Consider the following 72,089-nt stretch of genomic DNA (forward strand, 5'->3'; position numbering starts at 1 on the left):
TCGGTGTCCAGATCCGATCCATGAGGTATAAGGCTCCGCCACCCCTGACTTCCAAGTTCTTATCCATCCCTCTGAGGGATTCACCCGCCACGTTTTCAGGTTTCAAAGCGTTGAGCTGAGCCTCCTTTATTTGTGTGGACAAGTGCGAATGGATGGTTAGAGTCAAAGATTTGACTCTACGACCAGTATATTCTTTCCGACTTAGGGCGTCGGCTACTACATTGGCTTTACCCGGATGATAACGAATTTCGCATTCGTAATCACTAAGTAGCTCGACCCGCCGTCGTTGTCTCATGTTGAGCTCTTTCTGGTCGAAAATGTGCTGTAGACTCTTATGGTCTGTAAAGATCGTGCTTTTGGTACCGTATAGGTAGTGTCGCCAGATCTTCAGAGCAAACACAACCGCTCCTAGCTCGAGATCGTGGGTTGTGTAGTTAACCTCATGTGTCTTCAGCTGTCTCGAGGCATAGGCGATGACTTTACCTCGCTGCATCAGAACACATCCGAGTCCTTGATTGGATGCATCACAATAGACAATGAAGTCTTCTATTCCTTTGGGAAGGGATAGTATCGGGGCGGTGCACAAGGCTCGTTTGAGCATTTGGAACGCTCTTTCCTGTTTCTCCTCCCAGTCGAAGGTCACGCCTTTCTGGGTCAGGGTTGTAAGAGGTTTCGCTATGCTGGAGAAGTTCTGAATGAACCTGCGATAGTAGCCAGCTAGACCTAGAAATTGACGAATTTTGGTAGGTGTCTTTGGTGCTGACCAGTTCTCGATGGCCTTAATTTTGGAAGGGTCCACGTATATACCTTCTTCGCTAACCACATGGCCCAAAAATTCGACTCGCCGAATCCAAAATTCGCACTTTGAGAACTTTGCGTAGAGCTTCTCCGCTCGCAATGTTTCTAAGATTTTACGGAGATGTTGACCATGCTCCTCCTTACTTCGAGAGTAGATGAGTATGTCATCAATGAAGACGATGACGAACTGATCCAAGTAAGGACGACACACCCTATTCATCAGATCCATGAATACTGCGGGCACGTTTCTTAATCCGAATGGCATCACTACAAACTCGTAGTGCCCGTAACGAGTTCGGAAGGCTGTCTTGGGAACATCTTCCTCTAACGCTCGTAGTTGGTGGTATCCGGATCGCAGATCTATCTTCGAGAAGTAGTTGGCTCCTTGAAGTTGATCAAATAAATCGTCAATACGGGGCAAGGGGTAACGATTTTTAATGGTAAGTTTGTTGAGTTCTCTATAGTCTATGCACATGCGAAACAATCCATCTTTCTTCTTGACGAACAAGACCGGTGCTCCCCATGGTGAGAAGCTTGGTCGAATGAATCCCTTCTTGAGAAGTTCGTTAAGTTGACTGGAAAGTTCCTGCATTTCAGCCGGTGCAAGACGATAAGGAGATTTGGCTACGGGGGTAGCCCCTGGCACTAAGTCGATTCTGAACTCGACTTGGCGTTGTGGTGGTAAACCGGGAAGTTCTTTAGGGAATATGTCGGGAAAGTCGCGTACTTCTGGGATTTTCTGGATGTCTTTCTGTTCTTGGCTGGTATCGACGACGTGTGCGAGAAATGCATGGTACTCCTTCCGCAAACACTTTTGTGCTTGAATGCATGAAATGATGCGAAGGCTCGTACTAGGTTTGTCGCCGTAGATAATTAAAGTTTCGTTGTTAGGAAGGTTAAGACGGACTGCTTTTTCGAAGCACATAATGTCAGCACGTAGAAGACTCAACCAATCCATACCGATGATGACGTCGAAACATTTAATGGTAACTGGCATAAGATCTATCTTGAAAGTATGGCTATCTAAAGTTAAAGTACAACCTATGTATATGCAGTTTGTACTCTCTGTTTTCCCGTTAGCCATTTCTACCGTGAATGAACTATCTAATGCACATGGTTTTTGTTTAAGCAGGTGTGCAAATTTGTGACTAACAAAACTTTTCTCGGCTCCACTATCGAAAAGTATGCAAGCATAAGAGTTATCGAGGAGGAACATACCAGTAACTATCGTTGGATCAGCTACTGCTTCCTCGTGGCCTAGAGCCATAACTCTTCCCACTCCTCCAGCCATCCCTGCTTTAGGGCAGTTCCTCTTGTAATGGCCCACTTCGCCACATCCGTAGCAAGCTTAGCCCATACCGGCGTTAGGAACTTGAGCAGCTTGAGCTGTTGGAGTTTTGCAAAAGCGGACGATGTGTCCCTTCTTGTTGCAGTTAGAGCACTGCATCTCCTTGCAAGGTCCGTGGTGGTGGTAGCTACACTTGGTGCACTTTGGAAGAGTTCCAGCATATGCCCTTGCTGGTAAGAGGTTGGCAGGGGCAACATGAGTAACTGTGGCATCATTGATCGCCACATATTGTTGTTTCTTGGAGGACCCTTGCGGAGCCCCTCTTTTCCTCTTATTCTACCCCTTCTTGTGGTAGTCGGGGTTGGTCTTTTGTGGTATAGGGGTAGGAATGGTTATGTTCTGAGGTTTCCGGTGATCGATAAGAGATTGTGCTAGTTCCTTGGCACTATCAAAAGTAATAGGCCTGGAAGCGATCACACTTGATTGGATCTGGGGCGACAGTCCCCAGATATACCTCTCGATCTTTTTGCTCTGGAGAGCAACCATGTCGGGGCACAAGTTTGCCAAATCACAAAACCTATTTGTGTAGGTAGTGATGTCGGATCCAACCATTTGTAGACCCCAGAATTCCTGCTCGAGTTTTTGTATTTCACCTCGAGGACAGTATTCTTTCATTAGCATCTCTTTCAACTTTTCCCAGCCAATGGAATACGCCACCGTCAGAGTTAGATAGTTAACATGGCTGTTCCACCATGTTAGTGCTCGGTCAGAGAAGGTACAAGCTGCGAACTTGACCTTGCTGCCTTCTTGGCATGAGCAGATCTCGAAGACAGATTCCATCTTCTCGATCCATTGTCTCAACACCATAACACCCCCAGTTCCGTTGAAGCTGCGGGGTTCGGCGTTAGTAAAATCCTTGTAGGTGCATTCCTGAGGGTGTCCATGGCTTTCGCCGTGGTTTGAGGGTGGTGCACCTGTTCCTAATCCACTAGGGGCAGGAGCGTTGATTGCTGACAGAGCAGCTGCAACTGCTGCTGTGAAAGTTGCCTGGAACATAGTGGCATCAAAAGGATTTGGAGTTTGAAGAGGTACAGGTGGTGGTGGAGGTGGTGGTATAGGTGCTTCGTTGTTTGGATTCCTCCTAGGATTCCTGCGTGGCGGCATCTTTAACTATACGTTTAAAAGATGACCACATGGATAAGAATAAATGATAAATGAATGTGTCTCATGGACTAAATCGCCATAGTCCAACAACAGAAAGAATAGCATGACTAAATGAAGAAGATAGCAGTTGGATAATAATTTCCATAAGACTAGATATCTGTCAATAAAACTGGAATTACAGATGTAACAAGTTCGGGAAAAATGGCCTAGAAGTAGGCCTTACATCAACCAAGATGGAAAATTTTGACAGACTTAAGATTAAACAAGACCTAACAGTTCTAAGATTTATATAGACAGGAAATTAGACCATAGTTGTACATAAACTAGGTTATACCCAAAAGATGAGATAATGATATTCTATTGGCGACGAGAACTACTAGCACGAGTCCTTGATTCCGACAGTAGACGTTCGATGTCCCTTATACGCCTGTCCGATCTTGCTTGTTGAGCTCGAAGTTCTCTAACTTCAGCTCGAGTTTCAGCAAGTTCCCTTTGCAGATTTGCATTACGGACCAGAGTCCTTTCATGAGCAGACTCTAGTTGGCGAATGTGGACAGTGTTAACACCTGAGTTGGCGTCAACTTCCAAGACTTGATTGACAGCCGCCTGAGCTATTATCGAGTTCCTAGACATCCTACGCACCATGATTGGTAGGACTCTATCGGCAGAACCTCCTTCTGTGAGGTTGTAGAAACTTCGGTCTCCGTTGTAGGGAATGGGCTGACCCTGTTCATGACTCCATGTTATCAAGTTAGTGGCCCACAGGGGTGTGGGTCCTTGAAACACAGGGCGAGGGTTCAGGTTTGGGTTTTGAGCAGCCGGGGGTAGGTTATTGACTTCTGGCTCCGAGTCGGAACTATCGGAAAAGCCCTCAGCATGGTGATCATCCAAAGGGATTGGGTGATCATCTTCTGGCTCCGCCTCTAGCCAACCAGCATTGCCTTGGTTTGGAAAGTACGGATCGCCGTGGTGAAATCCAGCCATCTTAATCTACGCGAGAAAAGGGATATAAGAGATAGCTAAAATAGACGAACTAACTAAGATAATTGCAGTAAGATCAAATACCCATATGGTATTTCTTTGTGGTTGTGTTGGTAAGTTTTTAGACTTGTTGCCACATCACAACCATTCTTGGGCATATGCTAATCACTCCTTGGACCAGCATAGTTGATCAGGCTATGCCATTCCCAAGACTGACTATATATCCCCAGGCTTACTTGTGGTATCCAACAATCGTACTACTTTTGTTCTTGTCGTTGTGACACTGATTTTAGTATGAATGCAGGCACGTAAACTTTGTTAAATATTTTATTATTTAAAAGTATAACTCTTAGACAGAGTGTTTTAATCCCATGTATTTATAGTTAGTATATCTTTTATGGGTTGATATACTATATTCACTATAAACAATGCTCTGATACCAATCTGTCACACCCCAAAACCACGAACGGCGGAAACGTTCAGGGGTGTAGGACGTCATGTACAGTATCACAACAGTGTAATATAATAAACAAGCAACAACATCATCCATTGCATTATAAGTAAAGTTTTATACATGTGTGTTCTTTCATTGTGGTAAGACACCAAAAATATACAATCAAAATAAATGACGAGACTTGTCTGCAGCGTCTTCTCAAAACCTGTCCTCCGTATCTGTCTACTGGCGACCTGAGAATACAAGTTATTTTGAAAGAGAGTATCAGCTTTAAAGCTGGTGAGTTCATAAGTATATAAGTGTCATTGCTTTGTTTGTGAAAACCTGCTATGAATGCCATGAAAACTTTAAGTGAAAATGCTGAGGTAAGTATGAAATCCCTAGAAAAACCCTTATTTTCCATAAGTATGAAGTGTAGTCTTCTACCAAGACCCAATGTTTTGTATGTATGAAATGTAGTCTTCTACCAAGACCCGAATGTTTTGTATGAATGTCGTATTTTTCCTTTGTGTAGACTAGTACTAAAAGTGCTTAGTCTAACTCATCGTTTATGTTAAAGATATCACAAAATAAAGTAAACAGGAAAAATATAATCAGGTAAGTGTTAGCCGGAGGTACTGGTGCTAACAAAACGAATGTAAATGTTGACCGGAGGTACTGGGGCTAACATATTACATATAACCTAATGGACATCCGAAGATAGTCCAATTCTTCCTCTGTAGCAGCAGCAGGTGGAAGGAATGGTTAGTCCCTGTAAAGGTACTCCTAGTATAAGTATTAACCGTAGGCATCCGTAGATGTTCATTACCCACTGTTGCTAACAGATGGGTTCCGGAATGGTTAGTCCCGTACGTATATCCCGAGGTACTGTGGGATATAGGCCCATCTAGGTATCCTGAGGTACTACGGGATAGGGTCCTTTCTTAAATATTCCGAGGTACTGTGGAATATGTGGGAAGATTTACACAGAAGGTACTGATAAATCATCCTCGTAATGTGAGATACAAGTAATCATGTTAATGTATACAGATAAGTGTATCTATGGAAAGGTACTCATGTAATGCGTTTATGTAATCGTGTTCATGTATCATGCAAGTATATGTAAAGGTACTCATGTATCAGGTAAACATCTATAAGTACTCATGTATCAGGCAATGTGCTAGTATAGACTCATGAATGAATTGACTCTTGTTTGATATCTTCTGACTATCCCTATGATAGCTAACTGGAAAGTATGTTGTTGTTCAAGTATGTTTATGCAAGGTATCTAGGAGCTTTGAACAATAATATAAAGTGACTTGAAGTCATTATACAATTCAAAACTAATACTTTTGTTGTCTAAGTATTTTAAGATAGAAAACCATTTCACGTGACTTCTTTTGAAATATGTGAAATCTACTGAGTGAAAACATAGTTATAAAATACATGAAACCGATTTAATAACATGTTTGTTTCTACTTGTATTCCCCCCCCCCATTAAAGCATTTAAAATCCTTTAAAACATTGATTACGGGGTATGAACTCACCTGTAGTTGGTGATTGGAATGAACTGAACGGTATCGGATGGCTAGGTGTCAAGCGAGGACTTGTGCACACACTACGATCCTAATGAACATATAATCACACATATATGCACTCAATTAGACACTAAAAACTAATTGATAATGTTTAAGACATCTTAGATATAGATAACACTTTATGTAAGTGTTTTAAGCCGTAAGGACTTCATCTAAGCTATTGTGGGACAGGGTACTTGAGTTTAGGGTTTCCAAAGGACCCCATATGAGAGTTTACTCTCCATATACCATCACACATGGAGTTTACGGTTGTAAACTCTTGAGTTTACGGCCGTAAACTCCCAAACATGTGTGTTTGGTGTGTTTTGAAGTCCAATATGCTTTCTAGAATTATTCTAACCTAGTGGCTATGTTCTTGGAAGGGTTTAAGGCCTAGAAGTACTCCAAATAGGAGTTTACGGCCTAAAGGACATTTCCCCTTGGAGTTTACGGCCGTAAACTCCCTTGGGGTGATTCCTTGGTTGATTTCAAGTCTCTTGTACTAGTGGGATGTGTTCTAGACTTTTAATCCTAGCATATGAAGGCATTAGGCACCACTTAGTGCCCTTTTTAGGAGTTTACGGCCCAAGAACCATGTCTTGGCCGTAAACTCACTTGTTTAAGTGATTTTGGTGTGGTTTGGTCCTTCCATTTAGTGGGTACAATTTCTTGTAAAGGGCTAGGACCTTAGGTGTCATGAAAACACCCTTTGTGACCATTTACATGGAGTTTACGGCCTAGGAGAGTTCTGGGCCGTAAACTCACTTTCTTTTGTGCCATTTGAAGTGTTTAAGACCTTAAGCTACTTGGGGAATTAATCTAGATGCAAGCCTTAAAGTCCTTTAGTCCAAAAACCACCATTTACCCCTTTGAAATGGAGTTTACGGCCTAAGAGAGTTCTGGGCCATAAACTCCCAATCTTGGGTGGTTTTGTGTGTGATTTCATGTCCCTAATGTGTTTACCTAATGTCCTAAGGCCTTATTCTAGCATCAATGTCCGATTTGGCTTTGTTTCGGGAGTTTACCGCCCAAGAACACCTTGGGGAGTAAACTCCTAGATCTCATGATTTAGCCCACTAAATCATGTTATAAGCATCAAATATGTAATCTAACACTACTAGAAAGAGTTACTCACAATCTGGGATAAAAACCCGAAGATCTGTCAGAGAGAAAATGGCTTTTCTCTAGTTGGAATTGTGAATAATGAATTAAATAAATTCAGAAAACTATTTATAGTCCTGAAATATTTTGACAGAAAATATTTTTATTCTTGAACTTAGACTGTAACATTATGAAACTTGAAATGTCCAAATTTCACAAACTCAGGAGCATCCACTCTCCTGATATCTCCTAAAGTGTAAACCCTAAGGTACACTAACTTGTTCGGAAAAGTCAGAAAATCACTGAAATTGGACTGACTTCTATTAAATAGATATTGTTCGTACAAATGGAAATTTCGGGTTGTCACAATAACCCTATTATAATTGACAATTATCTTAATATGTTTTTGTTAGGAAATCTGACGATATTTGTCAAGACTCTGAACAAATATGATGACACTTGCCAAGTTCTGATGGCCCTTGTAAGGAAGTAATGCAAATAACACACGAAACGAAAAGCACACAAAGACACAATATTTACGTTGTTTGGTTAAGGTAACCTACGTCCATGGGCAGGAGGGGAGTATTCTTTATTCAAAGAGTTCTCAAATAGAGGTTACAAGTACTTTTACAGATATTCGCCTAACACACTAGAATTCAACATACAAAATGACCTAGCATGCGTCCCTATTTATACTTAAGGGATCAGACCTAAAACCCTAATGGGCCAAGCCCATTTGTCCATAGACCTATTAAAGGTGACAACCAATCATATTCTACCATTCATCTTCTAAAACATTCATCTATTGTTATATAACCCATGAGCATCAACAATACACATGATGGAGTACCTTGAGCCATAGTGGTACAATGAATATTAGTGGCCTAACATCCATCATGGTGGCACAACATGGTGTATTCCTTGAGCATCACCAACTTCTGAGCATCATAGAGGACTTCATAGCATACGTACCAATAGGGTCATTATGGCACATCAAAGGAATCAAGATGGCCCATGATGGCGCAACATCTCATCCACATGGTGCAACTTCTCCTCCATGGCGCAACTTCCCTTCATGTTGGTGCAACATGTCTACAAGATAGCACAACATCATCTTCTTGGCACAACATCTCTTCAATATGGCACAACTTCTTCCCATTTGGCGTAACATGCACCCAAATGGCGCAACTCCTTCCTTCAAGGCGCAACATCCTTAAGGATGTTTAACACCCGCATATTCGGGCTAGTCAATTTAGAGATAACAAGCGTTAAAAATGAATTTTAATAGAAGATTATTTAGGATAAATAAAGTCAAAGTATATGTGACAAGGACGTTGTAGATATATAAAGAACTCTAAAATCTGACTTCATATGAAGAAGTTATGCTTCTTCGAAGTTTCATGATTAAACCGGCACCACTCTACGTATCGTAGTAGTTGTTAAAAGTGAGATGTCACACCCCAAAACCAAGAACGAGGGAAATGTTCTGGGGTGGAGGACATCATGTAAAGTATCACAACAGTGCAAAGTAGTAAACAAGCAACAACATCATCCATTACATTAATAGTAAAATTTTAATACATGTGTGTTCTTTTCTAGACTAAGACACCATAATAAGTAATCAAAATAAAAGACGAGTCTTGACTGCTCCATCTTCTCAAAACCTGGTCATCGTACCTGTCTACTGGTGACCTGTGAATACAAGTTATTTTGAAAGCATATATCAGCATAAAGTTGGTGAATTCATAAGTATTTTAGTGTCGTTGATTTGTAAAACTGTAAAGAAAAGACTTGTAGATGGTTGATGAAAAAGTTTGTATAAGTATGAAAAACCCTAGAAAATCCCATATTTCCTACTAGTATAAAAAGTAGTCTTCTACAAGACCCGACAGTTTTTGAAGGTTGGCTTCTCTGTATGAATGAAATTTTTTCCCATGTACAACTATTATTATCAAAATATAGTCTACCTCATCATTTATGTGAATGTGTCACAAGATAAAAGTAATAGGGAAAATTATATAATCATTGAAATCGTATCCTTTTGTCTGGGATAAACACGACATGGTAACTCGCCGAACAGTACAACCGAGGACATCCGTCGATGTGCAGTTTCCCACTGTAGCTAACAGCCAGGTGTAGAATGGTCAGTCCCGTATAGTATGTAGTAGTATCTCTTTATATAGTATGTAATAGTATCTCTTCATATAGTATGTATCGGTATCTATTCATATAGTATGTAATAGTATCTCTTCATATAGTATCTCTTCATATAGTACGTAATAGTATCTACTCAGATAGTATGTAATAGTATCTCTTCATATAGCATGTAATATATTTGTACAGACTCATGAATGAATTGACTCTTGTGTGATCCCTTGTACTAGGAATAGTAAGTAGTATACCTTTAAACTATACCTATTATAGTTTACTAGTAATGTATGTATATGAATTAACGAATGTATGCCTTTGCTACCCAAAGGTGCTGAACTGATTGATAGAACTTTTATGTCTACATATGTATACATAATATTTAATTAATATTTAGATGACATTCGGACAAATAACTGATACCCTAAGGCCACATCCAAACAAGGAAAAGGAATTAAAGCGAGTTCGCAGTCCTAAGTCCTTTAAACATTACTTACATAATTATACATATATAGGCATGCATTTGACAATCTAAAAGTTTGAAAAGTAGTTTTGTAAAACATTTGAAGAATTTAATAATAAAATCGATGACTTGATGTCAATTTATAAACCGGTTTAAAAGCAGTTTGTTTGATATAAACAGTTTAAAGTATACGAAATCTTTTGTCTGAAATACAGTTTGAAATACATGGAAACCTTTGTTTGAAACACAGTTGTAAGTTGTAACAGAGTTTGAAAGGAAAGATACAGTATGTAAGACAGTTTGATAAAGAGTTTAACATGTAAAAACGTTTGAGAAAGTCATTTAGAAGTAGTATGCATGGTAAAACAGCTAAAAGCGTAGTAAATCCATTTGTGTACTAGTTATTAATCACATGTGATTGATATAATAACTAGTATGATTCAAGTTGTATTCCCCCCATAAATGCATTCAAAAACATTTAAAAGGTTAATTAAGGGGTATGAACTCACCTGTAGTGAGTGGTTTGGATGAACGGATGGTATAGGATGCTAAGTGTCAAATGAAGACTTGAGCACACACACAGATCCTATTTAACATATATTGACACATATATGTATCCAATTAGTCAATTAACAACTAATTAATCAAATAAAGACACCCTAAAACATGGATAACACTTTGATTCAAGTGCTAGGAGTACATTAGGGTTGCATCTAAGGGGTGTAGGACCTCTCAAAGGAGTTTATGGTCCAAATGGTAACAACTCATGAGTTTACGGCTCATGGTCATTTCCCCATGAGTTTACGGCCATAAACTCATGGTATTAAGTACCATTTTGTGTTTTGAGGTCTTATAAGTCATAAAGAAATATCCTTACTTCAAGTCCAAGCCTTAGAAAGCATTAGTGGCACAATTGCACCACTTTTTAGAGTTTACAGCCCATGGACCATTCCTCATGAGTTTACGACCGTAAACTCTATGTGTTCTTGATCTCTTTGATGTTTAAGGTCCTAAACACTTCAAGTAAGTGATCTAGACTAGTATCCAAGGCTAAGGAAGGGACTAGGGCTCACTTTGCGCCATCTATTAGGGTTTATGGTTCAAGAACATGTCTCGGCCATAAACACCTTTTGATCTTGTGTTTCTTTGTGTTTTCTAGTTGAATAAGAAGTTGAAGTAGCCTTATAACACACTAGGGTGAGAATACTTACAATAAAGGAGCTTGAAAGGGTGTTTAACGTCCAAGAACACTAGTGTGGGTTCTTGGTGTTTCTTGAAGATCTAAACAAACATGATTTTCATGGATGAAATCAATGAATGAAGCTAGTTAATAAGGTGTATCAACTAATCAAGGGATAGAATACTTACACCTTTGATGATCTAAGGATGGAATGTGGATGATACTTGAGAGCAAACCCGAGTTCTAGGCTTGAAATGGCAAGAATGAATAAAAAATAGCTAAGTTTTTCTTATATAGGCACGGTGTTTACGGCCCCATGAGTTTACGGCTGTAAACTCATGGTCTCATGGCCATAAACTCCTCATTTGAGGGTTTAAAGCTTGATTGGTGGTTTGGAACCCTAGGTGACCCATTCTAGAATTTGATCCTTTGATGTATTAAAGATCAGGATGCTCAAACGGACTCTAAACTGTGCTAAAAGTTAGTAGGAGTAAGTTTGACTTTCAATGAAGTGTTTGACTATACATGATAGGAAAATTTCGGGTTTTCACAACATCCCCCCGTTAGAGGGAATATCATCCCGAAATTCAGATTTGAAAGTGAATACTCATGAATTATGAGAAGGACAAGTACTTCTATTCCATCTGCATCTCGTGTCTTGATCGACGGGAAGGTCTTAGTTCGGCTTTTAAGTTTAGTCTCATGGCCGCACGATCACTTGTAGTCTTGAGCAGTCTCCGTCCTGAAGTTCATATCAGAAGTCATATTTGGTTCATCAATCACAACTTCGTGTATACGAGTCGTATATAATTAAGATTGAAAAGACATTTGAATAAATGATTCTTCTTTAAGATCACATCTAAACAAGGAAAAGAAATTAAAGCGGAATCATCAATTCTAAGTCTGTAGAACCTTGATTATATACCACCCTTGCGTATACTTTCTTCCGTGATAGATCAACCGTATGGGTCTTCGGGTTGAGCTTGACGTACTATACGAATGGTACTCCGAAGAGGTTTGCTAAGGTTATTTCGGGAATGCTACGAAACAAAACGCACTCTACGCATGAGTACTTCAGAGTTCTGGAATGACGGATTCTTTAGAACTTTGATACGGGGAAAAGAATTTCGCACGAAACTGGCACTGTGAGGATCGAATTGACTCTAGTTATATGATAACATCGGACTCACTTGGAAATAAAGGCATTAGACTAGGTCATAGAGGTGTAACAAAAACAATACGGTGCAATCTATGAAAGAGTTTTCTATACTTTAGTTTCATCTATGATACTACAGCTGCGAACAAGGTATACTGCAAAAAGCCAGTACATGCAGCACGAGAGTCCCTAACACTGATGGAATCTCGCAAAAGATGACTCTAGTTGCACTAGTTTTTAAGAGTTTAGGAGTCTAACATAAACGTTACCAAGCATACTAGAATTTTTAACGTGGGTCTGGAATAGTCTCTCCGGTTGCGGTGATCATTAGAATCTTTCCGTCTGCACCAGCATTAGCTGTACCCGGGCAGTTTCTTTTGTAGTGACCCATCTCGCCACATCCGTAGCAAGCTTCGCTTACACCAGCACCGGGAATTTGAGTGATCGGCCTTGCTGGAGTCTTGCAGAAACGGGCAGTGTGCTCCTTTCTGTTGCAGTTAGAGCACTGCAATTCACGGCAAGGTCTATTGTGATGGAAACTGCATTTGTTGCACTTGGGGAGATTACCAGCGTAAGGCTTATCTGGTAAGGGATTAGCAAGTATAGTGACAACATTAACCGTAACTAGCTGTTGTTTCTTTGAGGATTCTTGTGAGGAATTGTCTTTCCTCTTATTCTAACCCTCCTTCCTGTTGTTGTCGTTGTTTCCCTTTTGTTGATCTGGTGCAGCAATCATTGAACTCATATAGTTTCCATGGTCAATAATAGATTGTGCTAGTTCTTTGGCACTGCCAAAAGTATCAGGCCTTGATGCTAACACACTTGACTGAATTTGGGGAGACAGTCCCTAAATATACCTCTCTATTTTCTTACTCTCAGGAGCAACCATATCCGGGCACAGAATTGCCAGATCACAAAATCTACTCGTATAGGCTGATATATTAGTACCAACCATTCTAAGATTCAAGAGTTCTTGCTCGCGTTTTTGAATTTATCCTCGTGGACAGTACTCTCTCATCAGCATGATTTTTAAGTTCTCCCAGCTTATCAAATTTGCCACTATTAGAGTCAGTGACTTAACGTGTCAATTCCACCAAGTTAAAGCCCTGTCCGAAAAGGTACAAGTAGCAAACTTGACCTTTTTGTTCTCTGGGCAGACGCATATTTCAAAGACTGCTTTTGTCTTTTCTATCCACTGGCTTAAAATCATAACCCCTCTAGTTCCATTGAAATTCCTCGGTTTGGCATTTGTAAAATCCTTGTAGGTGCGTTCTCGGGGGTGCCCATTACTTTCACCATGGTTTGAAAGAGGTGCACCAATTCCCGATTCACTAGGGACAAGAGTATTGATGAGCGACATGGTAGCCGCTATGGCCGCCGTGACAACTGCTTGGAACATAGCAGCGTCGAATTGAGGATGTGGATGTGGTATTGGTGCTTCGTCGCCATTGTTATGTCTTGGGTTTCTACGAGGCGGCATTTTTCAACTATAAGTTGAAAAGATAAAGACAATGATAAGAACCCAATAGTATAGAAAATGAAAGTGTTCCATGAACTAAATCGCCAAAGTTCAACAACAGATGATAGTATGAATTCTATAGAGTCCTAATGATAGAAGAATGAAAGTGTTTGAACAAGGTTTGTCGGGAACCTATCCGACTGTCAATATCATTGATATCCACGATGTAATAAGTTTGGGGAAAATTGACCTTGTAGAAGGTCTTACATCATATCAGGAGCAGAAAAGTTTTGACAGCATAAAGGCCTAACTAATAGGACTTACGGTACTAGGGTAGATACATAGATAAGTGCTACATAGGGCATAGATAGGGAAAACGATTCGTTATAACAAGGAAGGAAAGATAAAGCATCTCCTACTAGTGACGATCATCCCTCTGGTGAACCCTTAGTTCAACCAGTTGACGTTCCATATCAAGCATGTATCTTTCGTACACCCTCTGGCGTACTCGGAGCTCCATGACTTCAGCTCGAGTTTCAGCTAGTTCTTGCAGGAGGGCCTCATGGTCTCTCCCAGACCTCCCACGAGCATCTGCAAGATGGGCGGTACGGATGGTATGCATTCTTGCATTGGCATCAACCTTTGTGATGCAATGGAGAGTTGTCCTGCCCTGGATTTCGTTTCGGCCAACCCTGCGGACCAAGATTGGCAGAACCCCTGTCTGCTGAGCTTCCCTCGCTCAGGTTATAGAAATTTCGGTCTTCGTTGAACGGCATGGGCTGATCTTGCTCTTCGCTCCATGTCTCCAAGCATTCTACCCAAGGGAGCGTTGGGCCTTGAAAAGCCGGACGAGGGTTAGGATTTGGGTTGGGAGCCACCGGGGGTAGGTTCTCAACCTCGGGCTCGGAGTTAGCTCCATCCGAAAAGCTTTCAACATGGTGATCATCCAAAGGGATTGGATGATCATCTTCTGGCTCTTCTCCAAACCATCCAACATTGCCTTCGTTCGGGAAATACAGGTCGCCATGGGGATGGGGTCCAACCATGTTATCTACGCGAGAAAATGGGATAAAGAAATAATTACTAGACGTACTGTGACATCCCCAAAATCACGGCCAAAAAAGACCGGTTTGTTTATGATTTGTTTAAAAATCAGAGTAACATTTTAAATAAAAGTGTTGCAAAATTTGTCCCTAAACAAAATATGGTAAAGATTTATCAAAAGCATTTCCATAGAAATGTATTTCATTAAAAGAATTAGGATGTCATGTTCGTACAGATCAAAAGCATAAACAGTACAATATAAGCCTTAATACATTATTTCATATCTACAGGCCTATATCCATAATCCCTCGTCCAAACATCATATCTATGCTCAAGCGCCACTACCTATAATACATAAAACTGAGTGGGTCAGGCTTGGGAGCCTGGTGAGCACATAGGGTTTTCAACCCACAATAAATAAGTTTATTAATTTCATCAATCAACAATAACCTGATTACCCATTCCCGTTATCCTCACTTTACGTCCCTAAACACCTATCATAAGGGACCTAGCCTAAGGATCATCATCGGGATGGACACTACTGCTAAGGGGATTCCTCAACAATAAATGTCCTAAAGGCAACCATGTGGGGGATGGAGTACACCGGTGAACACATCGTTCACAAACACCTACAGGTTGCGAGCCTGCTAGTGTTCCACTGGACTGTCTAGAAGAGTCTGTGGTTGTCATCCATACTCTGCTAGATGACAGAATCAACAACATCAACATCGAGGCCTCTCATCATTTTATCACACATCACCTATTACATCTACCCATGTTCTATCCCAACATTTTCGTAGATATAAAATACATATGCAGTTTAAATCATTGAAAACATGTATAACAATGTTCATCCAACATAGATAGCAAGTATTCAGATAATATGCACACATAACACGTAATTTATATAAAATACTTCATATCTATGTGTAAGCTGAAAGTAACTATGCACTCACCTAAAAGGTGGTGACTCAGCACTCGGACAGCGCTTCGATACTCTCAAAACGATTTTCCTTCGATAAAACCTAGTATCGATACCACTAGGGTTTAGTCTAACGATAACCGTGACAAATTAATTGTCTGACTATTATTATTATATAAGCGTTAATAACACTTAATATAACTCATAATAATAGCCCAAATAATTATTTTAAGGACCTAATAACATTCCTATAATTATTTGAAAGCTATATTAAAAACTGCGTAAGCGTAGCTCACTTACAGCGAATTTTATCCAAAACCGGAACTTAATTGAAGCAGCGTTTTGAAACCGAAAGACTCCTTTTTCTCGGGACTTTGGGAGCCTCGAGGCTTCCCTAGGGTGCTAGGGGTTTTTCTAGGGTTTAGGGGGGGGGGGGGGTTGGGGTTGTAGAGAGAGGAAGAAACTAGAGAGAGAAGTGAAAAAGGTGTGAAAAATGGAGCTGCCTTCGGCCCTTTATATAGTCTGCGAGGCCTCGGTACACTGGGCGTACCTCGGACCTACGCTGGGCGTAATGGCTCGGATAAGGCCTCAAGCTGTCTCGCACATGGCTCGTTCTCGGAGTGGATAAGAGCGAAGGTACGCGGGGCGTACAGACTTCGGACGCGTGGCGCAAGCGAGGCAACGTGTCATCATCCGAAGCGAGGACCGTGTTCAACAAGCGACGGTCAGGATTAAGCCATGTCATCGGATTTGCAACAGACTTCGCAATTTTATGCTTCAACTTTAAAAATTTGTAACTTTCGCATACGAGCTCCGTTGTCGACGTTCTTTATATCCACGCGAAGGTGGGAACGTACTCTACAACTTTCGTTTAGACTTTGTCGGCTAATTTTGAATTGATTTTAAATTTTATATTATTAACAGACCGGGACAGGATGGGTCCGTTAAATCCTCATAACTTCTTCATCTGACATCCGTTTTCGCCCATCTTTTTCTCGTTACGCTACTTTTAACGAGATCTTCGATTCTCGTTTAGGTCGTGTCGGCTAAAAATTGCTCGATCTAATATTTGAATTTCGGGTTGTACACTGCTAATCCGAAACTTCGAAAAATCATAACTTCTTCATACGAAGTCAGATTTGGGCGTTCTTTTTATCGATGTTCTTAGTTTAACATATTCTACGAATTTTGTTTAGATCGCTAAGGCTAAATCTCGCTCTATCGTAAATTCACTATTTACGCTTTCCGGTATCGTGTCGGTTCTGTTGCGAAACTTCGACAGGTCATAACTTCTTCGTTATAACTCGGATTTCGGCGTTCCTTATATCCCCGGAATCCTTGTTTCGACCATTACAACTTTATGTAAAGATATCGGGCTTATCTCACACTTTAATTTTGACGCTTATTTTTATTCTTTATTAATTATACATTTATAATTAAATAATAAACACATAAACACACATAAATCACATAATACTCAAATATTTCATCTTTATTACTTCAAAAAGAGTTAAAATAGTTGACCTAGACTATTACATTGACAAATATGCTTAGCCCTGAAACCCGAGCGTTACAATTCTCTCCCCCTTAGGATGATTCCGTCCCGGAATCATGCATCAGCAAACAGATGTGGATAGCGACTCATCATGTCATCCTCTGTTTCCTAAGTGAGATTCGGACCATTCAAATGTTTCCATCAAACTAGCACTAAGTCGACCATCTTGCGTCGTAACTTCTTAGTCTTACGGTCAACAATTGCCTCGGGCTCTTCGATCAGCCTCTTATTCTCATCCATCCTTAACTCTGAGATTGGACTTATGTCGGGAACATCTCCCGTGAATTTCCTCAAATAACACACATGGAAGGTGTTATGAATACCATTGAGTTCTTCGGGCAATTCCAGCTTGTAAGCTTGGTTCCCAATCTTCTGAAGAACTTTGAACGGTCCAATAAACCTTGGACTCAACTTTCCTCATTTCCCAAATCGTATAAGTCACTTCCACGGTGAGACTTTAAGCAAAACGGAATCCCCAACTTTGAAGGTTATCGGTCGTCTTTTCTTGTCAGCATAGCTCTTCTGACGATCCTGGGCCGCTAACATTCTTTCCCTAATCACCTTCAACTTCTCAGTAGTCTCATGGACTATCTCGGGGCCCATAAATTGCTTCTCTCCTGCTTCAAGCCAACAAGACGGCGTACGGCACTTTTGTCCATACAAGGCTTGGTAAGGTGGCATCTTGACGCTCGAGTGAAAACTATTGTTGTAGGAGAATTCTACCAGAGGTAAGTGCTCGTCCCAATTCCCTTGGAATTTGAGGGTACATGCTCTCAGCATATCTTCTAGTGTCTGAATCGTTCTTTCGCTCTGACCATCAGTTTGCGGATGGTAAGCCGTACTGAAACATAATTTCGTACCCAATTCCTCTTGCAGACTCCTCCAAAACCTCGACGTGACACGACTCTCACGATCTGACACAATCGTAAGAGGGACACTGTGAAGTCTTACAATTTCCTTCACGTAAGCATTTGCGAGCTTATCCATAGACCACTTCTCGTTGGCTGCTATGAAGTGTGCACTCTTGGTGAAACGATCCACGACTACCCAAATCATGTCGTGTCCGCTCTTCGTCCTGGGCAGTTTAGTCACAAAATCCATGGTGATGTCTTCCCATTTACCCATGGGTACAGGTAAAGGTTCTAAACTCCCATACGGTTTTTGTTGTTGTGCCTTAACTCTCGCACATGTCACGCACTCGGCCACATACTTCGCAACATCGAGCTTCATCGTCGGCCACCAGTAGTAGGGTTTTAGGTCCCTATACATTTTAGTGCTACCGGGATGAATTGAGTACATGGTCTTGTGTGCTTCTTCCATCAGAAGGTCTCTTATTCCTCTCATCTTAGGTACCCAAATTCGATCTTGGAATACCTTCAGTCCTCGACTGTTTGTACCGAACACTAACGTTCTTCCCAAACGTTCTTCCTTTCGGTCATTCTTCTCTAAAGCTTCTTCTTGAGCTTTCCTGATACTTTCCACAATCGTCGAGACGACTTCAATTCTTAACGCTCTTGGCCTTTTCCTTTCAAGATTGAATTTCCGTCTGAGAGCATCAGCAACAACATTTGCTTTACCTAGGTGGTAAAGTATCTCACAGTCGTAGTCCTTGAGTAGTTCTAGCCAGCGTCGTTGCCTCATGTTCAACTCCTTCTGATTAAAGAGATACTGGAGACTCTTATGATCAGTGAAGAGCTTGCACTTCGTGTCGTAGAGGTACTGCCTCCATATCTTTAAGGCAAATACTACTGCTGCCAACTCCAGATCATGAGTGGGGTAGTTCTTTTCGTGCTCTTTCAATTGTCGAGATGCGTATGCTATCACCTTTTCTCTTTGGGTCAGAGCACAACCCAACCCGACTCCAGAAGCGTCACTATAAACCGCGAAATCTTCAACTCCATCGGGTAGAGAAAGTATCGGTGCTTCACATAACTTCTTCTTTAGCTTCTCGAATGCCTCATCGTGTTTCTCACTCCATGTATACGTAGCTCCTTTATGGGTCAAAGCTGTTAATGGAGCGACTATTGAAGAAAAGCCTTGGATAAATCGTCGATAATATCCGGATAATCCTAGAAAGCTTCGAATCTCCGTGGGACTCTTCGGACGTTCCCACTTCATTACAGCTTCAATTTTTGCAGGGTCAACCATTATCCCTTCTTGGTTAACCATGTGACCCAAGAACTGGACTTCTTGTATCCAAAAGTCGCATTTGGAGAGCTTAGCGTAAAGCTTCTGCTTCTTCAATACTTCCAACACTTCTCGTAGATTTTTGCCATGCTCCTCTTGGCTTTTCGAGTAGATGAGAATGTCGTCGATGAACACTATCACGGATTTATCGAGGAATGGCTTACAAACCCTATTCATCAAATCCATGAATGCTGCTGGAGCATTGGTTAGTCTGAACGACATAACCAAGAACTCGTAGTGTCCATATCTCGTTCTGAATGCAGCCTTCTCAATATCTTGTTCTCTTACCTTCAGCTGATGATATCCTGACCTAATATCGATCTTTGTGTGTGGAATAGTGTCTAAGGCTGCAACTATATTAGGCAAGTATTTGACCCGGTTGTGCATTGTCCTTTTGGGTTGCCTTCACCATAGCAACTTGACAGGATGATTTATAATGAGAGAAGGAATATTATTAATATATTATAAGAATAATATAAGGAATAATAATATTAGTATTTGATTAATATAAGTCATAAATTATTTAGGAATTAATTTGGTGACTTAAAGAGATTAATTAAATAAAGGGGTATACACTGTCAATTGTATGATACTTGGACTTTGGGCTATAAATCCCTTAAGGATAATAGTGGATGATTTCTAGGGCTTAGGATAAGCTTAGAATTCGTCCAAGGGCTTATCTATTAGGGTATTGGATTGCTTAGGGCCTAAGTTATCAAATTAGGGTTTAAGGGTGAAACCCTAGGAGCCTTACAAGTATAAAAGGACCCCAAGGGTTAAGGAAATCGGCACTTGTGCTTTAGAAAGAAACCCTGGCCGATTTCTCTTCCCTCTCCTCTCTCTCAAATCATCCCCTTGCTAGTTGGTGTTTGTAAGCCATTAGAGGAGTGACAATTGTGACTCTAAAGCTCCAAGAACAAGAAGATCAAGCAAGTGATTCAAGGTAAACTTTTAATTTCTGATTTCATATTGTTATTATACTCTATTAGCCATAAGAAGTCTTAGATTCAATGTATGTTCAATTAGAGAAACCTAGATCCAAGCATTAGGGTTGCATGTGCACATAGGAATGTTCATATGGCTAAAACCCATCAGTGGTATCAGAGCTTAGATTGGTTTCTATTGAATTGATGCATTGATTGCTTGTTTGTTGCTTAAAAAATCGTTTTTTTGTCCTCTGCCTGATGAACTCGGCGAGTCCCATGGTGGTACTCGGAGAGTAGGCTCAACTCGGCTAGTCCATCTGGGTCCATCTAGGTACTCGGCAAGTTTGCAGGGACTAAGAAGAAATAGGGATGTGGAGCATGGAAGAATAAATCTAATTATGGGGAACAGAAGATCGTCGCCTGTGACCAAGATTGGAGTGTATTCTTTAGTGCCTAGGAATGGTTTATGTTTAGATTTGAACAGTTGTTGCTATTCGCCAGAAATGGCCAGAAACATCATTTCATTTCATGGTTTGTTTAGACAAGGTTTTAGATTTTCTTTTAATAATGAGAATGGTTCTATTCTTGCTTATCTAAATAGTATCTTATATTTTGAAGCAATACCGTGTAATGGAATTTATGAAACTGTTATGATTGTAGATAACTTAGGAAATGATGTTTTATGCATAGATTCTTCCAATGGTGTGGATAGAGCATCCTTATGGCATTGTCGTCTTGGACATGTCAACAAGAAGCGCATAGCCCAACTCCAAAAGGAGGGAGTGTTGGAGTCATTCGACCTTAGGGAAGATGACACATGCGAGTCTTGTTTGCTTGGAAAGATGACTAAGTCACCCTTCACAAGTACGTGTGAAAGGGGTGAGGGTCTATTGGACCTAATACATACCGATGTATGTGAACCATTTAGATCAACCACGAAGGATGGGAACCGCTTCTATGTGACTTTTACCGATGACTACAGTAGATATGGGTATATCTACTTAATCAAGAAAAAGTCAGAAAGTTTTGAAAAGTTCAAAGAGTTCAAGAATGAAGTGGAGAATCAATTGGGCAGGAAAACCAAGATGCTTCGATCCGATCGAGGAGGAGAGTACCTAAGTCTTCAATTCCACGACTATCTCAAGGAGTGTGGAATAGTTTCACAATTGACGCCACCTAGGACACCGCAGTTGAATGGTGTGGCAGAAAGGCGTAATCGAACCTTGTTAGACATGGTTTGCTCTATGATGAGTCGTGCTTCACTACCTATCTCTTTTTGGGGGTATGCCTTAGAGACTGCCACCCATATCCTTAACCGAGTCCCTACTAAGAAGGTTGCCAAAACACCTCACGAGATGTGGACAGGGAAAGCTCCCTCGTTGGCACATATCAAGGTTTGGGGTTGCGAGGCTTTCGTAAGACGAGATACTCACGACAAGCTCGAACCTCGTAATGAGCGATGTATTTTCATCGGCTACCCGTAGAAATCCTTTGGATATCTCTTCTATAGACCGATGGACAATGTTGTCTTTGTCGCGAGGAGAGGAGTTTTCTGAGAGCGAGAACTCATAAGCCAAGGAGACAGTGGGAGGCAAATCGAGCTTGAAGAGATTCAAGAGTCGATAGATGAAGGAACCTCTACCGCTGGGACTCAACCCAAGGAGGAAACTCTGGTTGAACCGATTGACGAGTCCTTACCTCTTAGACGTTCCGAAAGATTTAGAGTTCAACCCCAGTTTTATGGTTTTCATATTACTATCGAAGGGGATACGTATATTAGTGATGGTACACTAATAAATCTAGATGAACCTAATAGCTATAAGAAAGCCATGGCAGGCCCGGAGTCTGTGAAATGGAAAGAGGCAATGGACAGCGAGATCCAGTCCATGTATGACAACCAAGTTTGGAATTTGGTTGATAATGTGCCCGGACGTAAGAGCGTTGGGTGCAAATGGATCTTCAAGAAGAAGACCGACGTGGATGGAAAAGTACACACATATAAGGCGCGATTGGTTGCGAAGGGATTTACTCAAACTCCCGGAGTTGACTCTGATGAGACCTTCTCACCTGTTGTGAAGATAAAGTCTATTAGAGTGATGCTAGCCATTGCCGCATTTCATGATTATGAGATTTGGCAAATGGATATCAAGACCGCTTTCCTTAATGGGAAGTTGGCTGAGGATGTTTACATGGCTCAGCCAGAGGGGTTTGTGGATCCGAAGCATCCGAATAGAGTGTGTAAGCTTGAGAAGTCCATTTAAGGACTTAAACAAGCGTCTCGTAGATGGAATCTTTGCTTCGATGAGAAAGTCAAAGAGTTTGGATTTGTACGAAGCGAAGATGAATCATGTGTATATGTCAAAGCTAGTGGGAGTATAGTAAGCTTCCTCGTTCTGTATGTCGACGACATACTACTTATAGGAAACGACGTCCCGACTCTGCAGAAAGTTAAGTCCTGGCTTGGGAAGTGCTTCGCTATGAAGGACCTCGGAGAGGCTTCCTATATTTTAGGAATAAGGATAGTGAGAGAACGAAGTAAGAGACTAATAGGACTTAGTCAAAACACTTAGTTAGATAAGGTACTAAAACGTTTTAGTATGGAAAACTCGAAGAAGGGAGAATTACCGATACAAAGTAATGCCAAATTGAGTAAGACTCAATGTCCGAGTACCGAAGCTGAAATAGAAGAAATGAGCCGAGTACCATACGCTTCCGCAGTTGGCTCAATCATGTATGCTATGACTTGTACTCGCCCTGATGTAGCCTTTGCTTTGAGCATGGTTAGCAGATATCAAGGGAACCCTGGCAGAGCCCATTGGATTGCGGTTAAGAATATCCTTAAGTACCTTCGAAGGACGAAGGAATGGTTCTTAGTCCTCGGAGGGAGTGATGACTTGAAGGTGCGAGGGTATAGTGACGCCAGCTTTCAGACTAATAGGGACAATTACCGTTCGCATTCGGGCTGGGTCTTTACCCTGAATGGAGGAGCAGTGACTTAGAAAAGTTCCAAGCAGGAAACCGTAGCTGATTCAACGTGCGAATCAGAGTACATTGCAGCGAGCGAAGCGTCGAAGGAGGCAATATGGTTAAAGAACTTCATCGGTGATCTTGGAGTTGTACCTGCCATAAAGGAGCCCATGGAGATTTTCTGTGATAATGAAGGAGCGGTTGCCTTGACCAAGGAACCGAGAGATCATGGTAGATCTCGACATATCGACATAAAATATCACTTTATTAGACATCGTGTAGAAGAAGGACAACTCGTAGTGAAGAGGATATCATTAGAAGATAACCCAGCAGATCCGCTTACGAAGGGACTGAGTAGGGTTAAGCACTTGCAGCATGCTAGGAGTATTAGGATGAAGGATGATATTAGTATAGATTAGATAGTAGTAGACACGTGTAATAGATAAATGTAATTAACATTTGATGATTAAATAAAAGAGTATTATTTATGAGTAATGTTACTGTCTTATGTTAATTGTTTAACTATTGTTTCATTTTACATGTTTTGACTTCTAGAATAATTGAGTTTATTAAGAATAATCGAATTGTTCAAATTGTCCACAATCGTTCATATGTTGGAAGTAGGTATGATTGAAGATTGTCATGAATTGGTGTGTAGATTGTCTAACTGATATTAGACATAGCAAAAGTTTGTTGCAACGTTCATGAGTGCTTATGAACTAGTTTTGAGCATTGGAACAAACTCGCGCTTGCTGGAATCACCTTATGGAATGTGATAAAAAGGGTGATCCCAAGACGATAATATCATATAGTCTTAAAACCAAGATATATGGTTTGTTATTTGTTAATTGGTTGTACATTGATAATGCGAAACCGCATCAGTAACTTGATGTTATAAAATGCATTGTTGTGTATAGTTGATTAATGAATAAGTAAATGCATATAATTCGAAGTTTATCTGTTACTTTTATCCTAAGAAGGTAAAAGCGATATCTCGGCCGCTTGATGATTTGATATGTGCCGGGCCTGGTCAGAACTAAATTGATGTGTTCGATTAAGTTCTGTGTCAAATAAATCGGAGATCGAAAAACCAAATGCTAGACAAATTAGTTCCATAGAATTGTCAGCATGATATCTAAACAGAGGACTGTACGATCCCTTATCTGAAGGACAAGATTGATTAGATCATAGTTTGACAGCGTCTTTGAGAGCTACGATTGCTAATCGGAATATACTTGTATATAGTTACTAGACTTATCCAAGTGGGAGACTGTTGGAATAGTGTCTAAGGCTGCAACTATATTGGGCAAGTATTTGACCCGGTTGTGCATGGTCCTTTTGGGTTGCCTTCACCATAGCAACTTGACAGGATGATTTATAAAGAGAGAAGGAATATTATTAATATACTATAAGAATAATATAAGGAATAATAATATTAGTATTTGATTAATATAATTCATAAATTAATTAGGAATTAATTTGGTGACTTAAAGAGATTAATTAAATAAAGGGGTATACACTGTCAATTGTATGATACTTGGACTTTGGGCTATAAATCCCTTAAGGATAATAGTGGACGATTTCTAGGGCTTAGGATAAGCTTAGAATTCATCCAAGGGATTATATATTAGGGTATTGGATTGCTTAGGGCCTAAGTTATCCAATTAGGGTTTAAGGGTGAAACCCTAGGAGCCTTACAAGTATAAAAGGACCCCAAGGGTTAAGGAAATCGGCACTTGTGCTTTAGAAAGAAACCCTGGCCGATTTCTCTTCCCTCTCCTCTCTCTCAAATCATCCCCTTGCTAGTTGGTGTTTGTAAGCCATTAGAGGAGTGACAATTGTGACTCTAAAGCTCCAAGAACAAGAAGATCAAGCAAGTGATTCAAGGTAAACTTCTAATTTCTGATTTCATATTGTTATTATACTCTATTAGCCATAAGAAGTCTTGGATTCAATGTATGTTCAATTAGAGAAACCTAGATCCAAGCATTAGGGTTGCATGTGAACATAGGAATGTTCATATGGCTAAAATCCATCACTTTGAGAAGTAGCTCGAACCTTGCAGCTGATCGAATAGGTCATATATCCTCGACAATGGATACTTGTTCTTCACCATTTCCTTATTCAACTCTCGGTAGTCTATACACATTCTCATACTTCCGTCCTTCTTCTTCACGAATAACACCGGAGCTCCCCAGGGTGATGAACTAGTTCGAATGAAACCGTTGTCCAACAGCTCCTGAAGTTGCGTCATGAGCTCCTTCATCTCCGTCGGTGCTAATCGGTAAGGTGCTTTTGCTATCGGTGTTGTTCCTGGTAACAAGTCTATACGAAACTCCACTTGTCTATCAGGTGGTAATCTAGGAAGACCTTCGGGAAAGACTTCCAGATAATCACACACAACCGGTATATTCTGCACCTCTTTCTTCTCCTTCTTAGCATCGATTACGAATGCCAATTACGAAGCACATCCTTTGGACAAAGATTTCCTGGCTTTCATCAGGGAGATGATTCCAGAATTCACTCTGCGTTTGTCCCCGTACACCATAAATGATTCTTTTCCAGGTAGGTTTACCCTTACTATTTTCTTTCGGCATTAAATCTCAGCATCGTTGGCGCTAAGCCAATCCATACCCAAAACGATGTCGAAACCGTTTAACTCTATGGGTAATAGCTCTTCGTGGAATTCGTTTCCGTTTAGGTCAATGACGATGTTCCTAATACGATTACTAACAGGTAAGAACTTGCCACTGGCAACTTCTACAATCAGGGCATTATCTAGTTTTTTTTACAGGCAATGCTAATTTCCCACCAAATTTATGCGACACAAAGGAGTAGTTGGCTCCGGAATCAAATAGTATATTTGTAGGCAAACCATTTACAAGAAAGGTACCTGAAGCGACGTCTGTTGCCTCCTTCGCAGCCTCGAGCGTCATCTGGAAGGCTCTCGCCTTCGGCTTCGGTGGTATGTTGGGTCTTCCTGCCTCCTTTTTCTTCGGGCAGTCCTTCAAAATGTGCCCTTCTTCATTACACCCATAACAGGCCTTCTGGTTGAGGGTGCATTCATTGGCATAGTGCCCAGGCTTTCCGCATTTGAAACAAGTGACCCCTCCGTCACACTTCCCATAGTGCTTCTTCTTGCACTTATCACACCACTTCGCTTCTGATCCTCCTCCTCTCGAACCAGACTTCGAGAATCTACTCTTCTTGTTGGACTTCGAGGATCCATCGAACTTCCGTTTCTCACCAACCTCAGCCCTTTCCAGACCTCTTTCCTTTTGTTGGGTCTCCACGTTCTTAGCTGCTCAAACAACTGATTTCAGAGTGGTTTCCATCTTGACTGTTGGGCCAAAGTCAGTCGACAGTCCGTTTGCGAACTTCTCAATTTTGGAAAGTTTGGTTGGCACTAGGTATGGGAACAACTTCATCTTTTCCGTGAATGCAACAGCATAGTCATCGATGCTCATCCTCCCCTTCTTCAAATTTTGGAACTCATTGTTCAGATCAATCAGGTCTATCTCTGAACAGTATTGCGCCTTCAGTTGTTCCAATAACTCATCCCATGACATTTTCAGTGCTTCTCCTCGTGGCATTGTATCTGCCAATAGCTTCCACCAGCTCAAGACTCCAGTTTTCAATTGTCTCACAGCGAAGACATTCTTCTGCTTCTCGCTGCAGTCACAGCTCTCAAACACCATCTCCATCTCGGAGATCTAGTCCATAATCTCAACAGGCTTTGGGCTTCCTGAGAGACATGGTGGTTTCGCACCCAAGAAATTTTTGTACATCCGCCCATCCTTGTTGTTTCTCCCTTCTGGGCCATCCCTTTGCTCACCTTGAGTCCATACTTGACTCACTTGGCAGCTGTAGTTCCCTTCCTCAGATTGCTCAGGAACTGGCTCCGTCGGTTCAACATGTATGGTAGGTTCGTCCCTATTTTCGTGAAGCATCCGACTCATTTCTTCCCTTTGTTCAGCTAGCATAGCCTGAGTCATGGCTTGAACTCCAACCATGGTAACTGGCTCAGGTGCAACTTCTTCAACAACATGTATTTGCTAAACCACTGGGGGTTGGTTCCTATCTCTATTTGCGTTCACGTTTCCGCTACGGGTCCTTGCCATCTTGATCTATACACCGAATAAGGTGAATTTAGATCTTTATTTAGGATAGACGTTTAAATCGTCCTTATCACTCCGAAACGTTTGCATGCTAGTTCTAATGTTGTATTCGTACGTTTAGAATCCTAAACACATAAGGTTTCCAGATCCGGCCGGCAACAGACCATAGATCCAAACAAACAATAGCATGTCAGGCACAAAGCATTTAGCACATAAAAGCATTTTAGGCATAATTCCTAAAATAAGTTAGTGCTCACACCTCACAATCATCGCTTAGCATTCTAAGTTTAAGTCTAGAAATCTTACAAATTCCTAGTTCGCTTAAACTAATGCTCTGATACCAACTGTAACATCCCCAAAATCACGGCCAGAAAAGACCGGTTTGTTTATGCTTTGCTTAAAAATCAGAGTAACATTTTAAATAAAAGTGTTGCGGAATTTGTCCCAAAACAAAATATGATAAAGATTTATCAAAAAGCATTTCCATAGAAATGTATTTCATTAGAAGACTTGGGATGTCATGTTCGTACAGATCAAAAGCATAAACAATACAATATAAGCCTTACTACATTATTTCATATCTACAGGCCTATATCCGTAATACATAAAACTGAGTGGGTCAGGCTTGGGAGCCTCGTGAGCAGAAAGGGTTTTCAACCCACAATAAATAAGTTTATTAATTTCATCAATCAACAATAACACGATTACCCGTTCCCGTTATCCTCACTTTACGTCCCTAAACACCTATCATAAGGGACCTAGCCTAAGGATCATCATCGGGACGGACACTACTGCTAAGGGGATTCCTCAGCAATAAATGTCCTAAAGGCAACCATGTGGGGGATGGAGTACACCGGTGAACACATCGTTCGCAAGCACCTACAGGTTGCGAGCCTGCTAGTGTTCCACTGGACTGTCTAGAAGAGTCTTTGGTTGTCATCCATACTCCGCTAGATGACAGAATCAACAACATCAACATAGAGGCCTCTCATCATTTTATCACACATCACCTATTACATCTGATGGGTTTTGAGAATTCTAACACTTCTTAAGTGTACATGCAACCCTAATAACCTTGGATCTATGTTTGTCTAATTATCATGTAAAGTTGATTTCCAAGGCTATGATCCTATCTAGCATACATGGGGAACAATTTTAACTTAAATAATAGATAGAATTACATACCTTGTTGTTGTAAATGTTCCTTGAAACCTTGTGAGCCTAGCACCCCAAGTGTGATGCCTCAAATGCTTCCCACAACACCAAATGCTATGGAGTAAACTTGGAGAGAAAGTATAACACACTAAAATCGGCCAAGCCCTCTTGTTTCACTAGTAGTCCAATTTTGGGAGAACACATGAGCTTTATATAGTGTTGACATATCTAGGGTTACACCATGTAAACCCTAATGTGTCATGACTTTTCCATGACCCATGGGTTTGTAACTCCAATGGAGCCTCCATGGAGCATCCAATGGGTTTAACCCAACTTGATTATCCATGGAGCCTCTTAGCCCACTATATAAATTATGGATGATTTACATAATCAACCCATATATTCAATTAGTTATCTTTTGATCACTTAATTAATTCTAAGATTAATTCTTGATCAAACTAATTAAATAATATTATTAATATATTAGAACTTATAATATATTAATAACCACAAGTGTTATTTCTCTCATTTAGTCTATCCAATTGCATGGTGCCATGCAACCCAAATGGACCATGTCGGGTCGGTTCAAGTACATACCTGAAATAGTTTTGGACTTAGACACCTTATCCAATAGTCTCCCACTTGGATAAGTCTAATAACTATAACTGCAAGTATGACTTCAGGAACCGATCGGCAATCGTAGCTCTTTCAAGGTTTCTCGGAACTAAGAAGATGATGGTACGCCATTTCAGATAAGGGATCATATAATCCTCTGTTCTAGATATCAGCCGGACAAATACATAGAACATAGTCTTGCTTATTGCCCAACAGTTTGTTTCCCGATTTCTGATTTGTTTGACAAAGAACTTAATTGAACACATCAACTTAGTTCTGACCGGGCCCGGTATGTGGGTCAAAACAAAATCATCGAGGGGCCCAGCTATCAGCTTCTAATCCAAGAAGGAACATATAAACTTCGACTCATATGCTTGTTCTACTACTTGTTAAATTACACACAAACGCACGTTTTATAACATCGAGTTACCAATGCGGTTTCACACGTTCAATGTATAACTAACTCATAGTTAACAAGTCATATCTCTAGGTTTGAAGACTTATATGGTATTACCGTCTCGCGATCACTTGAGATAAATTCCATGTAGTGATACCAGCGAGCGTGGGTTGAATCCAATACTCAGAACTTATGAGAAATCATGAGTGTTGAGGCCATGTCCAACATCTTAGACCTCTACAACAACCTCATGACAGTCTTACTTCATATCTACTTCCAACATATGACTGACTGTGGATAATTTGAATAATATGTAAAACAACATAAATATTCTGGAAGTCAAAACATGCAAAAGAAATAATAGTAAACGATTTACAAAAGATAGTAACACTTTACTCATAAATAAACACAACTCTTATTCATCATCAAATGTCAATTACATTTTACAAATTTCAAAGTTATCTAACTACTAAGACTAATATCATCCTTCAGCCCTATGCTCCTAGCATGCTGAAGATGCTTAACCCTACCCAGTCCCTTCGTGAGGGGATCTGCCGTGTTTTCATCCGATGATACCCTCTTTGCCACGAAAAGTCCTTCTTCTATACAATGTCTGATGAAATGATATTTTCTATCAATGTGTCTGGATCTCCCATGATCCCTTGGTTCCTTTGCTAAGGCAACTACACTTTCACTGTCACAGAAAATCTCTATAGGCTTTGATATAGCTGGTACAACTCCAAGGTCTCCAATGAAGTTATTTAGCCACATAGCCTCTTTTGCCGCTTCGCTTGCCCCTATATACTCTGATTCGCAAGTTGAATCAGCCACTGTCTCCTGCTTGGAACTCTTCCAAGAAATTGCTCCTCCGTTTAAGGTAAAGACCCAGCCCGACTGAGAGCGGAAATTATCCCTATCAGTCTGGAAGCTAGCATCACTATACCCTACAACTCTCAAGTTATCACTCCCACCGAGGGTAAGGACCCAGTCCTTAGTCCTCCGTAGGTACTTGAGGATATTCTTTACCGCAGTACAGTGTGCCTTGCCAGGATTCCCCTGATACCTGCTAACCATGCTCAAGGCAAAGGCTACATCAGGTCAAGTACAAGTCATAGCATTCATGATCGAGCCTACAGTCGAAGCAAAAGGTATCCGACTCATTTCTGCTATCTCATTCTCAATACTCGGGCTCTGAGTCTTACTCAGTCTGGTGTTACTCCGGATGGGTAACTCTCCTTTCTTGGAATCTTGCATGCTGAATATCTTCAGCACCTTATCCAAGTATGTACTCTGACTAAGTCCAATTAGTCTTTTACTCCAGTTTCTCAAAATCCTTATCCCTAGAATATAGGCAGCTTCTCCTAGGTCCTTCATAGAGAAACACTTCCCAAGCCAGGACTTAACTTCCTGCAGAGTTGGGATGTCATTTCCTATAAGTAGTATGTCATCCGCATACAGTACCAAAAAGCTAACTATACTCCCACTAGCCTTGACATATACACAAGATTCATCTTCACACCTAGAAAACCCAAATTCCTTGACTTTATCATCAAAGCAAAGATTCCATCTACGAGGTGCTTCTTTAATCCATAGATGGATTTCTCAAGCTTACACACTCTACTAGGGTACTCTGTGCTGACAAAACCCTCTGGCTGATTCATTTAAACATCCTCAGCCAATTTTCCGTTAAGGAAAGCGGTTTTGACATCCATTTGCCATATTTCATAGTCATGAAATGCAGCTATGGCTAGCAATACCCTAATAGACTTAATCTTGGCTACTGGTGAAAAGGTTTCATCATAATCAACTCCAAGAGTTTGAGAGAAGCCCTTTGCTACCAGTCGTGCCTTATAAGTGTGTACATTACCATACATGTCGGTCTTCTTCTTGAAGATCCATTTGCACCATACAGTCTTACGACCTGGTACATTCTCAACCAAGTCCCAGACCTGATTGTCATACATGGATTGTATCTCGCTATCCATTGCCTCTTTCCATTTAGCAGACTCAGGGCCTGCCATGGCTTCCGCATAGCTGTTAGGTTCATCCAGACCTACTAGTGTCTCATTACTAATAAGTGTCTCACCTTCCGCAGTAATATGGAAACCATAGTAATGCTCAGGTACATTCCTAACCCTTGTGGAACGCCTCAGAGCTACAACTGGAGGTATAATTGGATCAACAGGAGGTTCCTCCTCAAGTTGACTGCTAGGGTTTGAGGTTCCTTCACCACTTGACTCTTGAAGTTCTTCAAGGTCAATTAGCCTCCCACTGTCTCCTTGGATTATGAACTCTCTCTCTCGAAAGACAGTCCTCCTTGCTATAAAGACCACATTCTCACTCGGTCTGTAGAAGAGGTAACCAAAGGATTTTTGTGAGATCCTGTCTTTATAGGGATGCTCGTGCTGCGTATACTTGTCTTTTGTAGTATATCTTATTCGCAGTAAGGGTCTTTTTGTAAGTCTGAAGTAGTGTAACTCTGTTGATGGTTGCACGGTTGTGTTTTGTCTGTACACGTCTTATGTTCACTCTAATGTCTTTAAGTTTCTGTATGATTCCGACATTATCATACAACTAGATTCAATTTGATCGACACCATACCAGCTTCATACGTACATCTCTTTATCAGTAAACGTTTTTTTTAACGAAACCGTCATTTCAGAACACCGACGTACCCATGACTAGAGTACCTCATAGTTCCTCTCCTTTCCGAAGAAATCCCCGAAGTACCACTCGTGCAGTACATCAAGTTCAACCCAAAGATTCATACGGTTGGTCTATCTCTGAGGAATGTATACATAAGTGTATTGTATAATCAAGGTTCTACAGGTTTAGAAGTGATGATTCCACTTTAACTTCTTTTTCCTTATGGGGATATGAGCTTAAAGAAGAATCAGTTATTCGACTACCTTTCAGTTTTAATTATACACGACTCGTATACACGAGATTGTGATTGTGAAAACATGTATGAATTCTAATATGAACTTCAGGACGGAGAACTGCCTAAGTCTACGAGTAATCACATCGTCATGTGAACAAACTTAGAACCCAGTACGACTCCTGTAAACCGATCGCCCTACAGTCTAAACACCTACGGAGATACATGAACAGCCCGGACAACTTAACGAACTACACAAACATAGAATAAGAAGACTAGGCTTCTCACCCTGGAGAACTCCGGTCTTATTCTTCCAGAGATCGACGGATTGCATCGTATGTGCCTCGGATATCGACGACTCCGTCAAGATTTTTCATTATAAATCGTTATCTCTGCCTCGTATAGATGAAATGGTTGAGCAAACGCAAGGAAATAATTACTTTCAGAAATGGATCCGAGATCTGAATATCACCAGTTCGAGTGTTAGGGAAGGATGTCCAGAAGACTATCTTCCGAACTCGATGCGGACACTTCGAGTCCGTAGTGATACCCTTCGGATAGGACCAATACGCCCATAGTTTTCATGAGCTAAATGATTAGGTTACGTCTTTCTTACTTGGATCAGTTCGTCATTTCTCCCTGTAATGACTTACTTATCTATCCTCGTAGTAAGAAGAAACCCATGGAAACATTTCCTTCAGAGGAACTGTTTTGAGTACTCTTACAATTTGTCAAAACCGTTGAGAATTTGTCAAAACGTTGAGTTTTGAAATTTAAGAGTTAAATTTCTATGACACTATGTTAGTGATGTGGGAAATTTTGAGTACTCTTACAATTTGTCAAAACCGTTGAGAATTTTTCGAAACTAGAGATGCCGACAGACATTCGTCAAATTCTATATCTAACAGACCTACTGTCATAGTTCATCCAGAAACCCTCACAAATAACAGGAAACTGTACGACCTTGACCCGACAAGGAATGACCCTTGACTGGGAAGTTAAACAAGAAAAGGAAACCTTGGAGATTCCAAGTGAGAGACCAATTTCTTTAGAAAGTCTCACTCTGGGAACGACTTAATACGCTTCGTAAAGCGTGGAAAGCTAAATCCAAGATAGATAGGACCTCCGAGATTCTTGCCAGAATCGGTCTTGTATCTCGCAGACTAGATCTATTCCGCGAACTCAGCAACGTACATTCTACTCTTCGCGTCTCGATCGTGAAATCATACCTTTCCGTTAGGACTCTTGTAAGTCCACTCGTAAAGATCCTCACCTTCGTATTTGAACTGCAGTGACCCTCGACCGAGAGGTCAAGCGTACGAAGCAACGCAGTCTCCCGTTAGTGAAGGTTCGTTGGGATACCAACCGAGGACCCGATTTCACTTAGGAGTGCTAGAACCAATCGATTAGGACGTTCCCTCCTCTCGACTCGATCATTCATACCTACTTCCTTATCTAAATTCTAATTTCGGGACGAAATTCCCTTTAACAGGGGGATGATGTGACAACCCGAAATTTCCATTCGGTCAAACCCTAAAAGTCAACCCCTTCGTATCATAAGTCAATGTCATTATTTCTTATTTTTAAGAAATATAAAGTTCGTTTGGTTATTTTAATATTATTTTTAAACGAACGGGTGAAAGAAAGTGTCGTCTTGGGTTTTGATTTTTGAAAACCACAAACACTTCGCGTATTAGAAACACCTGACCAAACTTTTATGTTTTGGGTTTAGAAATCACTAAAACCGTAAACTCATACCTATGTATGAGTTTACTCCCCAAGTAACTAGTCATTTGTGTTTACTCCCTAAAAAGTCAAAAGAGTAAACTCCAAGTTTTCTCTCAAGTATCATCCAAGATTTAATTCCAAATCTTCAATCTTGTAAGTGTTTTAACCCTTTCAAGTTAGTAAAACACTTAATCTAGTGTTTGTGCATCTATTCATCCATTCATTTATGTGTTTTGTTTGGATTTTCCAAAACACCAAGAACACCAAGAACACACACTAAGTGTTCTTGGCCTTTTAGCACAAACCAAGCCTTCCAATAGTAAGTGCTTCTATCCTTGAGTGATTTTAAGCTAGTACTACATTTAAACATCAAGAAAATATGTCAAGAACACAAGATTGAAGGTGTTCACAGTCCAAGAATGTTCTTGGGCCGTAAACACCATAAATGACACCAAAGTGTGTCTAAGCCTCGAATCTAAGCCCTAGTTGATGTTTAAACCTTCCTTGACATGTTTAAACCCTTCCTCATTGAGTTTAAACCTAGAAAAACATCAAAGACCATCAAATATAGGGGTTTACGGTTTGGGAATCTCCCAAAACCGTAAACACCCTAAAGTGAGTTTAAGTTGGTCATTTTCCTTCCTTAGGCTTACAAACTAGCTCATACACTTCCCTAATTGTGTTAGGGACTTGAAAACATGGCTTTACACTCTTCCATATGGGTTTACGGTATATGAACTCAAGGGAAAACGCCATGAGGCCGTAAACTCCTCAAAAGAGGTGTTTTGATGCCCTAGTCCATTCCAAAGGCCAAACCACTTAGTAGAATTGCTCCAAGAGGCTTGTTAAACCACCAAACAACACCTAGTCATTAGGACTAGAGTTTACGACCGTAAACTCTAGAGTTTACTGCCGTAAACTCTTGGTGTCATGACCATCAAAACCGTAAACTCCAAGGGAGTTTACCCTTGGACCCTAAACACACTAGCCTTTCTCTACAACACTTAGATGCAACCCTTGAGACGTATAACACTTGTATAAAGTGTTTAGCATGTCCTAGAGTGTCTTAACTTTGTTTATTAGTTGTTTAAAGACTAATTGTGTATATACATATATCCTTATATGTTATTAGGATCTTTGTGCGTGTCTAAGTCTTCACTTGACACCAAGCACTTATCCGACACTTCCTTCCGATCCACTTACCACAGGTGAGTTCATACCCCTTAATCAATGTTTTAAACTGTTTTTAAATGTTTTATGGGGGGATACAAGTAGAATTATTCTAATTATTATATCAATCACATGTGATTAATAAGCAGCATTCAAATGATTGGCTATTCATTAGCCGTTTTACCAAACAGTTTCCTTCAAATTTCTTTCATAAACACTTTATGTGTTTAACACTTCTTATTTCTCTATACATTTTCCTCTGTATATTACTTTTCAAACTTATTTACAATTGTGTTTCAAAAAAATGTTTCTTTATACTAAACCGTTTTATCAAACCCATGCCTTCAAAACCGTTTTATAGATTGACACCAAGTAAATCTTTTCTTAAGATAATAATTATGTTCAAAGGTTTTACAAAACTTATTTATGCTTTTATATTATAAATTGCATGCCTCTATATGTATAGTTATATAAGAAATGTTTAAAAGACTTAGGAAGCGTATCCACCCTATTTCCTTTTCGCGCTTGAGATGTGGTCTGGTGGGATATCGGGTACTCGTCCGAAGGTCGTTTAAATATTAGTTATATATCATATGTACATATATAGTCATAAAGGCCCTTCCAGTTCATCCCATGCTGTCACACCCCCAAACCAGACGGCGGAAACGTCCGGGGGCTGTCGTGACTCAATTGAATACCATCACAATGAATATACATGAAACATAACATCATACAATACCATGCATTGGAATATTACAACTGGTAGCGTTTACATTCAGTACATAGTTTCAAAATATTACATTCCCAAAAGTAAATTGTTCGATATTAATTAAACAACAGCAAAACGTCATAGAGTACAATTCTTCCTTCACTTTATCTGTTACCTGAGAATACAACTATTTTGAAAAACATCAACATATGAAATGTTGGTGAGTTCATAAGTAATGTTTGAAATCCAATGTTTTGTATTGTTTTGAAAACCACCAGAAAATCCGATATTTTCTGAAAATTGTATAGTATAAAAGGTGTGAAGATCCGAAAGTATGCTTGTTTGTTTCTATCAATGTAAGAGTACGATTTGTAAAACTCGGTATGTAATTCGTAGGTGTAATAATTGAAAATCCTAGGAAAACCCGACGTTTTCCCATTACTTTGCATTAAATAATTTTATGTTTCGTTATTTCGTTACGATAGGTGTATTCGTTGAGCTCCGGGGACGTTGGATTAATTGTGGATTGTGAATTGTTGTAAACGTACATTAATGAAAATGACCAGTTGACAATCGTACAAACGATTCCCTTAGGCGTCGCTCGCACTATTCACTTAACCCAACCACCCGGACTCATGTAGCCCCACGACCGAGGGGAAAAAGTGAGTGCGAAGCTCCAGGTAATTCCCTACGTCGTTCAAGGCTATAGTGAATGCGAAGGGCCCTTAGCTCAACTCGCATTGGTGAATTCTCGACTTTGCTAGCAGTACCGAAGGACCCTTGGGGACCAGCAACACGTTGCCATTGAAAGTCCTTTTACGCTGTGTTGGATCATGTAAGACCCAACAACTCGTAAGGTTGATGTCTTCGGGCCTAAAGATCAGGTCATTGGGCTAGCTAGGCCCAACAAACAAGATTTTACACTTTTGGGCCCAAAGATGGTGTATCGATGTCTGTGCACTCTCACGTGTGTATTGAATTCCCAAGTTTTCCGTGTATGAATCGAGTTGTCGTCGTGTTAGTAGTTTCGGATTTGTTATTGATTCGAGAACGAATCAATTCGTTTGATAACGATTTTTGGTGTTGTTGTGTATTGTAATTCGTCGGTAGTCGCAGTGTCAATATTCGATCACAACGGATGAATTGAATTAACATTGAAATTTTTCTGTTTACTGCCCCTCTTTATTTTGCAAATTTACTTTTTCAACCCTTTGAATAAATTAATTTCCGGTTTAGTCCTTAAACCATTTTTCTTGGCATTCTAACACCAAAACTTATTGAAATTGATATTTTTCAGCACATTTTTAGTTGAAAACACTTTTAGTCCCTCAAAACACAGTTTTCTCGGCTGTAACCTCTCTTTTTCGCAATTTTTACACTTTTGGTTCAAATTGGAAATTTTTTTGCAACTTTGGTCCTTTTTAATTATGAAAAGCATTTTTAACCTTCGAAAAGGACTTGGAACACTAGTAGTCCACTGTTTTACGGAAAAACACAGTTTCAGCCCCTCAAATTGGAAAATTTCGCATATTGGGCCCTATTGGGCTGAAAAGTTCATTTTTAGCCCATTAAGTTTAGAAATTCACATTTTAAACATTCTAAAGTGTATATTTCTGGAAACATTCCTTTATGAAACTGTTTTGACACTTCTTAACCTCTAGAATTTGTATTTTGACATTTTGGGCCCTTAAACTTCATATTCTTAGCATTTTAAGTCCAAAAATGTGATTTTTAGCCCAAGATGTTCATCTAAACCAACTTGGTTATTTTTCTAGTAATGAATTATGTATAATGATATGATTTAGCACTTGTTTCATGCATCACAACACAAATCTCGATTTTTAGGTCCTTTTGACTAGTTTCAACACCATAAACACACAAAAGTATGTAAATAAACATAGAAATCATACAAGGCATACACATAATGATAGATCTACACATTTGCTTGTATTCCCCCCCCCCCCCACAAAACTTATAAAAACCGAAAATAAGGGGGTATGAAGCTCACCTTGGGTGTGGTTTCGGTTTTGGAGAAAAGATGGGAGAAAAATGAAGTGATTTTCGGCCCTAGCACCTTTCCTTGGTAGATCTCGAGTTTGGTAACTTCTAAGGTGCATGATCACAAGTTGGAATAGATTTAGAAGAGATTTTTGATGGAAATGAAGTAGCTAGATCATGGATTAGTCATCAACTTACCTTAGATGATGATTTTGTGGGAAAAGCCTCCTTGAGAAGCTCTTGATTCTCGAAATTTTTGAAGAAGGGTGAGGGGATGTTCTTCAAGACTTAGAGAGAATGAAAGGAAATTTTGGTGAGTGTATGTGTGTGTATTCGGCCGAGAGTGAGAGAGAGGAAGAAGAAGAGACCTTAAGGTGATGTATGCATGGAAGTATGAGACACGTTGCATGGAGAACCAAGAGGTAATAATGAGGTGGCATGATGAAGTCAACTCTTCATCTTTGGTCTTGGGCTTTTGGGCCGAAATTTTAAAAGGAAAGGAAAATTTTGGGCTTTAATGCCCCTAAGCCCAATATTGGAGTTAGTTTGGATGATTATAAGATATAAGTGTGATTTTTTTTTTATACTTTGTTGGGCTAGTTTAAGTTAATTATGGCCCATAATGTTTCATGAAGTTGATTTATTCCATTCTAGGCCTAATGTGGCCCAAATTGTTGGAATAAATGAAAGTAGGTTCAATTAGAGCCCATTAAAATGTTCTAAACCCATGATAGTCAAATTGGAAGCTTATTGGTCCATTGAGTCCAATAAGGAAGTCCTAGTCCAAAATGGACCTAAACAAGAACTTCTAGGGTTTCCAATTTCTTGTTGACTATTTGTAGTGCTTGTATGGTGTATTAGATTGCATATTTTGATGTCATAAAGTAAGCATCATACATGCTCTTAAGTTTTTGATTCAACATTTTACTTGAGTATAGTGATTACAAGACACAAAATTTCTAGTTGTGACATCATCCCCCCGTTAGAGGGAATTTCGTCCCGAAATTCTGTTTGAAAGCTAGATTTGAGAATGCTAGAATAGGTGAGGGTACTTTTGCTTCATTTGATCCTCGCGTTCCCATGTGAATTCTGGCCCACGCTTCGCGTTTCACCGTACTTTCACGATCGGGATGCGCCTTTGCTTAGTACACTTCACCTCCCTGTCCATGATTTCAACCGGCTCTTCAACAAACAGGAGATTCTCATTGATTTCGATCTCGTCAAGGGGAATGACGAGTGTTTCATCCGATAGGCACTTCTTTAGATTAGAGACATTGAACACGGGGTGAACACTGTTTAGCTCTGCGGGTAGCTACAGCTTATACGCCACTGGACCTATTCGGGCGACGATGTCAAAAGGTCCAATGTATCGTGGGTTCTGTTTTCCCCGTTTTCCGAAACGAATAACCCCTTTCTAGGGTGAGACTTTCAACAATACTCGATCCCCGACCTGAAAGTCTAAGGGTTTTCGTCGTTTATCGGCGTAGCTCTTTTGTCGGTTGCGCGATGCTTGTAATCGAGCTCTGATTTGGACGATCTTTTCCGTGGTTTCACGAATGATCTCCGGTCCTGTTAGTGCCTTGTCTGATGTATGCGTTTTTGCTAGTTGGGTATCACCTACCTCAACCCAACATAACGGTGATCTACACTTACACCCGTATAGTGCTTCGAAAGGAGAGACCTTGATGCTCGAATGATAACTATTGTTATATGAGAATTCGATTAAAGGTAAGTGGGTATCCCAAGACTTCCCAAAGTCTATCACGCATGCGCGGAGCATGTCTTCGAGCGTTTGGATGGTTCGTTCGCTTTGACCATCCGTTTGCGGATGATAAGCGGTGCTCATGTCGAGATGAGTTCCCATTGCCTTATGGAGTGATTGCCAAAAACGTAACGTGAACCTACTGTCCCTATCCGAGATAATAGACACTGGTACTCCGTGGAGTCTCACGATTTCTCGAATGTATAAACGCGTCAATCTCTCCATCTTGTAGGATTCTTTGATTGGCAGGAAATGGGAAGACTTCGTCAGTCGGTCGATTATTACCCATATGGTGTCTAGTCCATCCGACGTTTTGGGTAGCTTGGTCACGAAATCCATAGAAATTCCCTCCCATTTCCACTCAGGAATTACCGGTTGCTGTAATAACCCTGAGGGCTTCTGGTGTTCCACCTTTACCTTGGCACACGTCAGGTATTTACTAACATAGGTAGCAATTTCCGCCTTCATGTTAGGCCACCAGTAGTGTTGTTTAATATCCAAATACATCTTGTCTGAACCAGGATGAACAGAGTATCGCGTCTTATGGGCTTCCTTCATAACTACCTCCCAAAATCCTCCGATTTTTGGGACCCAAATACGGTTCATGAAGTAGTATACTCCATTCTCCTTTGCCTCTAGGTTCTTCTCCATCCCGCGCAGTGCTTCGCTTGCCCTATTTTCCGCTTTCATGGCTTCCGACTGGGCTACCGCAATTTGAGTGACTAGGTGAGATTGAATGGTTATAGAGAGAGTTTTCGTACGACGATTTGAGTACTCCTTCCGACTTAATGCGTCGGCTACCACGTTGGCCTTGCCTGGGTGGTACTTGATCTCACACTCGTAATCGTTTAATAATTCAACCCATCTTCGTTGCCTCATGTTCAACTCTTTCTGGTTCAAGATGTGTTGGAGACTTTTGTGGTCCGTGAAGATGGTGCACTTCGTACCGAACAGGTAGTGCCTCCAAATTTTCAGAGCGAAGACCACAACTCCCAATTCCAAGTCATGGGTCGTATAATTTACTTCGTGCATTTTTAGTTGGCGAGATGCGTAAGCTATCACCCTTCCACGCTGCATGAGAACGCAACCTAAGCCCTGATTTGACGCGTCACAGTAGACCACGAAATCTTCCGTTCCCTCCGGTAGCGATAGTACCGGGGCGCTACAGAGAGCTTGTTTCAGGGTTCAGAATGCGACTTCTTGTTTGTCCGTCCATTTGAATGGTACGCCCTTTTTGTGTAAGCGAGGTAAGTGGTTTGGGGATCTTAGAGAAGTTTTGAATAAATCTTCTATAATAGCCTGCTAGACCCAAGAATTGACGGATTTTCGTGGGTCTTGTCGGGATTGCCCATCCTTCAACATCTTTGACTTTAGAGAGATCCACATGAATTCCATCTTGGCTAACTACATGACCTAGGAAGTTCACACTCCGGAGCCAGAACTCACACTTGGAGAGTTTTGTGTATAGCTTTTCCGATAACATAGTTTCCAGGACTTGTCGGAGATGTTGGCCATGCTCTTCTTTGCTTTGAGAATAGACGAGGATGTCATCGATGAAAACAATGACAGAGTTGTCGAGGAATGGTCGACAGATTCGATTCATTAGGTCCATAAATGCGGCAGGGGCATTTGTCAGACCGAAGGGCATTACGACAAATTCATAATGTCCGTAGCGAGTTCGGAAAGCGGTTTTTGGAATATCGTCTTCCCGAACTTTGAGTTGGTGATATCCGGATCGTAGATCTATCTTAGAAAAATAACTAGCTCCTTGGAGCTGGTCAAATAGATCATCGATTCATGGGAGTGGGTAGCGATTTTTAACAGTGAGTTTATTTAACTCTCTGTAATCGATGCACATTCTAAAAGATCGATCCTTCTTTTTGACAAAGAGGATTGGAGCTCCCCATGGCGAGTAACTTGGGCGGATGAATCCTTTGTCCAAGAGTTCGCTGAGTTGGCTGGATAATTCCTGCATCTCAGCAGGAGCTAACCGATAGGGTGATTTAGCGAGAGGAGTTGCTCCTGGAATGAGGTCGATTCGAAATTCCACTTGTCTCTCTGGGGGTACTCCTGGAAGATCTTCAGGAAACACGTCTGGGAACTCACATGCTACGGGAATGTCTTGAACGTTAACCTCTTCCTTGGTCTTATCAACTATGTGAGCAAGGAACGCCAAGTTGTTCTTTCGTAGATGTTTGTGTGCCTTGATGCACGAGATGAGGCAAAGGTTCATGCTAGGTTTGTCTCCGTAAATTACTAGGGTTTCATGATTGGGTAGGCGAAGGCGAACGGCCTTCTCGCGACACATAATTTCAGCATGGTGGGGGCTTAACCAGTCCATGCCAATAATCACATCGAAACTCCTAATTGATACAGGCATCAAGTCTATTCGAAAGATGTGTTGATTGAGGGTTAGGGTACATCCGATGTAGATTTCCCTGGTAGATTCGGTTTTCCCATTGGCCATTTCCACCGTAAAGGTTTCATTTAGCTTCTGGGGCTGTTGTTTTAATAAATGCTTAAACTTATTGCTTACGAAACTTCGCTTAGCTCCGGTGTCAAATAGGATGCATGCATAAGTGTGGTTTAGGGGAAACGTACCGGTAACAACAGCGGGGTCCTGAATCGCCTCTCCCTGATCCATGGTCAGCATCCTTCCTGTTCCTCCGTTTCCTGGATTGTTGTTGTTAGGGCAGTCTTGGCGGAAATGCCCAGTCCTTCCACACCCATAGCAGGTGTGGCTAGGCCCTGCATTGTTGCCGCCGGTGGTGACGTTGTTGTTGTTGCGATTGTTGTTGTGGTTGCTGTTTCCCTGTTGTTGGTTCTGGGGAGGATAAGCCCTGCAGTACTTCGCCGTGTGTCCCCTTCGGTTACAACTAGTGCACCGTAATTCCTTGCATTCTCCATGGTGATGGAAACCGCACTTGTTGCACTTGGGAAGATTACCGGAATAAGGTCTTGAAGCATTTGAAGCAGCTGAGGCTGGAGCATGTGGTGCGGCTGGAACCGGTGTGGTGACAGCGTTAACCGTCACTGTCTGCTGCTTTTTAGAGGTTTCGGGGCCCTGGCGCCCCTTCCTCTTATTGTTTTTCCCCTTCTTGCCATCACCTTCCTTCTTTCCTTCAGCCTCCACTGGCTTCTCACCCTTTTTGTTGTTATGGTCATACAGCTTCTTTGCCAATCTTTTTGCACTGTCATATGTTTCGGGGTTTGCAGCTATCACATTTCCTTGAATTGGTGATGTTAGTCCCCAGATGAATCGCTCAATCTTCTTTCCTTCCGAGGTGATCATACCCGGGCACAACAGAGACAGTTCACTAAATCTCGATATGTAGGCATCGATATTCGCATTCTGCACAGTGAGGTTCCATAGCTCTTGCTCCATTTTCTGAATCTCACCTCGTGGGCAGTATTCAGCCATCAGCATTTCTTTCATCTCCACCCACAGCATAGAGTTGGCTACAGGAAGTGTCATGGCTTCCACATGTCCGCTCCACCAGGTGAGCGCTTGATCGACAAAAGTGCAGGCCGCGAACTTCACTTTCATCTGCTCAGGACAATCGCATATCTCGAATACCGATTCCACCTTCTCGATCCATCGCTTCAGAGTGATCACTCCTCCAGTTCCGTTAAAAGTTCGTGGTTTGGCATTTGTAAAGTCCTTGTAGGTACATGTTTTAGTAGGTCATTGATTCATCCGGTTGTTCGAACTCCCTGCCCCTTGCCCGTTGCCTCCTCCGTTATTCCCTTGGTGGAGTTGTGCCATAGCTGCGGTGACCGCAGCAGACACGACTGCCTGGAATGCAGTGGAGTCAACTTCGGGTGGGGTTGGTCTAGGGTTTCCGCGAGTAGGTCGGCGAGGCATCTTTCTGTCATGAAACGGAAAGATTTTGAGTGTTTGGGGTTTCTAGAAGGTTGTGACCCTACTGACTAGGTGCAATGTACGTACTAAAACATTCCTACCATTCAGCATACAATCATAGATTCTCAACACATAGCAATTTGTAATATCATAACAAAGAACGTAAAAGTTTACTAATATTATCCGCATTTGATATATGAAAATTTGCTTGTAAGAGCATACATGAGTGACACTAGTTCGACAGCATAACGGCTCTATGAGTAGTGTAGTCACTTAAACATAGAGTCGGGGGTACATAGCATAGTTCCTAACGACCTACTAAGATGTGTCTATCCCTAACCACGACGATCTGCGTCCTACGTAGTGGCGGGGTCATATGCCGAAATGTTGCGCCAGTAACTGAGCCATCTCCGTCATGTCTCCAATAACCTAATCCCTCTCATGCTCAGCTTGCACTGCCCGAGCCTCCATAGCATACAGCTGTTGTTGCAGTGCGGCAATCTCAGCTTCGGGGGAACGGTTCTCCCTTGGAGGGTTCATTGGTGGAGCGGGGTGGTCTGGTTGCGCCTCGTTCTCACACGGCGGGATGTGGTCCTTGTTCCCGTCTTGGCCTTCCTCGACGTCGTCGTCGGTCTCTCCAAATTCGTAGTCGGTGTCTATGTATTCGTCAGGTCCAACGTCGTGTGCTTCCTCTGGATTCCCTTCTGGTTCATTTTCAAGCATCCCGTGAGCCACTAGAACTTGATGGAACTGGATACCCAGCTGATCTCACTCCATGACGACAGGGGGAAAGTATAAACTATCGTCACTCCCACGTCTATAATATATACTAAATAGACGTTCTCTTTTTGGTGATAAAAGGGTATAGTTTTAGGTTCCCTAGCTATCCCGATCTCATCAGAACGTGTGTTGGTTATACTTTGGAGAGAATGTAGTTGATCAGGCTACATCCACTCCTTGGTACCACTAAGAACAGTCCTGAATTAACCGAGATACTAACATTATATTGTTTGGTTCGGCATTATGTTCCCTGTTCCTAATGAAAGCAAAGATGTTTTATTGTTGTATTTTTACTTGTTTTGTTCAGAGTTATGTTAGTCCCTCTTTTGGTTTATAGTTGCATATCAATGTATGGTTCGATATGCTAGTTCATTATAAACAGAGCTCTGATACCAACCTGTCACACCCCCGAACCAGACGGCGGAAACGTCCGGGGGCTGTCGTGACTCAATTTAATACCATCACAATGAATATACATGAAACATAACATCATACAATACCAAGCATTGGAATATTACAACTGGTAGCGTTTACATTCAGTACATAGTTTCAAAATATTACATTCCCAAAAGTAAATTGTTCGATATTAATTAAACAACAGCAAAACGTCATAGAGTACAATTCTTCCTTCACTTTATCTATTACCTGAGAATACAAGTATTTTGAAAAACGTCAACATATGAAATGTTGGTGAGTTCATATGTAATGTTTGAAATCCAATGTTTTGTATTGTTTTGAAAACCACCAGAAAATCCGATATTTTCTGAAAATTGTATAGTATAAAAGGTGTGAAGATCCGAAAGTATGCTTGTTTGTTTCTATCAATGTAAGAGTACGATTTGTAAAACTCGGTATGTAATTCGTAGGTGTAATAATTGAAAATCCTAGGAAAACCCGACGTTTTCCCATTACTTTGCATTAAATAATTTTATGTTTCGTTATTTCGTTACGATAGGTGTATTCGTTGAGCTCCGGGGACGTTGGATTAATTGTGGATTGTGAATTGTTGTAAACGTACATTAATGAAAATGACCAGTTGACAACCGTACAAACGATTCCCTTAGGCGTCGCTCGCACTATTCACTTAACCCAACCACCCGGACTCATGTAGCCCCACGACCGAGGGGAAAAAGTGAGTGCGAAGCCCCAGGTACTTCCCTACGTCGTTCAAGGCTATAGTGAATGCGAAGGGCCCTTAGCCCAACTCGCATTGGTGAATTCTCGACTTTGCTAGCAGTATCGAAGGACCCTTGGGGACCAGCAGCACGTTGCCATTGAAAGTCCTTTTACGCTGTGTTGGATCATGTAAGACCCAACAACTCGTAAGGTTGATGTCTTCGGGCCTAAAGATCAGGTCATTGGGCTAGCTAGGCCCAACAAACAAGATTTTACACTTTTGGGCCCAAAGATGGTGTATCGACGTTTGTGCACTCTCACGTGTGTATTGAATTCCCAAGTTTTCCGTGTATGAATTGAGTTGTCGTCGTGTTAGTAGTTTCGGATTTGTTATTGATTCGAGACCGAATCAATTCGTTTGATAACGATTTTTGGTGTTGTTGTGTATTGTAATTCGTCGGTAGTCGCAGTGTCAATATTTGATCACAACGGATGTATTGAATTAACATTGAAATTTTTCTGTTTACAGACCCTCTTTATTTTGCAAATTTACTTTTTCAACCCTTTGAATAAATTAATTTCCGGTTTAGTCCTTAAACCATTTTTCTTGGCATTCTAACACCAAAACTTATTGAAATTGATATTTTTCAGCACATTTTTAGTTGAAAACAGTTATAGTCCCTCAAAACACAGTTTTCTCGGCTGTAACCTCTCTTTTTTGCAATTTTTACACTTTTGGCCCAAATTGGAAATTTTTTGCAACTTTGGTCCTTTTTAATTATGAAAAGCATTTTTAACCTTTCAAAAGGACTTGGAACTCTAGTAGTCCACTGTTTTACGGAAAAACACAGTTTCAGCCCCTCAAATTGGAAAATTTCGCATATTGGGCCCTATTGGGCCGAAAAGTTCATTTTTAGCCCATTAAGTTTAGAAATTCACATTTTAAACATTCTAAAGTGTATATTTCTGGAAAAATTCCTTTATGAAACTGTTTTGACACTTCTTAGCCTCCAGAATTTGTATTTTGACATTTTGGGCCCTTAAACTTCATATTCTTAGCATTTTAAGTCCAAAAATGTGATTTTTAGCCCAAGATGTTCATCTAAACCAACTTGGTTATTTTTCTAGTAATGACTTATGTATAATGATATGTTTTAGCACTTGTTTCATGCATCACAACACAAATCTCGATTTTTAGGTCCTTTTGACTAGTTTCAACACCATAAACACACAAAAGTATGTAAATAAACATAGAAATCATACAAGGCATACACATAATGATAGATCTACACCTTTGCTTGTATTCCCCCCCCACAAAACTTATAAAAACCGAAAATAAGGGGGTATGAAGCTCACCTTGGGTGTGGTTTCGGTTTTGGAGAAAAGATGGGAGAAAAATGAAGTGATTTTCGGCCCTAGCACCTTTCCTTGGTAGATCTCGAGTTTGGTAACTTCTAAGGTGCATGATCACAAGTTGGAATAGATTTAGAAGATATTTTTGATGGAAATGAAGTAGCTAGATCATGGATTAGTCATCAACTTACCTTAGATGATGATTTTGTGGGAAAAGCCTCCTTGAGAAGCTCTTGATTCTCGAAATTTTTGAAGAAGGGTGAGGGGATGTTCTTCAAGACTTAGAGAGAATGAAAGGAAATTTTGGTGAGTGTATGTGTGTGTATTCGGCCGAGAGTGAGAGAGAGGAAGAAGAAGAGACCTTGAGGTGATGTATGCATGGAAGTATGAGACATGTTGCATGGAGAACCAAGAGGTAATAATGAGGTGGCATGATGAAGTCAACTCTTCATCTTTGGTCTTGGGCTTTTGGGCCGAAATTTTAAAAGGAAAGAAAAGTTTTGGGCTTTAATGCCCCTAAGCCCAATATTAGAGTTAGTTTGGATGATTATAAGATATAAGTGTGATTTTTTTTATACTTTGTTGGGCTAGTTTAAGTTAATTATGGCCCATAATGTTTCATGAGGTTGATTTATTCCATTCTAGGCCTAATGTGGCCCAAATTGTTGGAATAAATGAATGTAGGTTCAATTAGAGCCCATTAAAAGGTTCTAAACCCATGATAGTCAAATTGGAAGCTTATTGGTCCATTGAGTCCAATAAGGAAGTCCTAGTCCAAAATGGACCTAAACAAGAACTTCTAGGGTTTCCAATTGCTTGTTGACTATTTGTAGTGCTTGTATGGTGTATTAGATTGCAATTTTTGATGTCATAAAGTAAGCATCATACATGCTCTTAAGCTTTTGATTCAACATTTTACTTGAGTATAGTGATTACAAGACACAAAATTTCTAGTTGTGACACATGCCCTTGGGTAGCAAGGGTATACATACATGTCCATACGTACCACTTAGATTACTAGTAAACTACCATACGGGTAGTTTAGGAAGATACTAGAACAATACTAGAACGCGATACCATACAATGAGTCAGTTCATTCATGAGTCAATACTTGCTAGAACATTACAGTACATTACTATACTTGCTAGATAGAGAGGACATACACTACAGCTAGAACATTACAGTACATTACTATACTTGCTAGATAGAGAGCACGTACACTACAGCTAGAACATTACAGTACATTACTATACTTGCTAGATAGAGGGAGAACACATATCACAGATAGCACACGTAGAACTTTTCCGTACATTACATATACATTACAACGTTGACATAATCGTGATCCACTGTATCGGAGCATGCCTTAAATGTCATGGCCCGAGTTGTAGCCAGAATTCTCTTGGAGGGAGAGCATGAGTTTGCGTATAGATCTATACTGGATTGGCTATCCTACACCTTGCTGCTAGCTACAGTCGGACCTGCAGGTCTGCGGGTGCCAAACATCATTCCTTTTTACGACCATACTTATGTCGTTGTTACCAGTCAATAGCATGGTGTAATTAATCACATGATGCCTTAATATAAATCCGGTTTAAGGTAGTTAGTACAGTAGTAGTTCTTACAGCACTACACTACAGTACTACATAAATTTTCCCTTTACATATATTTAGTGATCTTCTCATTTAAGCATTGAATGGAAAAACTATATTTTGTTTAATGATAGTTACACTTGGAAAATTACACACTTTTACAAGAAACGTACATTCAGAGTAGTTAGGTCTTGGTAGAAGATTACATTCCGAGCAGTTAGGTCTTGGTAGAAGACACCTTCATATGATAGTAGGAATCATAGGGATTTCTAGGGTTTTTCAAACATTTACAGTTGTTTTACAAACATTTTCATACTTACAGTTCATATAAACTTTCAATACTTACAATTCATATATACTTACAAATTCTTACATACAAATTCATACATACAAATACTTACTTACAAATTCTTACATACAAATTCATACATACAAATACTTACTTACAAATTAAGACATTAAAATACTTATGATCTCACCAGCTTTAAAGTTGATACTCGCTTTCAAAATTACTTGTATCCTCAGGTCATCTATAGACAGGTACCGATGCAAGGTTTAGAGAAGATGGAGCTTGTTCAAGACTCATCTTTCATTTTGATTTATGCTTTAGTGTCTATTATAATTTGACAGAACACACTTGTATAATAATTATTTTATTAATGCAATGGATGATGTTGTAGCTTGCTTAATACTTTACATTGTTGTGATACTGTACATGACGTCCTCCGCCCCAGAACGTTTCCGCCGTTCTTGGTTTTGGGGTGTGACACATGCCGCAAGTGCAGAAAGGAGGGGCACTATGCGAGGGATTGTCGGCAGTCAGCGCCGGTTCGGTATTTGAGGATTTGTTTTCATTGTCATTAGGTTGGACATTTGAGGGTCAACTGTCCACAGCTCGCTGCGGGACCGGTGCAGGCTCCAGCACCGGCCACTTTGAGGATCACAGGTGGAGGTCAGGGTGGAGCGGAGCCCCCAAGGGCTCAAGGTCGTGCTTTTCAGCTTACAGCAGAGGAGGTCAGAGCAGTGTCGGATGCAGCCGCGGGTATGTTTCTTTCTTGATGTCTTGTTTATCTTGTGATTACTGTGGAGTATTGTTTATCTGCTAGTCTTATTGTGCGGTTTTTGGTGCGGTATTCGTTGTTCTTTGAGGGTTATGGTTTGGTTATGGGTTAGTTTTGGGAATTTCGTTGGTTATCCTTCCTGGGGGTTATTAGTGGAAATCTGGCGTTGGTCTGAATGTCGGGTAGCATCTGCATTCTGAGGAGTGGTTAGCCGCAGATTAAGTTTCTTTTGAGCTCGGGTCGATCAGTGTTGATATGTGATTTTGTGAAGGTTGTTAGTGCTAGTGGGAATCAGTCCGCATGTAAATGTTGGTTTTGTGCAGGGTTGTTTTGGGAGGTCGGTGATAGCGACCAGTGGTTGATAGTCAGTGCCCTAAGTGGGGGAGAATTGGAAAATTCTCTGAAAGATCGATGAGCATGTGAGGTTGTTTAGCTGTTTGGGATTCAACAGTGTTCTGTCAGCCAAGAGCGTAGGCTGGTATGAGTAACTGACAGGCATGCGGGGCGGGATACAGACCAAGGGTATTTGATTGTGGAGGGCCTAGGATCAGGCCGGGATCGAGTTTGTATGACGGAGATAGAGTTCGGAACCCCTAGAGGGCTAGAACAGTATGCATGGGAGGATTTCCCGGAGAGATAACTCGGAATGATGGATGCTAGTTGAGCAGACCAGATAGACTGAAGGCCAGTAGGCGTACCAGTCAGGCCGAAGGTGATGGGTTTTGAGCATTCTCACACTTCCTAAGTGTACATGCAACCCTAATAACCTTGGATCTATGTTTGTCTTGTTGTTTCTTATGTTCCTTGAAACCTTGTGAGCCTAGCACCCCAAGTGTGATGCCTCAAATGCTTCACACAACACCAAATGCTCTTGGAAAGACTTTTGAGAGAATACCCCAAGTGTGTAGCCGATTTTGGTGGAAAATGGGACTCCTATATAGTGTTGACACATATAGGGTTGCACCATGTAAACCCTAATGTGTCATGACTCTTCATTTCCATGACCCATGCGTTTGTAACTCCCATGGAGCATCCATGGAGCATCCTATGGGTAGAACCCAACTTGATAATCCATGGAGCCTCTTAGCCCACTATACAAGATATGAATGATTTGCATAATAACCACATATATTTAATTTGTTATCTATTGATCACATAATTAATTCCAAATTAATTCTTTGATCAAACTAATCAAATAATATTATTAATATATTAGAACTTATAATATATTAATAATCTCCAAGTGTTATTCCTCTCATTTAGTCTATCCAATTGCATGGTGCCATGCAACCCAAATGGACCATGCCGGGTCGGGTCAAGTACTAACCATAAATAGTTATGGACTTAGACACCTTATCCAACAGTCTCCCACTTGGATAAGTCTAATAACTATAACTCCAGTACTTCAGGAACCGACCGGAAATCGTAGCTCTTTCAAGGTCTCTCGGAATTGAGAAGATGTTGATACGCCATTTAAGATAAGTGATCATATAATCCTCTATTCTAGATATCAGCCGGACAAACACATGGAACAATGTCTTACTTATTGTCCAACAGTTTGTTTCCCGATTTCCGATTTGTTTGACAAAGAACTTAGTTGAACACATCAACTTAGTTCTAACCGGGCCCGGTACATAGGTCAAAACAAAATCATCGAGGTGCCCAGATATCAGCTTCTAATCCAAGAAGGAACAGATAAACTTCGACTCATATGTTTGTTCTACCACTCATTGAATTATACACAAAAGCACGTTTTATAACATCGAGTTACCAATGCGTTTTCGTACAATCAATGCATAACCAACTTGTAAGTAACAAATCATATCTCTAGGTTTGAAGACTTATATGATATTACCGTCTCACGATCACTCGAGATAGAATTCCATGAAGTGATTCCAGTGAGCGTGGGTTGAGTCCAATGCTCAGAACTTATGAGCACTCATGATTGTTGTAGCCTTGTCCAACACCTTAGACCTCTGCAACCAATCATGATAGTCTTGATTCATACCTCCTTCCGACATATGACCGACTGTGGAGGTTTGAATAATATGTTATACCAAACAAAATTATTCTGGAAGTCAAAACATGCAAAAGAAATATAGTAAACGATCGACAAGAGATAGCAACACTTTACTCATAAATAAAACACCTTGTATTCATCATCTAATGTCAGTTACACTTTACAAATTTCTAGGTTATCTAACTACTAAATCTAATATCATCCTTCAGCCCTATGCTCCGAGCATGCTGGAGATGCTTAACCCGAGTCAGTCCCTTCGTGAGGGGATCTGCTGGGTTCTCATCCGATGATACCCTCTTTGCCACGAGGAGTCCTTCTTCTATCCGATGTCTGATAAAATGGTATTTTCTGTCGATGTGTCTGGATCTCCCGTGATCCCTTGGTTCCTTGGCTAAGGCAACAGCACTTTCACTATCACAGAAAATTTCCATTGGCTCTTTAATAGCTGGTACAACTCCAAGGTCTCCAATGCAGTTCTTCAGCCATATCGCCTCCTTTGACGCCTCGCTAGCTGCAATATACTCTGATTCAGAAGTTGAATCAGCCACTATCTCTTGCTTGGAACTCTTCCAAGAAATTGCTCCTCCATTTAGGGTAAAGACCCAGCCCGACTGAGAGCGGAAATTATCCCTATCAGTCTGGAAACTAGCATCACTATACCCTACAACTCTCAAGTCATCACTATACCCTACAACTCTCAAGTCATCACTCCCACCGAGGGTAAGGACCCAGTCCTTAGTCCTCCGTAGGTACTTGAGGATATTCTTTACCGCAGTCCACTGTGCCTTGCCAGGGTTCGCCTGATACCTGCTAACCATGCTCAGGGCAAAGGCTACATCAGGGTTCGACTCATTTCTGCTATCTCAGCCTCAGTGCTAGGGCTTTGTGTCTTACTCAATCTGGTGTTACTCTGGATGGGTAACTCAATCTGGTCTTTTACTCCAATCTCTCAAGATCCTTATCCCTAGAATATAGGTAGCTTCTCCTAGGTCCTTCATAGAGAAACACTTCCCAAGACAGGACTTAACTTCCTGCATATGAGTAGTATGTCATCCACATACAACACCAAAAAGCTAACTATACTCCCACTAGCCTTGACATACACGCAAGACTCATCTTCACTCCTAGAAAAGCCAAATTCCTTGACCTTTTCATCAAAGCAAAGATTCCATCTGCGAGGTGCTTGCTTCAATCCATAAATGGATTTCTCAAGCTTACACACTCTATTAGGGTACTCGTTGCTGACAAAACCCTCTGGCTGACTCATGTAAACATCTTCAGCCAACTTTCCATTAAGGAAAGCGGTTTTGAAATCCATTTGCCATATTTCATAGTCATGAAATGCAGCTATGGCCAACAGAACCTGAATAGACTTAATCTTGGCTACTGGAGAAGAGGTCTCATCATAGCCCACTCCAGGAATTTGAGAGAAGCCCTTTGCAACCAGTCTAGCCTTATAAGTGTGTACTTTACCATCCATGTCGGTCTTCTTCTTGAAGACCCATTTGCACCCTACAGTCTTACGACCTGGTACATTTTCAACCAAGTTCCAAACATGATTGTCATACATGGACTGTATTTCCCTGTCCATTGCCTCTTTCCACTTGGCTGACTCAGGGCCTGCCATGGCTTCTGCGTAACTGCTAGGTTCATCCAGACCTATCAGTGTCTCATCACTGATAAGTGTATGCCTTTCTGCAGTAATATGGAATCCATAGTAATGCTCAGGAGCATTCCTAACCCTTGTGGACTGCCTCAGAGGTATAGACTTGTCAATTGGCTCAACAGGAGTTTCCTCCTCAAGTTGAGTGCTAGGGTTTGAAGTTCCTTCACCTCTTGACTCTTGAATTTCTTCAAGCTCAACTTGCCTCCCACTGTTTCCTTGGCTTATGAACTCTCTCTCTCTAAAGAAAGCCCTCCTAGCTACAAAGACCACATTTTCACTAGGTCTGTAGAAGAGGTAACCAAAGGATTGCTATGGGTAGCCGATGAAAATACACCTCTCGCTTCGGGGTTCGAGCTTATCGTGAATCTCGCATCTCAAGAAAGCCTCGCAACCCCAAATCTTGATGTGGTCTAGTTTGTGTACTTTACCAGTTCACATCTCGTTAGGAGTTTTGGCAACTTTCTTTGTAGGGACTAGATTAAGGATATGGGTGGCAGTCTCTAAGGCATACCCCCAAAATGAGATTGGTAGCGAAGCTCGACTCATCATGGATCGAACCATATCCAACAAGGTTCGATTACACCTCTCGGCCACACCATTCAACTGTGGTGTTCTGGGAGGTGTCAATTGTGAGACTATCCCACATTCGCTCAGATAGTCAAGGAACTCTGAACTAAGATACTCACCACCATGATTGGATCGAAGCATCTTAATGTTCCTGCCCAATTGATTCTCGACTTCCTATTTAAATTCCTTAAACCTTTCGAAAGTCTCTGACTTATGCTTGATCAAGTAGACATATCCATATCCACTGTAATCATCAGTAAAATTCAAATAATAACGATTAGCATCCCTTGTGGCATGTTTTAATGGTCCACACACATCCGTGTGTACAAGGTCCAACAAACCTTCACCCCTTTCACACGAGCCTGTGAAGGGTGACTTTGTCATTTTTCCAAGTAAGCATGATTCACAACTATCATCTGACTTTAGGTCAAATGACTCCAAGACTTCATCCTTTTGGAGTTGGCCTATGCGTTTCTTGCTTATATGTCCAAGACGACAATGCCATAATGATACTTTATCCAAGTTATTATTATTAACAGAATCAATACACAATACATTATTTCCTAAGTTATCAACCACAGATACTGTTTCATACACGCCATCATAAGGTAATGCTTTAAAATAAAGAACATTATTAAAAAAAGCATTAATCGAACCAACTTCATTATCAAATGAAAAGGTAAAACCTTGTTTATACAATGCATGAAAGGAAATAACATTTCTTGCCATTTCTGGCGAATAACAACATTTATTCAAATCTAAACTAAACCCACTACTTAGCGATAAGGTATAAACTCTAGTCTTGGTGACAGGTGAAGCTTTCATGTTTCCCATGATCAAATTTATTCTTCCTTGCTCCAAATTCTCACTTCTTCTTAGTCCCTGCAAGTCAGAACAAATATGAATACCACAACCGGTATCAAGGACCCAATATTTAGAATGGGGTGAGTTATTAGAAATGATAGTGTAAATACCTGCATGGTTGGGTTTAACTTTCCCATCCTTCACATCTTGCTGGTATTTTGGGCAGTTCCGCTTCCAATGTGATTTTTCATGGCAATAGAAGCATTCAGCCTCTTTTGGCTCAGAAGAAGGAGTGACGAAACCTTTCTTGGTTCCACTTGAAGAAGAGCCATCAAGGGTCCGAGCCTTGGTACCCTTAGAAGAGCTCTTTCTCTTCTTCCCTCGACTTTTCCCGATTGCCAAAACCGGAGTAGATTTTGGAGTAGGAGTGTTAACAACCGACTTCCCCTTAAGACCTGTTTCTGCGGTCTTGAGAAGTCCCTGAAGTTTGCTGAGTGTGACCTCTTCCTGATTTATGTGATATGTCATGCGGAATTGATCATAGCACGATGGTAAGGAGTGCAAAATGATATCTATTGCAAGCTCCTCAGGGAAGTTCACATTAAGCTTCAGCAATCGATCCACATACCTTTGCATTTTCTGCATGTGGCTCGTGACGGATTCCCCGTCCTTCATCATGGTTGTTATCATGGAGTAGATAATTTCATACCTCTCTTGTCGTGCACTTTGATGGTATCTTTCCATCAGATCTTGGTGCATTTCATATGGGTAGAAATCCTCATAAGACTTTTGGAGTTCCGTTGTCATCGTGGCCATCATGATGCATGCCACTTTCGTAGCATCCCTTTCATGTGCCTGAAAGTCAGCGATCTCCTGAGGAGTTGCAGTGGTCTCATCAATCTCCTTAAGCTCCTTGTCAAGGACATATTCTTTGTCCTCGTAGCGGGTAATCATCCTGATGTTTCTGATCCACTCATTGAAGTTGGATCCATCAAAAGTGACTTTCCCACACAAGTTCATAAGGGTAAAGGAGCCATTAGGGTTAGAGCCAGAAACAACATTGTTTGAAGACATCTGGAAGAAAAGGACAAGATTAGTTTAGATATTAAGAGAGTCCTTAATAAAACACCCAAATGTAATATTAAGGCTAAGATCCAATCACAATATATTATAACTTAGAAGAGGTATGTCGTAATCCAAGCTATAACATATTTGAAATGTAGGTGAATGACGATTCATCAATTTCCACCACGGAACCCGAAATATTAAATATTAGGTTTTTGAATGGTTCTTAGAAATAACTAGATTCTTTGAGATTCAATGAACTTTTCAGAGGCATGTTTCAATCTCGAGTGTGCCCTCCAAGTTTTGTGACTGGGATACCGAGGATCACAAAACGAGGTGTGAAGTAACCATGAAAATCACTTGGTACCCTTAAAGTTTATCACTCAATCGATGTGACGGTAAACCACACACGCTCCACCGATACTATAATAAACCTTAAGTCACCCTTTACCTACCTTGTTAAGTCCAAGTTAGTGTGCCGGTTAACCACACACGCTCCACCAACGACTTAAACAAAGTGTAAAGTGTAATTTCATGGATTAGCACCTTATTCACATTTTTCCTAAAGTAACTAAGATTCGGAATTTAATAAAACATTTAGTTACTTTATAATATTCATCATACTTTTAATGAGAATTTATAAGTCCTTGTCCTACCCGTTCGGCTAACGACCCTCCACCGGTCAAGCAAGCGGTGGGTGAGAGTGGACACCCATTAAGTTTCCATTTTATAGGCAACAACCTTATACCCACCTTATAGACTGGCTTCGTAAATGAGGCGTACTAGCGGTAAGACGACTTTGTTCTTATACATACATATATATATATATATATATATATATATATATTATTAAATCATAATAATATAAGTATAAGGGTTGAATTTTAACTTTTAAAATTCTAAGGGTTGGAACTAAAGTTTTTAACATGACTTTACTTGTTCCAAAACTTGAGGGCAAGTTTTGTAAACTTTCAAAACTTTTCATTTCTTGTAACTTATGAGTTTATTAGAGTAATAAAATGAAGACTCTTCATTTTTCTAACTCTTGTGTTCTTTTAATGGTTTTAACTCAAGTGACTTTTTGTTTTCCATAACTTGAGGACAAGTTATGGACTCCATTAAAACACATTATGATCAAGAATTAAACTACCACATAGGTTACAAATAATTCCTATGATCATCTAAACATCATAAGATCAAGAACATGAATATAAACACTTTCATGATTCAAAATTACACTTAAAACTTGGTAATTTTGATAACTAGTTGTTGTAAATGGATTAGCAAAGACATTACACCATCTAAAACAAGTTTTCAAGTACCAAAACAGTTTAGGGTAATGTTTCTAGTCCATTTCCAGCAACTAAAGTCGAAAATCTGCACTCTGTGGCTCCTACTCGCTGAGTGCATGAACCTACTCGGCGAGTAGGTTGAAGATACAAGTGAACTCGACGAGTCTCACCATGGACTCGGCGAGTTCATCAGGCAGACAGCAAGTTTTTCGACTTTTTTCAACTTTTAAGCACAAATAACAAACAAACAAGCCTAGGCTCTGATACCACTGATGGGTTTTGAGCATTCTAACACTTCCTAAGTGTACATGCAACCCAAATAACCTTGGATCTATGTTTGTCTTGTTGTTGCTTATGTTCCTTGAAACCTTGTGAGCCTAGCACCCCAAGTGTGATGCCTCAAATGCTTCACACAACACCAAATGCTCTTGGGAAGACTTTTGAGAGAATACACACTTCTTGAAATCGGCCTAGCAATGTTGTTTCTTATGTGTAGCCGATGTTGGTGGAGAATGGGACTCTTATATAGTGTTGACACATCTAGGGTTGCACCATGTAAAACCTAATGTGTCATGACTCTTCATTTCCATGACGAATGGGTTTGTAACTCCCATGGAGCATCCTATGGGTAGAACCCAACTTGATAATCCATGGAGCCTCTTAGCCCACTATACAAGATATGAATGATTTACATAATCAACCCATATATTTAATTAGTTATCTTTTGATCACATAATTAATTCCAAATTAATTCTTTGATCAAACTAATCAAATAATATTATTAATATATTAGAACTTATAATATATTAATAATCTCCAAGTGTTATTCCTCTCATTTAGTCTATCCAATTGCATGGTGCCATGCAACCCAAATGGACCATGCCGGGTCGGGTCAAGTACTAACTAGAAATAGTTATGGACTTAGACACCTTATCCAACAGAAGGCTCGGAGAAAGGTCTAGCCAGACTGAAGGCCCTAGAGGGCGACCCAGATTGACTGAAGGTTCTGAGAGTGGTTCGGATTGGCTGAAGGCCTGGTAAGGCGGTCCAGTCATGCTAAACACTCTGCAGGTATTGTTAGATCGGTTCGAGGAAATGGATTGAGTCTGTCGTGATGTGTTAACATTGGAAGGTCTGGCCCCGGGTATTGATCTCGATTAGTGGAGATGGTGCATGGACTCGAGAGTCCTTGCGAGCAGATTCAGAGCATTTGTGTTGCATGGATAGCGGTTATGCTATAAGGGAGTGGTGTAGCATCGGGCGAGCACCGTGGTACTTGTCGCAGTGACAAGGCGACCAAGTGGGTTCCCTTGGTAGGGAAAGAGAGAGGAATATAGTTCCGAGAGGAAGTGTAAGTTCACGGAAGTGAAAGCAGCAGCGCATAGTTGTGATTGGGGTGATCCAATTAGGGTCTTTGAGTAGTATGATTGCGACAGTAGTATGGGAACACATCCGGATAGGATGTCTGCTGAGGTTGCGGAAGGATTTCCGCGAAGGTAGAGCTAAGAGGCTCGGAAAGGATGCTGGGAGGGAGTCTTAGATTCCCAGTTTGATTCTGATGAAAGAATTGTGTATGTAGTGGCGATTCATCTTGGGGGATGTTTGGAGGTGTCGTTAGTGTGGCGGGTTTTTCCATTTTGAGGGTACTAGAGCTAGTTCAGCATGTGCATGTGATTGCTAGAGGAGAACTCATGGGAGTTGCTCTAGAGCTGAAGAATGTGTCATTCTGTCAGCATGGAGTGGATAGAATTGGACTCGGATCGGGAACCCGGAGGTTCAAGGTTATATCTAGCTCGTAAGAGCCAAGTGATTGTTGTGATCAGGATCGAGAAAGTACCATGGAGTGGTGCTCGGTTGATAAGTGTGGAGCCTGATAGGTGTGGTTATCAGAGGGTGAAGCCGGTGGCCGGCTTGAGGCTGTAGTCAGGACACCGCTAGAAGGAGAAAGTGAGTTTCGGGTTTCGATGGTTGCGTCTTGAGGAACCTGGTTGGGTTAATGCCAGGTGGTGCGTGGCGGGAGAAGTTCTGGAGTAGAAGTGCCGAAGGCTTCGAGGGCGAAGCCTAATTTAAGTGGGGGAGAATTGTAGCGCCCTGTTCCTAAGAGTACCCAATTGTGAGTCCCCGGGATTTAAGAGAAATGATATTTTGGTCATCTTGTGGGAAAAGTGGAAAATGAGGGGCAAGTATGAAAATTGGGGACTTGCCGAGTACGCCCAACGTAATTGGGTAAGTGACGCGGGTGCAATGTTGAGTACGCCCAGCGTACTAGAGGTACGCCCATGGTACTCTCAGAGTTCTGAAACCCTAAATTTAGGGTCAGCCACTATATAAGGAACATGTTGGTGCGTACCCTTGCCTCCATAAGCTCTCCTTTAACCTCAGAAACCCTAGAAACCCGTATTCCCTCCATTGTTGGGTGTGTTTGGCCTTGGAAAGCTCATTTTGGCAAAAGAAAAGCTAGAAGAAGAAAGGAGAAGTTGTCAAAGAAGGAAAGGAACGATTGGAGCTTGTAGATTTGAAGAGATATCATCCTTTGGAGCTTATTTGAGGTATAAAGCTTATTTTGTTATGATGGCTAGTTCGGGATGTATGCTTGGCCTAATGTTTATTTTGTTATGATGGCTAGTTCGGGATTTGCGGTGAGTTGGTGATTCGAGAATCTGCTCTTCAGTTCAGAGTTTCGGCAGTGCGAGGTGAGTTATCCTCACTATATCGACAGGGTCTAAGGCACCAAGGCCGGCCCTTTATCGGATTGAGATCCGGGTATTTGTTGTTATGTTATTGCTTTGATATCTTTGCATCCTGGTAGCTAGGATGGTATATGTTAGAGACTTGGTTAAGGTCGGTTCCCTAATATGTAGGGTGATGCTATGCTAGTGACCGGTTAGGTCGGTATCCTGGTTAGGATGATGATATGTTATGTGATCTATTTGATCGGCTTGTTGACTGTGAATTCTTATATGATTTTATGTTTATGTGCACATGGTTGTTTGGATTGGAGTTGGGTTGAGGTGGGTCCTGGTTTGTGCTGTAGGCCAAGATACCCAGGGCGGACCGGTTGTCCTGAAGGCCCAGCGAGCGGTCCGGATAGGCTGTAGGCCCCAAGAGGGCGGACCAGACGTGCCGAGGCTCGAAGAGTGGACCAGGGCGACTAAAGGCCCGGTGCGGGCAGACCAGTCATACTGTAGACTTAGAGAGTGGACCAGGTAGGTTGTAGGCCCGATGCGGGCGGACCAATCACACTGTAGACTCGATGTATATGGCTAGACTCGGAGGGTGGACTAGGTGGACTGTTGGCCGGTGCGGCGGACCAGTCTCACAGTAGACCCGAAGTGCATGGTTGTTTTGTGTTTTGTTATGTTATGTATGCTATGTATGATATGGGCCGGAAGGCACTATGTTATGGGCCGGAAGGCATTATGATTTGGACCAGAAGGTCATAGACTGGAAGGGCGTATGTGTGGTTGGTATTTTGGGGATATCTCACTAAGCTTTCAGGCTTACAGTTGTGGTTTAATGTTTTTCAGGTTCTTCAGGAGACCGCGGCAAGGCAAAGGCGTGATCGTACCGCTCCTCATGTTTATGTTGTGATGTGATTCTGGGTATACTCTAAATAAATTGTATTGAAAACCTTTTTGTAATAATTTAATGAAATCGGATTCTTTTTGAAAAGTTTAAATTGGTTGGAATTTTTCAGTCGTTACAGGTCACTAGCATAGCATCACCCTACATAACAGGATACCGACCTTAACTAGGTCTCTAACATATACCATCCTAACTACCAGGTTGCAAACATATCAAAGCCATATCATATCAAAGCCATAGCATAGCATCACCGTACATAATATGATACCAACCTTTGCTACCAGTCGTGCCTTATAAGTGTGTACATTACCATGCATGTCGGTCTTCTTCTTGAAGATCCATTTGCACCATACAGTCTTACGACCTGGTACATTCTCAACCAAGTCCTGGACCTGATTGTCATACATGGATTGTATCTCGCTATCCATTGCCTCTTTCCATTTAGCAAACTCAGGGTCTACCATGGCTTCCGCATAGCTGTTAGGTTCATCCAGACCTACTAGTGTCTCATTACTAATAAGTGTCTCACCTTCCGCAGTAATATGGAAACCATAGTAATGCTCAGGTACATTCCTAACCCTTGTGGAACGCCTCAGAGCTACAACTGGAGGTTTAATTGGATCAACAGGAGGTTCCTCCTCAAGTTGACTGCTAGGGTTTGAGGTTCCTTCACCACTTGACTCTTGAAGTTCTTCAAGGTCAATTAGCCTCCCACTGTCTCCTTGTCTTATGAACTCTCTCTCTCGAAAGACAGCCCTCCTTGCTACAAAGACCATATTCTCACTCGGTCTGTAGAAGAGGTAACCAAAGGATTTTTGTGAGATCCTGTCTTTATAGGGACGCCCGTGCTGCGTATACTTGTCTTTTGTAGTATATCTTATTCGCAGTAAGGGTCTTGTTGTAAGTCTGAAGTAGTGTAACTCTGTTGATGGTTGCACGGTTGTGTTTTGTCTGTACATGTCTTATGTTCACTCTAATGTCTTTAAGTTTCTGTATGATTCCGACATTATCATACAACTAGATTCAATTTGATCGACACCATACCAGCTTCATACGTACATCTCTTTATCAGTAAACGTTTTTTTTAACGAAACCGTCATTTCAGAACACCGAAGTACCCATGACTAGAGTACCTCATAGTTCCTCTCCTTTCCGAAGAAATCCCCGAAGTACCACTCGTGCAGTACGTCAAGTTCAACCCAAAGATTCATACGGTTGGTCTATCTCTGAGGAATGTATACATAAGGGTATTGTATAATCAAGGTTCTACAGGTTTAGAAGTGATGATTCCACTTTAACTTCTTTTTCCTTATGGGGATATGAGCTTAAAGAAGAATCAGTTATTCGACTACCTTTCAGTTTTAATTATACACGACTCGTATACACGAGATTGTGATTGTGAAAACATGTATGAATTCTAATATGAACTTCAGGACGGAGAACTGCCTAAGTCTACGAGTAATCACATCGTCATGTGAACAAACTTAGAACCCAGTACGACTCCTGTAAACCGATCGCCCTACAGTCTAAACACCTACGGAGATACATGAACAGCCCGGACAACTTAACGATCTACACAAACATAGAATAAGAAGACTAGGCTTCTCACCCTGGAGAACTCCGGTCTTATTCTTCCAGAGATCGACGGATTGCATCGTATGTGCCTCGGATATCGAGGACTCCGTCAAGATTTTTCATTAGAAATCGTTATCTCTGCCTCGTATAGATGAAATGGTTGAGCAAACGCAAGGAAAGAATTACTTTCAGAAATGGATCCGAGATCTGAATATCACCAGTTCGAGTGTTAGGGAAGGATGTCCAGAAGACTATCTTCCGAACTCGATGCGGACACTTCGAGTCCGTAGTGATACCCTTCGGATAGGACCAATACACCCATAGTTTTCATGAGCTAAATGATTAGGTTACGTCTTTCTTACTTGGATCAGTTCGTCATTTCTCCCTGTAATGACTTACTTATCTATCCTCGTAGTAAGAAGAAACCTATGGAAACATTTCCTTCACAGGAACTTTTCGCAATGTTCTCTAGGCATGAGTTTTGAAATTTAAGAGTTAAATTTCTATGACACACTGTTAGTGATGTGGGAAATTTTGAGTACTCTTACAATTTGTCAAAACCGTTGAGAATTTGTCGAAACTAGAGACGCCGACAGACCTTCGTCAAATTCTATATCTAACAGACCTACTGTCATAGTTCATCCAGAACCCCTCACAAATCACAGGAAACTGTACGACCTTGACCCGACAAGGAATGACCCTTGATTGGGAAGTTAAACAAGAAAAGGAAACCTTGGAGATTCCAAGTGAGAGACCAATTTCTTTAGAAAGTCTCACTCTGGGAACGGCTTAATACGCTTCGTAAAGCGTGGAAAGCTAAATCCAAGATAGATAGGACCTCCGAGATTCTTGCCAGAATCGGTCTTGTATCTCGCAGACTAGATCTACTCCGCGAACTCAGCAACGTACATTCTACTCTTCGCGTCTCGATCGTGAAACCATACCTTTCCGTTAGGACTCTTGTAAGTCCACTCGTAGAGATCCTCACCTTCGTATTTGAACCGCAGTGACCCTCGACCGAGAGGTCAAGCGTACGAAGCAACGCAGTCTCCCGTTAGTGAAGGTTCGTTGGGATACCAACCGAGGACCCGATTTCACTTAGGAGTGCTAGAACCAATCGATTAGGACGTTCCTTCCTCTCGACTCGATCATTCATACCTACTTCCTTATCTAAATTCTAATTTCGGGACGAAATTCCCTTTAACAGGGGGATGATGTGACAACCCGAAATTTCCATTCGGTCAAACCCTAAAAGTCAACCCCTTCGTATCATAAGTCAATGTCATTATTTCTAATTTTTAAGAAATATAAAGTTCGTTTGGTTATTTTAATATTATTTTTAAACGAACGGGTGAAAGAAAGTGTCGTCTTGGGTTTTGATTTTTGAAAACCACAAACACTTCGCCTATTAGAAACACCCGACCAAACTTTTATGTTTTGGGTTTAGAAATCACCAAAACCGTAAACTCATACCTATGTATGAGTTTACGCCCCAAGTAACTAGTCATTTGTGTTTACTCCCTAAAAAGTCAAAAGAGTAAACTCCAAGTTTTCTCTCAAGTATCATCCAAGATTTAATTCTAAATCTTCAATCTTGTAAGTGTTTTAACCCTTTCAAGTTAGTAAAACCCTTAATCTAGTGTTTGTTCATCTATTCATCCATTCATTTATGTGTTTTGTTTAGATTTTCCAAAACACCAAGAACACCAAGAACACACACTAAGTGTTCTTGGCCTTTTAGCACAAACCAAGCCTTCCAATAGTAAGTGCTTCTATCCTTGAGTGATTTTAAGCTAGTACTACATTTAAACATCAAGAAAATATGTCAAGAACACAAGATTGAAGGTGTTCACGGTCCAAGAATGTTCTTGGGCCGTAAACACAATAAATGACACCAAAGTGTGTCTAAGCCTCGAATCTAAGCCCTAGTTGATGTTTAAACCTTCCTTGACATGTTTAAACCCTTCCTCATTGAGTTTAAACCTAGAAAAACATCAAAGGCCATCAAATATAGGGGTTTACGGTTTGGGAATCTCCCAAAACCGTAAACACCCTAAAGTGAGTTTAAGTTGGTCATTTTCCTTCCTTAGGCTTACAAACTAGCTCATACACTTCCCTAATTGTGTTAGGGACTTGAAAACATGGCTTTACACTCTTCCATATGGGTTTACGGTATATGAACTCAAGGGAAAACGCCATGAGGCCGTAAACTCCTCAAAAGAGGTGTTTTGATGCCCTAGTCCATTCCAAAGGCCAAACCACTTAGTAGAATTGCTCCAAGAGGCTTGTTAAACCACCAAACAACACCTAGTCATTAGGACTAGAGTTTACGATCGTAAACTCTAGAGTTTACTGCCGTAAACTCTTGGTGTCATGACCATCAAAACCGTAAACTCCAAGGGACTTTACCCTTGGACCCTAAACACACTAGCCTTTCCCTACAACACTTAGATGCAACCCTTGAGATGTATAACACTTGTATAAAGTGTTTAGCATGTCCTAGAGTGTCTTAACTTTGTTTATTTGTTGTTTAAAGACTAATTGTGTATATACATATATCCTTATATGTTATTAGGATCTTTGTGCGTGTCTAAGTCTTCACTTGACACCAAGCACTTATCTGACACTTCCTTCCGATCCACTTACCACAGGTGAGTTCATACCCCTTAATCAATGTTTTAAACTGTTTTTAAATGTTTTATGGGGGGATACAAGTAGAATTATGCTAATTATTATATCAATCACATGTGATTAATATGCAGCATTCAAATGATTGGCTATTCATTAGCCGTTTTACCAAACAGTTTCCTTCAAATTTCTTTCATAAACACTTTATGTGTTTAAAACTTCTTATTTCTCTATACATTTTCCTCTGTATATTACTTTTCAAACTTATTTACAATTGTGTTTCAAACAAATGTTTCTTTATAGTAAACCGTTTTATCAAACCCATGCCTTCAAAACCGTTTTATAGATTGACACCAAGTAAATCTTTTCTTAAGATAATAATTATGTTCAAAGGTTTTACAAAACTTATTTATGCTTTTATATTATAAATTGCATGCCTCTATATGTATAGTTATATAAGAAATGTTTAAAAGACTTAGGAAGGGTATCCACCCTATTTCCTTTTCGCGCTTGAGTTGTGGTCTGGTGGGATATCGGGTACTCGTCTGAAGGTCGTTTAAATATTAGTTATATATCATATGTACATATATAGTCATAAAGGCCCTTCCAATTCATCCCATGCTGTCACACCCCCGAACCAGACGGCGGAAACGTCCGGGGGCTGTCGTGACTTAATTGAATACCATCACAATGAATATACATGAAACATAACATCATACAATACCAAGCATTGGAATATTACAACTGGTAGCGTTTACATTCAATACAAAGTTTCAAAATATTACATTCCCAAAAGTAAATTGTTCGATATTAATTAAACAACAGCAAAACGTCAAAGAGTACAATTCTTCCTTCACTTTATCTGTTACCTGAGAATACAAGTATTTTGAAAAACGTCAACATATGAAATGTTGGTGACTTCATAAGTAATGTTTGAAATCCAATGTTTTGTATTGTTTTGAAAACCACCAGAAAATCCGATATTTTCTGAAAATTGTATAGTATAAAAGGTGTGAAGATCCGAAAGTATGCTTGTTTGTTTCTATCAATGTAAGAGTACGATTTGTAAAACTCGGTATGTAATTTGTAGGTGTAATAATTGAAAATCCTAGGAAAACCCGACGTTTTCCCATTACTTTGCATTAAATAATTTTATGTTTCGTTATTTCGTTACGACAGGTGTATTCGTTGAGCTCCGGGGATGTTGGATTAATTGTGGATTGTGAATTGTTGTAAACGTACATTAATGAAAATGATCAGTTGACAACCGTACAAACGATTCCCTTAGGCGTCGCTCGCACTATTCACTTAACCCAACCACCCGGACTCATGTAGCCCCACGACCGAGGGGAAAAAGTGACTGCGAAGCCCCAGGTAATTCCCTACGTCGTTCAAGGCTATAGTGAATGCGAAGGGCCCTTAGCCCAACTCGCATTGGTGAATTCTCGACTTTGCTAGCAGTACCGAAGGACCCTTGGGGACCAGTAGCACGTTGCCATTGAAAGTCCTTTTATGCTGTGTTGGATCATGTAAGACCCAACAACTCATAAGGTTGATGTCTTCGGGCCTAAAGATCAGATTATTGGGCTAGCTAGGCCCAACAAACAAGATTTTACACTTTTGGGCCCAAAGATGGTGTATCGACTTCTGTGCACTCTCACGTGTGTATTGAATTCCCAAGTTTTCCGTGTATGAATCGAGTTGTCGTCGTGTTAATAGTTTCAGATTTAATGCCCCTAAGCCTAATATTAGAGTTAGTTTGGATGATTATAAGATATAAGTGTGATTTTTTTTATACTTTGTTGGGCTAGTTTAAGTTAATTATGGCCCATAATGTTTCATGAGGTTGATTTATTCCATTCTAGGCCTAATGTGGCCCAAATTGTTGGAATAAATGAATGTAGGTTCAATTAGAGCCCATTAAAAGGTTCTAAACCCATGATAGTCAAATTGGAAGCTTATTGGTCCATTGAGTCCAATAAGGAAGTCCTAGTCCAAAATGGACCTAAACAAGAACTTCTAGGGTTTCCAATTGCTTGTTGACTATTTGTAGTGCTTGTATGCTGTATTAGATTGCAATTTTTGATGTCATAAAGTAAGCATCATACACGCTCTTAAGTTTTTGATTCAACATTTTACTTGAGTATAGTGATTACAAGACACAAAATTTCTAGTTGTGACACATGCCCTTGGGTAGCAAGGGTATACATACATGTCCATACGTACCACTTAGATTACTAGTAAACTACCATACGGGTAGTTTAGGAAGATACTAGAAAAATACTAGAACGCGATACCATACAATGAGTCAGTTCATTCATGAGTCAATACTTGCTAGAACATTACAGTACATTACTATACTTGCTAGATAGAGAGGACATACACTACAGCTAGAACATTACAGTACATTACTATACTTGCTAGATAGAGAGCACGTACACTACAGCTAGAACATTACAGTACATTACTATACTTGCTAGATAGAGGGAGAACACACATCACAGATAACACGTAGAACTTTTCCGTACATTACATATACATTACAACGTTGACATAATCGTGATCCACTGTATCGGAGCATGCCTTAAATGTCATGGCCCGAGTTGTAGCCAGAATTCTCTTGGAGGGAGAGCATGAGTTTGCGTATAGATCTATACTGGATTGGCTATCCTACACCTTGCTGCTAGCTACAGCCGGACCTGCAGGTCTGCGGGTGCCAAACATCATTCCTTTTTACGACCATACTTATGTAGTTGTTACCAGTCAATAGCATGGTGCTATTAATCACATGATTCCTTAATATAAATCCGGTTTAAGGTAGTTAGTACAGCAGTAGTTCTTACAGCACTACACTACAGTACTACATAAATTTTCCCTTTACATATATTTAGTGATCTTCTCATTTAAGCATTAAATGTAAAAACTATATTTTGTTTAATGATAGTTACACTTGGAAAATTACACACTTTTACAAGAAACGTACATTCAGAGCAGTTAGGTCTTGGTAGAAGATTACATTCCGAGCAGTTAGGTCTTGGTAGAAGACACCTTCATATGATAGTAGGAATCATATGGATTTCTAGGGTTTTTTAAACATTTACAGTTGTTTTACAAACATTTTCACACTTACAGTTCATATACACTTTCAATACTTACAATTCATATATACTTACAAATTCTTACATACAAATTCATACATACAAATACTTACTTACAAATTCTTACATACAAATTCATACATACAAATACTTACTTACAAATTAAGACACTAAAACACTTATGATCTCACCAGCTTTAAAGCTGATACTCGCTTTCAAAATTACTTGTATCCTCAGGTCATCTATAGAGAGGTACCGATGCAATGTTTAGAGAAGATGGAGCTTGTTCAAGACTCATCTTTCATTTTGATTTATGCTTTAGTGTCTATTATAATTTGACAGAACACACTTGTATAATAATTATTTTATTAATGCAATGCATGATGTTGTAGCTTGCTTAATACTTTACATTATTGTGATATTGTACATGACGTCCTCCGCCCCAGAACGTTTCCGCCGTTCTTGGTTTTGGGGTGTGACACATGCCACAAGTGCAGAAAGGAGGGGCACTTTGCGAGGGATTGTCGGCAGTCAGCGCCGGTTTGGTATTTGAGGATTTGTTTTCATTGTCATTAGGTTGGACATTTGAGGGTCAACTGTCCACAGCTCGCTGCGGGACCGGTGCAGGCTCCAGCACCGGCCACTTTGAGGATCACGGGTGGAGGTCAGGGTGGCGCGGAGCCTCCAAGGGATCAAGGTCGTGCTTTTCAGCTTACAACAGAGGAGGTCAGAGCAGTGCCAGATGCAGTCGCGGGTATGTTTCTTTCTTGATGTCTTGTTTAGTGGAAATCTGGCGTTGGTCTGAATGTTGGGTAGCATCTGCATTCTGAGGAGTGGTTAGCCGCAGATTGAGGTTCTTTTGAGCTTGGGTCGATCAGTGTTGATATATGATTTTGTGAAGGTTGTTAGTGCTAGTGGGAATCAGTCCGCGTGTAAGTGTTGGTTTTGTGCAGGGTTGTTTTGGGAGGTCGGTGATAGCGACCGATGGTTGATAGTCAGTGCCCTAAGTGGGGGAGAATTGGAAAATTCTCTGAAAAATCGATGAGCATGTGAGGTTGTTTAGCTGTTTGGGATTCAGCAGTGTTCTGTCAGCCAAGAGCGTAAGCTGTTATGAGTAAGTGACAGGCATGCGGGGCGGGATACAGACCAAGGGTATTTGATTGTGGAGGGCCTGGGATCAGGCCGGGATCGAGTTTGTATGACGGAGATAGAGTTCGGAACCCCTAGAGGGCTAGAACAGTATGCATGGGAGGATTTCCCGGAGAGATAACTCGGAATGATGGATGCTAGTTGAGCAAACCAGATAGACTGAAGGCCAGTAGGCGTACCAGTCAGGCCGAAGGTGATGGGTTTTGAGCATTCTAACACTTCCTAAGTGTACATGCAACCCTAATAACCTTGGATCTATGTTTGTCTTGTTGTTTCTTATGTTCGTTGAAACCTTGTGAGCCTAGCACCCCAAGTGTGATGCCTCAAATGCTTCACACAACACCAAATGCTCTTGGAAAGACTTTTGAGAGAATACACACTTCTTGAAATCGGCCTAGCCCTCTTGTTTCTTATGTGTAGCCGATTTTGGTGGAAAATGGGACTCTTATATAGTGTTGACACATATAGGGTTGCACCATGTAAACCCTAATGTGTCATGACTCTTCATTTCCATGACCCATGGATTTGTAACTCCCATGGAGCATCCTATGGGTAGAACCTAACTTGATAATCCATGGAGCCTCTTAGCCCACTATACAAGATATGAATGATTTACATAATCAACACATATATTTAATTTGTTATCTATTGATCACATAATTAATTCCAAATTAATTCTTTGATCAAACTAATCAAATAATATTATTAATATATTAGAACTTATAATATATTAATAATCTCCAAGTGTTATTCCTCTCATTTAGTCTATCCAATTGCATGGTGCCATGCAACGCAAATGGACCATGCCGGGTCGGGTCAAGTACTAACCATAAATAGTTATGGACTTAGACACCTTATCCAACAGTCTCCCACTTGGATAAGTCTAATAACTATAACTCCAGTACTTCAGGAACCGACCGGAAATCGTAGCTCTTTCAAGGTCTTTCGGAACTGAGAAGATGTTGATACACCATTTAAGATAAGTGATATTACCGTCTCACGATCACTCGAGATAGAATTTCATGAAGTGATTCCAGTGACCGTGGGTTGAGTCCAATGCTCAGAACTTATGAGCACTCATGATTGTTGTAGCCTTGTCCAACACCTTAGACCTCTGCAACCAATCATGATAGTCTTGATTCATACCTACTTCCGACATATGACCGACTGTGGAGGTTTGAATAATATGTTATACCAAACAAAATTATTCTGGAAGTCAAAACATGCAAAAGAAATATAGTAAACGATCGACAAGAGATAGCAACACTTTACTCATAAATCAAACACCTTGTATTCATCATCTAATGTCAATTACACTTTACAAATTTCTAGGTTATCTAACTACTAAATCTAATATCATCCTTCAGCCCTATGCTCCGAGCATGCTGGAGATGCTTAACTCGAGTCAGTCCCTTCGTGAGGGGATCTGCTGGGTTCTCATCCGATGATACCCTCTTTGCCACGAGGAGTCCTTCTTCTATCCGATGTCTGATAAAATGGTATTTTCTGTCGATGTGTCTGGATCTCCCGTGATCCCTTGGTTCCTTGGCTAAGGCAACAGCACTTTCACTATCACAGAAAATTTCCATTGGCTCTTTAATAGCTGGTACAACTCCAAGGTCTCCAATGCAGTTCTTCAGCCATATCGCCTCCTTTGCCGCCTCGCTAGCTGCAATATACTCTGATTCAGAAGTTGAATCAGCCACTATCTCTTGCTTGGAACTCTTCCAAGAAATTGCTCCTCCATTTAGGGTAAAGACCCAGCCCGACTGAGAGCGGAAATTATCCCTACCAGTCTGGAAACTAGCATCACTATACCCTACAACTCTCAAGTCATCACTATACCCTACAACTCTCAAGTCATCACTCCCACCGAGGGTAAGGACCCAGTCCTTAGTCCTCCGTAGGTACTTGAGGATATTCTTTACCGCAGTCCACTGTGCCTTTCCAGGGTTCGCCTGATACCTGCTAACCATGCTCAGGGCAAAGGCTACATCAGGGTTCGACTCATTTCTGCTATCTCAGCCTCAGTGCTAGGGCTTTGTGTCTTACTCAATCTGGTGTTACTCTGGATGGGTAACTCTCCTTTCTTGGAGTCCTGCATGCTGAATCTCTTCAGCACCTTATCCAAGTAGGTACTCTAACTAAGTCCAATTAGTCTTTTACTCCGATCTCTCAAGATCCTTATCCCTAGAATATAGGTAGCTTCTCCTAGGTCCTTCATAGAGAAACACTTCCCAAGACAGGACTTAACTTCCTGCATATGAGTAGTATGTCATCCACATACAACACCAAAAAGCTAACTATACTCCCACTAGCCTTGACATACACGCAAGACTCATCTTCACTCCTAGAAAAGCCAAATTCATTGACCTTTTCATCAAAGCAAAGATTCCATCTGCGAGGTGCTTGCTTCAATCCATAAATGGATTTCGCAAGCTTACACACTCTATTAGGGTACGCGTTGCTAACAAAACCCTCTGGCTGACTCATGTAAACATCTTCAGCCAACTTTCCATTAAGGAAAGCGGTTTTGAAATCCATTTGCCATATTTCATAGTCATGAAATGCAGCTATGGCCAACAGAACCTGAATAGACTTAATCTTGGCTACTGGAGAAGAGGTCTCATCATAGTCCACTCCAGGAATTTGAGAGAAGCCCTTTGCAACCAGTCTAGCCTTATAAGTGTGTACTTTACCATCCATGTCGGTCTTCTTCTTGAAGACCCATTTGCACCCTACTGTCTTACGACCTGGTACATTTTCAACCAAGTTCCAAACATGATTGTCATACATGGACTGTATTTCGCTGTCCATTGCCTCTTTCCACTTGGCTGACTCAGGGCCTGCCATGGCTTCTGCGTAACTGCTAGGTTCATCCAGACCTATCAGTGTCTCATCACTGATAAGTGTATGCCTTTTTGCAGTAATATGGAATCCATAGTAATGCTCAGGAGCATTCCTAACCCTTGTGGACTGCCTTAGAGGTATAGACTT

This window comes from Lactuca serriola, chromosome 9 (genome assembly GCF_051521515.1).
Source record: "Lactuca serriola cultivar US96UC23 chromosome 9, Lser_US96UC23_V15, whole genome shotgun sequence".
NCBI lineage: Eukaryota > Viridiplantae > Streptophyta > Magnoliopsida > Asterales > Asteraceae > Lactuca > Lactuca serriola.